This window comes from Amblyomma maculatum, chromosome 4 (assembly GCF_055883805.1).
Source record: "Amblyomma maculatum isolate TAMU_Amacu chromosome 4, ASM5588380v1, whole genome shotgun sequence".
In the NCBI taxonomy this organism is placed as follows: Eukaryota; Metazoa; Arthropoda; class Arachnida; order Ixodida; family Ixodidae; genus Amblyomma; species Amblyomma maculatum.
The window spans coordinates 48,649,597-48,721,685 of NC_139347.1; the positions used below are offsets into that span (position 1 = coordinate 48,649,597).

Genomic DNA, 72,089 nt, shown 5'->3' on the forward strand with positions numbered 1-72,089 from the left:
CGGGTATATGCGCGCTAGACGGAATTCGAAGTCTGAGCAGCTGGGACCGTTATTCCCGCCCCTGTTGCGAGCGTCTTCAGAGAGACCTTTTTGTGTTCGTTATATCGGGCACTTGCCTCCTTTGCTGCGTTGCAAAAGCGCCGTTTCGTAACGGTTTCGACAGTATTCTGGGCGCAACTTCGAGCCTGTCATTGTGAAGACGTTAGCTGCTGAGCGTTACGCAATCGCAATAACTCGCTGCCGTTACTGTTTTCACGGATGTATCTTCGCAGCGATACGGGACTTCCGCTATGTTGCCGCATCGCAGCATGTCTGTAACGAGCTGTGCAGGTGTATGGGGTCACTCTCCTGTGACTGCGGTCGTGTGATGCAGGTCACAAGGGGCTCCTATCAAGGCTTCACAGATGTTATGGTACTGGTGCGCCACAGTGACGTGTAGTGAGATCGCTTCGCGGTCCGCCAAAGAAGCGCGATCTTCGTAAAGGGTGTGATGGAAGAAATTCATTCAGCTACAGTGCCGAAGGAAATCGTGTTTTCAAAATTCTAGAAAGTGGCATGGCTATTATGCTAACGGCTGGCTACACATTTTCACACAAATGTATTCCAGAACAAATGTAAAAGTCAACTATTGGAATTTAGTTAACCGGCCTACTGGTTCATGATTCACCGGTCTTAGCCAACATCTGTTATCGCAACGCTGACGAAGCCATCGCAATAGCTAAAAAAAGAAGGCCAATTAAAAATTGTTTCCCCCAGACAACATCTGTTGTACCAGATGTTGTCTAAGACCGGTGAATCATGAGCCGGTAGGCCGGTTAACTAAATTCTAATAGTTGAATTTCGGAGGTTAGACCCGAAAGGTGAGACAGTCGCCTTAGTTGCAGGGCCGGTAGTCCTTGGTCCCCGCTGTATCTTCGGCTATGGAGGCGAAACAGAGAGAAGTAAATTTTAGAGAATTTACGTTAATTAATCGTGTTTATACATATACCACATCGAGATTAAATAAAATGTTAATTATGGCTAAGAAAGCATTAGTCTACAGCTTCGGCCTTTTGGTTTACTTAGTCGTGTTCAGTTTTGCCAGTTGTAATATTTTATAGCTAATACGCATCTAGGGAAATACAAAAGCTATTTCATGTTGCTCGATAGGAAGCTCATAATTTTCAAAAGCTAGTTGTTGACAGAGCCGTATATATATATATATAAGCAGATCAATTAAGGGGAAATGAGGGTGCTCGTTATAATACATGAAGGAGAGAAGCCAACAGTCGGCGAGGCCAAGGAACGCGTAGGGGATGTTACTTTGTCTTTTTTTTTTTAATATATGCTTGAATAATCACAGAAATTAGTAAGGTAATCTTGTTTAGGTTAAAGATAATTAAACACAAAGTAGCAGAAAAAACAACGTGCCGATGGTGGGATCCGAACCCACGGGATCCGAATCCGATATTCGGAGGTCGTGGGTTCGGATCCCACCATCGGCACGTTGTTTTTTCTGCTACTTTGTGTTTAATTATCTTTAACCTAAACAAGATTACCTTACTAATTTCTGTGATTATTCAAGCATATATTAAAAAAAAAAAAGACAAAGTAACATCCCCTACGCGTTCCTTGGCCTCGCCGACTGTTGGCTTCTCTCCTTCATATATATATATATATATATATATATATATATATATATATATATTGCGTTTTATTTATTCTAGAAAAAGAAATTACCACCATGCAAAAATACATGATCCGTGAAAATGTCGGTATAATTCTATAGTGTTTTATAAAAGTTTTACATCCCTTCGCGAAATGTCAAACTGCGGTTACGTCATGAACAATATTTTGTTTTTGGCCAGAATATTTTAGACATATATAGATTATGTAGATTATGATAAGTTTAGAAGTACTTTGCTTTGGGCTAGTTGGTTCATGGTTGAAGTGGATCATGAAGACGGCGCGAAAGTGACGAGGACAAGGAAGGAACACCAAAGTAACAGGACAGGCGCCAGACAGGACAGTTTTCGCGACTGTTTTTGACAAACAGTCGAAGATGGTTGAGCACTTTGAGACTTTTGGTATGGAATAACCTAGAAGTGGAAGACATGTATGCTTTGAGGGTATTATAGCTACCTAAGATGTAGTGCATCATTATGTAAGTATGGGATATTTAAGCCAATTATTTAATTCGTATAGCTTTGACGGGCTTGCTAAAATGACGTGCTATTTCCCGTGCAATATTAAGCGCTGAGAAATTGCCGTCTTATGACGTCGCCTGTGATTTCGCCGGAAAAGGCAGGGCATTGCACTGTATATATATAGGTGGGCGGATGAGATTAAGAAGTTCGCAGGGGTCAAGTGGATGCAGCTAGCACAGAACCGGGTTCAGTGGAGAAATATGGGAGAGGCCTTCGCCCTGCAGTGGGTATAATCAGGCTGATGATGATATATATATATATATATATATATATATATATATATATATATATATATATATATATATATATATATATATATATTGTTACGAGGCACGTCGAGACATTAGGAGGCGATGGTACGTCGTAGCCGCAACAGTTCACCGTCAGGGACACACTCACAGGAGAACCAAACGTAGCTGCAGCGTCGTCTTTCTCCACTAGCCCAGCACTTCGTCATCGTCTCTTTCACTGCGTACCGTAACAATATATATATATATATATATATATATATATATATATATATATATATATATATATATATATATATATATATATATATATATATATATATATATATTGTTACGAGGCACGTCGAGACATTAGGAGGCGATGGTACGTCGTAGCCGCAACAGTTCACCGTCAGGGACACACTCACAGGAGAACCAAACGTAGCTGCAGCGTCGTCTTTCTCCACTAGCCCAGCACTTCGTCATCGTCTCTTTCACTGCGTACCGTAACAATATATATATATATATATATATATATATATATATATATATATATATATATATATATATATATATATATATATATTGTTACGAGGCACGTCGAGACATTAGGAGGCGATGGTACGTCGTAGCCGCAACAGTTCACCGTCAGGGACACACTCACAGGAGAACCAAACGTAGCTGCAGCGTCGTCTTTCTCCACTAGCCCAGCACTTCGTCATCGTCTCTTTCACTGCGTACCGTAACAATATATATATATATATATATATATATATATATATATATATATATATATATATATATATATATATATATATGAAAATGCTTCAATTCGAGGACGTTAATTATGTAAAGTACATCGTGGCAGAATTTAGCCTGTCGTAATTGTGTCGCACAGTGTAGCGTGTCGTAATTAAGAATTTGGTTTGAGTAACCTCATTCAAACATGTCCCAATACCAATAGGAGCCATTGATTGACTTTGATGAGCATGATTAATAAAAGGCGCAAACGTCTTTAACGAAATTGATCACCGGTATGTACATGTTTATAAATCAGATAGTTAAACTTTCGGCTTTACGTGTAATAAAACACATATCTGGAAAATTATTTGCCTTTGCGCATTGCCTCCATCAAAACGCGGCCGTCGTGGTCGGGTTTGAAGCACGGCTACTGAACCGAAGTACCCGGGTTCGAACTCGGCTGCGATGGCCGCGTTTCGCTGTAGGCAAAACGTAAAGGTGTGCTGTGCGATGTCAGTGCACGTTACAGATCCACTGGTGGTCATACTCCGTAGCTCTCCACTACGGCAGCTCTCTCCCTTCGTTCACTACCATCTTCTCCTTTACGGTGCGGGTCAGGTGTCCACGGAGAAGTGCGATAGACACGGCGATTTTTTTTTCCTATGAACTAATTTAAAAATTTAAACAGAAAAATGTGCTTAGTCAGCTGGGTAAAAACGCCGCTGCTGGCCCTTCGGGTTGCTCCGTATCCGCTGGTAATGAAGTATTGCCACCACCTCCACTGAGCGCTTCGTTCGGACCCTGGTTACGGTTCTTCGACGTTAGCGCGCCGCCGTTCGAACGGCGGCGCTGGCATCGAAGAACCCTAACCCTGGTTAGGAGGCAACGCATCACGTTGCAGCCCTCATTTGCCCGATCGCGGGTGCGTGAAGCTCCCCCACAATCACCTTTCGGTCATTTATATTTATGAAGAACAAAGTGTACGAAGGCAACGTGATTCCTCGACAGCAGTTCACTTGATCAAATATATGGTAAGCTTGTGGCATGCATCAGCATCGTACACGAACACTCTAGCGGCGAATGCCACTTTCCCCATTTGGGGCAACGCGCCCTGGAAATAATAATAATAATAATAATAATAATAATAATAATAATAATAATAATAATAATAATAATAATAATAATAATAATAATAATAATAATAATAATAATAATAATAATAATAATAATAATAATAATAATAATAATAATAATAATCAATATTTATTTAATGTGCGCAGGAACAACCATGTGGTCTTCGTGCTGCAGCACAAATAAAAAAAAAGAAACAAAAATGAAAATCCACAAACATGTTTACACACACGCATGAAATGAAACAGACGAAAAGTATCACGGAAAGTAAGCAATCAATGAGTAGCATCACTTATATACACAGTGAGAGAATTTTTGAGCACATCAGGAAAAAAAAAAAAAAAAAACGGTAGATAGAAGAGAAAACAACAACAACAACAACAAATCATTGACATTGATTATAGCAATATAGAAATATACATAAAATAAACAACCATTCCAGGCGCAACAAGTGCATGGTACTTAAAACACAGGCTAGAAATACAGAATAATACAATAAAGAAATAGAATTGAACACGGGACAGTAAGATTCGAAAAGCAGTTCAAGATACAGACAGCATTTCACAGGAGAAAAAGCAAAGTAAATACAATATTAAGGCTAAAAAGTGGGAGTTAAATGTGATAAAGTACCATTTAGAATACAACGCTACGAACATTCAATGTAAATGAACAGAGCGAGTTTTGGAAGATGTCAAGGTGAGGACAAAAAGAGGTAAATAACCACTGCATCCTGTCCAGAGGGGAGTGGGAATGAAGAGGAGAAACTTGAAATGGTCTGAATTCCCTCATGCTCTTTCGCGGAACGCGCAGTAGGATGTACTCTAAGAGCTGAGAGCACATAATGTGGCCATGAAGGAGTTCGTACAGAAATATGATATCAAGTCTGATACGACGGCAGTGAAGAGAAGGAAGATTCAGTTGGGCGCTCCTGGTGGAGCGAGAGGGGGAAGTTGCGCAAGGAAAGCGATAATGAAATATCCGTAAAAATTTTTTTTTGTACTTTGTCGACCTTGTTCAAGTTCGATTTGCAAGTGCCATTCCAAACAACCGACGCATACTCCAAGAGCGGCAAACATATGGACAGGTGTATAGTTTTAGGAATGGAAGTGGAGTATGGAACTCTCTCGAAAGTCTGCAAACGAATCCGAGTGTGCGCATAGCCCGCTGAGCAATGCGTTTAGTGTGAGAGGAGAAGCTGGGGGGGGGGGGGGGGGGTGCGGTCAAAAAGTACACCAAGGTCATTAATTTCATCAACCCTGTCCAACAGCACAGAATTCACAGAATAATGGTAGAGAAAGCTATGTGTTTTACGAGTAAAGGACACAACCCTAGTTTTGGAAGAATTGAGGGTAAGTCGATTCTTCGCACACCAATCAGAAAAAGCACATATGTCCGATTGCAACAACAAGCAATCTTGAAAAGAATGTATTACCTTGAATATTTTTATATCATCAGCATAAAGAAGAAACGAGGAGTTCTGTATCGCCGAGGAAACATCATTAATAAAAACGGAGAAGAGAAGCGGGCCTAGTACTGAACCTTGAGGAACTCCACTCGTTGCAGGGTAAACGAAAGAAGTCCGTCCATTGACACTGACAAAGCAGAAGCGATCAAGGAGATAGTTGCGTAGGAGGGCTACGAGTGAGACTTCAACGCCAGAGAGTAGAAGTTTTTCAAGTAGTGAGTGAGTAACAACGTCGAAAGCTTTGCTCATATCACAGTACACAGCGTCAACCTGACCCCTCTGAAGGACTGCTGCAGAGGCATGCGTCATAAACGTGACTAGGTTGGTAGAAGTAGAGCGACCCGACATCATGAAGCCATGTTGATTCGGTACTATGATATGTTTGAGATGGAAGGAAAGTACGTTGTGCAAAGCTAATTCGAAAAGCTTAGAGGTTGCACATAGAAGAGAAATCGGACGATAATAATAATAATAATAATAATAATAATAATAATAATAATAATAATAATAATAATAATAATAATAATAATAATAATAATAATAATAATAATAATAATAATCGGGTTTAAGCATGACCTGAATTTAGTGATACGAGTGAAAGCTGTGAGAGTAGCCACGATATCCACATTAATACCACCTGTCAATCCGCGATTCTTTTTTTTTTATATTTTATTTACAGGAATGGAAAGGTGCAGTATATGTCACACTTTATCTGTGGACACCTGAACCGTCGTGCCTTCATTTTTTGAACCCACATTTTTCTGGCATCCGCGGTTTCACATCAAAAGAACAGTTTATGGCTGAATAGGTAGCGATAAAGCTATACTGTCGTAATAACGGGGTCAATGACGCCAACGGACAGCTAAGCACACACTGTATTGGCCAATATTTGAATGCGGCGATACGGTTTGGAAAACCTTGAAGTGTTTTCACTCACTTCGTCGTCGTAGGTTAACGGGTCGGAAAACGGTTTGTCTCGTGGAAATGTATAATTCAAAAGAATGGAAATTGTAGTGCTTGATATGGCAGTCGCAACGACACGCCCAACGTTTCGAGGAGGTAATGTATGCTAATATGGTAAACAGAGACTAGCGCGCAGTGCGAGATATGCAAGCTGACGCGAGAAAGCTGCGCATCGAAGAGCGCGAATAGGTGCCACAGGGGTACGGGTGCCTAGGCAGTGCCACGGGGGAGGCGGACGCCTTGGCCGCAACGCCGGACGCGTGGCCGAGGCTTCCGCAGGAAACCGCTCCTCTTCCCTCGGTGGCGACGCATGGCTGTCAACTGGCGCAGCCGGTGCCTGCGGCGAGAGCACCGCGGCTGATTAAATTATCACGGAGACACTACAACAGGCTGAGGTTCAATGCCAACGTATGGCCACGTTTGACCCCGTCGCATTATCATCATAAAAAAATTCGCAAGCTCAAATTCTGCACAGCTTGCAAATTGCATGAAAAGCCGGAATGCCTATTTGAACAACTAAACAAAAGAAAATAAATCTGTAATAACGCCAAATACTGCGCTGCCGTGCGACGCAGTTGCTCACGCGCCGACGGATGGACGCGATTCATTTCTAATTCGACTGCGCAACGCCCCGCAAACCTTGTACACATGCCAGCAGCTCATGTGCAAGCAGCTGCTTGCTGTCAAAAAAGGGGCAATGAACTGAATAACACTGTATGACCGAAAAACGTGGCGTGGCGCACCGAATGGCACGAATTGCCACGGATGATATCAGAGCGAAATTCCCAGAGCACAAGGAGCCCGCGTTGCGGGAGACCGATAAACCGCAAGTTCTTTTTCTTCAGTTTTCGCGCATGAAGTCAGCGTTTCGTTTTCTTTTTCTGGCATGACTCATAACATTAGGCGTCCACAGGCTGCTTGCGTAACTGCTCGCGCATGCGTGAGCGCGCGCGCCGTGCGCCGTACTCTCGAACTCAGCTGCCGAGCAGCGGCGTGCACTCTGGACCCCATCGGCGTTTTCAACGCCAGACGCCTGGGCGCAGTTTGGAGTGTTCGGTTGTGCCGGTGTCAACGTAGTCAGCTTCAGTGCGGCTTTGCCAGAGGCAAAAAAAGGAAAGCAGCGGGCCTCCGCAGTGAAGTTTCCAGGTTCAGAGGACAGAACCCGAGGTAAATGTTACTTTTATGTAGCTTTCTATTCGGTTGGTAGCCCAGAGCACCGGGAACAGTGCGACGACGTCGTCTGCTCTTTGTTTTGGTTGTGCAACAGTCAACCGGATAGCTAGGCCTGACGCGCCGGCGTCAAAATTGGGCGTCGCCTGCAAGCTTGAGCGAGGGGTGTACTGCCTGTTGCGCTTGTTTGTTCCCGTTATTCATTGTGCGGAGTTTGTGTCTGGCATTGCTTCGTTTCACACTGCTGCAGGTGAGGTGCAGTCATTTTTCATCGTATTGTGCTCCTAGCCGGAAAACAGCCGGGGTTCGTCTTGTAGGACTCGTTATATGCGGCGCGTTTTCGTGTAATGTGAGATGGCCGGCACGAAACTTTTTCGCATGTAGTTTTTCGTTCATTCGCAAGTATTCGAAGACTCAATTCTTCCTAAGCCTCGCGTCGTTACGTGTCCTTAGCGCGAGCTTATGTGCGTGTTAGCCGCATTACTGGGACGACAGGTTCGTAGACAACGACTGCGTGTTGCTCATTCTTTATACGTTTGACAGCGCTAACGGTGACCTATATCAGTTGCGACTGATCTTGAACGGGGGCCAATGCCAACCCACCAGAGGTTGGGTGCAGTGCGGGCAGCCGTTATAGGAATGTGATCGTATTTCACCTCTTGTTGGAAATTCTGCTCTAGAGGTTTGTTTTGAATATTTTCTCTGCACATAACTTTTCTGCTGGCTAAATATAGCGATCACTAATATTTCAAGCGTTTGTCCAAAGAGGTACTCGCAGACCGCTGCCGTACGAATGGGTGTGGTGCAAACATCGATCTCAGATCGCACTGTTGTTGGTTGAGCATCTGCTCCCTGCCCGCATTTACTGCTTGCCCGAGGGGCGTCGTTGCGATGCCCAAATCAGCGATGTTCGGATCTGGTTCGCACATAACTTTTCTGCTGGCTAAATATAGCGATCACTAATATTTCAAGCGTTTGTCCAAAGAGGTACTCGCAGACCGCTGCCGTACGAATGGGTGTGGTGCAAACATCGATCTCAGATCGCACTGTTGTTGTTGGTTGAGCATCTGCTCCCTGCCCGCATTTACTGCTTGCCCGAGGGGCGTCGTTGCGATGCCCAATTCAGCGATGTTCGGATCTGGTTCGGTAACACCGTGAGCTTAATAAATACTGAATGCTTTTTAGGCTTTCACGTACAATTGCCCTTTGCGTTTACTTTCAGCTGTGTTTTCACGCAATAAGAATGGTGGGTCTACAACCGCCGAAGTGCTCGTTGGCGTTCATGCATGTTAACTGCGGTCGCATTGTATTTGTCCGCTTGCTGTTTCGCCTAGATAGCTTGAAATGCTTACTATGACACTGCGCGTGTACGGTCCATGTAGCACATACATCGCGTGTCAAATGAACATAGGTAATTGCTTTCTGTTAGCAGGTCGCAATGCTTCTGACATGCGCTGCTGTATCGAACCGTGGAGGCCGCACAGTATGTGCTGCAGAACAAACGTCACTAGCCGTTTGACGTGGTTTGGGCAGAGCATTATTACCGTGAAAAAATCACTGTTTGTCGTTTTTGTAGCCCATGGCACGCGCTTGCTTCGTACAGGTCCACCGTGAAACAAGGAGTAGAAGGCGCATGCTGGTGCCGGCATTAGGTGTTCTCTGGAAACATCGAGGCTCTGTCGCCGTGGTCGCTCGGCGCCGCTCCACGTCGGCTCTCAGCTCCGGGTTTCACTCGTGGGTCTCGTAGTTTCTGAAACGGCGCGGTCAAAGTGCGGTCGACCAAGCATCTAGTAACGTTGGGTCGACCGTCGTGCGCGAGATTGTGTACCGGGCTGGCAGCCAGTGGAATGCGGGCTGCTGCCGCCAGCCTGATCGGCGCTGCTCGCGGGCTGCCGCTTGCCCGCCGTGAGTCCCGCTTGGCCTTGTTTGCCAAAGTTTTCGGGGCAGCTCGTTGCCACGTCCTCAAAATAGCCGGCGAGCAGGCTCTCCCAGGGGTGCGTAGGCGCCGGTCGGTTCGCCCCAAGTTCGCGCGCGAGGAGGCTGTTCTCCCCCCCACAGCGCGTGGGTCGTCGCTAGCGCGTTCAGCCGCGAGCGTGACAAAGCGGCGGCGGCGCCCGGTTCCCGTCGTGAATTTCGAGATCGCGAGCAGCATGCGCGCTTGTTTAATCTCCGCCGAAGGAGGTCGTCGGTCCCACTCGTTGCCGCCTTGTCAGCTTGGCCGTCGGGCAGGTATGAGCGGATGTGCATTGGCACTCGGCGGCGTTATCCGTAAACTCACCCGTCTCGTAAACGCGCCGCATCGTCGATCGCCTGCTGATCAAAGGCGGTGCATAGAGGGAGTCTCGATTCCCAGCGTGTATGTGATGCATTCCGTATGTTCTTTATAGCGGGGTGGTGGCGAGCGCCACCTCTCCTGCGTCTCGAGACGTTTTAACTAGCCATTCCTCGGTTAATTACTCCAAACTACGTTTTATGTAGGTTCCGGATATCTGCTGCCGGATGGATTTTTGTGATCCCTTTTTAATTGGGGTGGTGTCGAGCATTAATTAGTTGCGGCGTTTTCAAGTTGTCCGCTACCTGAGCATTGTCGGCTGCTTGGGCCCCGGGCGCCGTTCCATTCGTGACATGTGAACCCTTTTCTAGGAAGTGGGGAGCGTGACTCGGCTAGTTTGTGGGCCGGCAGTCTTTATTGTTCCCCCGCCGCGATGCGGCCTCGCAACCTCGTCCGAGCGAGACGGGTGACCCCGCGTGAGCGCTCGGCTGAGCAGGGAGCGGCAGTCTTCTTGGCTGGCTGCCGTCTCTCCCTCTCGGTCTACCTTTCGCTTTATTCGTTCCCTCTTCCGTAAATGAAAACGGCGCATCCATGCTACCTGTCTTAGAACGTGAATAAAAGTTACTACGGTTGCGTTTACGAAAACGTAATAATTCTAGGCACATTAAAAAAATATTGGCGGATTTCAGCGTCAACAGCTGTTTATACTTTGATGGAGACATAACCGGTATCAGCGAGCGCTTTAGAAATTTCCCGGATTGGAAATTCGAGTGATCGTATGGCATTTTCATTTTTCAAGTACACTCGAGCCACTTTGGATGTCAGATCTTTACAGCATTGATAAAATTGCTTGACTAAGATGAATAACTTAAATTGTTTAAGTGCCGAATTTATAGCTACGGACGAGATGATTCTTAGTTTCAGAAACAAAACGCTGCTGCGCGGGATAATGAGTGTATCTTCTATCATATTGAAAATTTGGCGCAGGAGGCGTGCGGGAATCCCGGTTGCAAGTGCAACGTCCTCTAGTGTTAGTTACTACGGCGCCATATTCGAATTATTTTTTATCACTAGCTATGTTGCGCTTGCATTCAATTTCCTGCGCGCCTGATCAGCCGAGCTTCGGTTTGGCATGACAAAAAAGCGCCCCATCGCCGCGAGCTGCAGTGCTGGGTCTGCAGGAAGTTGAAGTAGACGTAGTCACTGCAAATACCACGTGTGCGTGTGCCGTCAAACGACATGACCTTGGGTACTGTCACATGAAGGAATTTGGCTTGCGCAGCAGCCGCACTGTGCAAGAGTTTCGGTGACTTAAATATGCCGCCGTTTCAGGTAACCCGAACATAGGCGTGGAGCGTGAGTCCGCAGAGAGCACAGGCTAGCGCGCGCTGCGCACCGTAGTAGCTGCTCATCCGCTTCCTAGCTCTGCTTCGGAGCAGACAGTACAGTTCGGTGCTGACTCACCCCTCTCCAGTCTTTTTCCGGCTCCGCGCTGCCGCGATCCCCGACACGGTCACACGCACTGAGGCACACATGTGAGCGTGCTTCGCGCATGCGCGGTAGGCAGTTCTTTTGGCGGTGACGCCTCCGCAGGTAGGCAGGTATTCCTCGGTCACCTCCTCTCTTTAATCCCCTTTCATCTTCAGTGCGGACTATGCCTACCTGCACGACCACAGTCTGAGTTGAGGCACTGGCAACTGTTAGTGTAAATGAAGCAGCTGGTACCAGCTATTTATATTTCTTAAGCCAGGCTGTCACTACTCGGTTTTTAACACTGGACATGTCATCGGTACCCACAAAAGCCCACACATTGCCTCTAGAGGCTTGGGGGCAAACGCCCCGATGCTGCACTGCTGCCATTGTTTTATCCTGTCTGGAACATAGGTTTAGTCTCGCTCAGTCCTGTCCCCCATTTGCCTTTTTCTCTTCTGAACTTATTCCACCCAGCGCTTTCAGCTTATTCTCAATGGCCTGCATTGTGTGTTACGATCCATGTCACTCATACCTTTCAATGTTCATACCCACTTGCTTGCCACGCGTTCGTCCCATGGTCTTTTTTTCTTCTTTAGAGCCAAGGTTGGTGAAATAAATGTTGGCCTTGCCTTTCATCTCGAAAGCCTTGTACAGTTTATATGCTGTATATTATGCTATATGCGAGCAAATGCAAACTGCTCACAGAACTGGAGAAATCTGAATTACGAAGCTCCTGCACACTGTCCTCACTGTTAGAGGCAGGTGTTTGAGGGCTATAAAAGAGGGATATTGGTACCATGTGGTGTAATTCTTTTTGCTTCGTTTTGATTTAAGTTGGTCCTTAGCCAGTGGCCACCACTTTCTGTGATGTAGTGTCTCACGAATTATGGCTAAGACCTGCTCACGCTGCTATGTCGAGCTGTGACAGTTGGTTAGCATGACTCTTTAGACATGTCTGAGCTTTATAGGCACTCATACCTGCATCTTTTTTTTTAATTGGCTGAGCATAGTGCTCATGATTTGGCGAGCTTGGATGTGGCAGCATCATTACGTACTATATAGATTGGCATTGCCCGTGATTGGTCACTTCTTGCCTCAGCTTCTGGTTCTTTCATTGCAATTGCTGCCAATTAAAAGGAAGGCGAAATGAAAGCTACATGATCACAGATTGGCAGGGGGTATTCTAGAGAAATGTTATGAGCAAATAAGAAAAAAAAAACTTTTTTTATGCAATTTTTTCACTGAGGAGGACAGTGAAAGATTGAATTACAATAAGAATGTTTCTCTTGTTGACCATTTCAGTGAGTAAACATTGTGTACCTCCTCCTTTTCTGTAGATATTGAATGGCATTGTTGAGCGTTTCATGCTCGTGTAAATTTAGGAAGCCATTTTATGCATGATCTTTCCATTTCTTTTTATACTGCTGTACAATTTGACTGTTAGGGTTGATGTTTTGCACACTTATGAATGTGGATTTACTGGGTGTGATCTCTCTAGAGCTGTCTACTTTTGTTCCAAAATGTCCTTCAGGCTGAAGTCAATATCTGGAAATGTAATGATATTGTGTAATTGTAATTAAGTACTGAATTTACTTCACTGTTACATTCTTTTCACTTGGCTGATAAAACTTGCTATATAGTAATCGTTAGCCTAGGAGTACATTGGGGGTGAAGACCTCAGGAATGAGCAGTTATTGATGTGAAAAATGCAACTTCCAGTCATCTGCTAAAAGCTGCTTACAGTACAGTTTGAGAAGGCTGTGATTCAGCTAGGTGCATGCAAGAAGTGTGTGCGTGTCACTAACGGTGTGTGCATGTTGACTACCTCTCATGCCACCCTACCCTGACCATCGCCACAGTGGTTACCTTCCCTCCCAAACGTGCACCATGGACAAGCACCCCAAGTAAGCACACCTTTGTGTCATGCCGTAGTCTTCCTGTGGCATAATCTTAAGCAAGGTTGCTACTCTAGGTAGCAGTTATTTTTTGCGCACACCCCTTGCTGTTTGATGGACGCCCGGTGTGAACGTGCATTTTGGGCATTCATTGAAAAATATTTTGCTATTTTATTGTTTGCTGTGCATGTTCAAAATTGTCAGCAGATGTTTTAATCTTTTAATTGCTTTGTAAAATGCGTGGTTTTGGTTACTAGTTGCTCGGAAGCCTTCTTGGCTTCTTCAGGAAGTACTGAGCCATGGCAACAAATTCCTGATATATTCTCATGTGTAACACTAGCAGTTCTTCATGAACTGACTCCTATTAAATGCATTCGGTGGCAGTCACTTCAGTGGCTTTTTTTTTTTTTTTTTTTGCAAATTCAAGCTTTAAAGTGCTCACACTATTGGGGCTTAACTGTCAGTACTTTTGTCACGGAGTATACTGGCTTTATAATTGATATTCAGTCACTTCTCATATCTGAGCACTCCTGTATAAGTAAAGCAGTTTTTGCAGGTCTTGAGTTTTGATAAGGTGTGAAGTGTTGTGGAGGCTTCAGTGAAGCTGATAGGGCCGCACCTTAAATGTTGTTGTGCGCTTAATATTTGTTGCTGTAATGAGTTGTGTTATGAAATTTATATGAATAATCGTAATGCAGGGCATTGTTACAGCCACTTATTTTGTATTTACTTCAGGAGTGATTGCTGCTTATTTCTGCATGCAGTAATAAATTGTCTGGTAAATTTTATGGCAGCTGCCTATGCATTACAAAGCATGTGCCATTATGAAGTGTGAACTGCTGTTATCTTTTTTGCATATTGAAACCTGCATTTTTGAATAGAGCATGGAGATTCGTTGCTGTAGAGCAAACCATCTGCTCTGTAGCATGCTTACACTTTAGCATCATTTTTGCCAAGCTACTATATTCTGATTCTAGAAAATGCTGGAGCCAATGCTGCTCAGAGGAGGCCTTCTAGCCAATGGCACAATCTGTTACCGTGACATCGTTGTGGCATGTTGTAAATCTACAGTAGTCATCACATCCGAGTTAGCATTGCTGTTACCATTGGTTTCCGTCCTCAAGAAGCTGTTGTCTACATAGCTAAGTAGCCTCGCTGTGGTGGCTCGGTGGTTAGTGCTAGGCTGCTGAACCTAATGCCGGTGGGATCAAATCCTGGCCGCGGTGGCTGCTTTTCAATGAAAGCTAACAGCGGGGTGCCAGTGTACTGTGAGACGTCATTCTGGAGCCCTCTGCTGCGGTGTCCCCTGTGGTCTGCCTTGCAAACTAAACCAAACACAGCGAAATGAATACAGGTATTTGAAGCTCTTTTGTGGTGAAAACTCCTGTCTGCAGGCCAAACTGAGAATGCAGCATGCCAAGCTTCAGGGTCACCACTGCTGCTAGGCTTGGCTAATAATTAGCTTGTTGGTGGCACATCATAGCCGCAGTTGCTTTTGCGCCATTAAACCTTATATAACTAATTAGCTTGTTGGGATTGTCAGTGTGGAGGCAAGTATTGGCTTACAGATTATTTATTGCATCTGCATTGTTTTATATCCCCCCGTTTACATCATCTGTAAGTCCTGGTAAGTTGTAAGCTGTGAGGCGTGAATTTGGCTGTTGGTAGCGGTATTTTGGGTTGGCCTTTAAAGTTGGAAAAAAAGATCTGGATGCTAGTCTGGGAGGCTGCAGCAAGACTGCTGGAATGACTTCTGCAACTGCAAAATGGGTTATTAGACTAATCTCTACTTCCTTACCTTTTGTCATGAAAAAATAGCAAAACTGCATTTTGAGTATGGCTTCGCTACATAATTTTAACCTTCGTTGCTATTCAAATGAGTAACCAACATGCATTCCAGCCTTCTTGCTTATTTTTGGCACAAGGCACCGAAGCGGTGGCCTTGTGGTAGAGCATCCGCCTCGCATTCGGGAGGTACCGGGTTCGATCCCTGGTGCCGCCGGGTACCCACCGGTTATAAAATGGGTACAAGCTATCCCCCGGCCTGGTGCTCGGCTCTTCTGGGGTGAAATGCTTGGGAAAAGGGGTCACGGCCCAAATAGTTGCGCCGATGTGGCAGTGATTCGTTCCGCCATCGGACAACAATAAGTCCGCCTTGCGCGGCAACAGCCCATTATGTGGCCCTTTTTTTGACACGCAGCCCGGGGTCTTTCGTATTCGGCACGGCCTTTGCAGGCCATGGTTGTTCGAAACTAAGCCCCCGAAGGGGCACAGCAGGGTTAGCAGAGCCTCTTCCAAACGCACGCCCCTAAAGGAGCCGGGCGCCGGGCCGGGGGACGCTTGTACCCAATTTTACCGGTGGGTGTCCGGCGGCGGGTTTCGAACTGACCACCTCCCGCAGCCGAGACGGGCGCCCAAACCACTCGGCCACGACTGCTATTATCAGTCATTACAAGCTTCTGGGTGTTTATGGAATGGTGCTGCGTGAATGTGTTATGCCCTACGTAATGAGCTGACATGACTAATGCCCACAGGGTTGCTGACGAGATTCAGCAGGAGCTGGCCAGCTTCAACGCTGCCTCCTTGAAGCACACGGAGACCCAGGAAAAGGTCACTCTTCCTTCCAAGGAAGGTTTGTAGGCACTTTCCTATTTCTGAGCTGAGTCATTCTTATTTATATTCATCTTCTATAATTTATAGCCTTGTTAGCCGTGAGGGTGGATGCTCTGGTATGTAGTTTTGTTCTGTTTGTAAACCACTAGAAATATTTGAGCCTAACTGCTGGTCAGTTCTTCAATTGCGGTAATCAAGATTGGAGCCCCGAGTTTGGTACAGCATAAGCTCATTCATTCGAACTTCACAGGACCTGAAAAAATTATTTGAATGGCCTTAAAAATGACGCGAAGCTCGTAAAAGTGAAGCCCAAACCAAGTATTTGGCCTATTTTTGGATAAAGGCAGACAGGTTTGCAGCATGAGGCTGCACCAGGTAGGCTTGAAGCCCTGTAAGAGAGTGGAAGCGTGCCACTTAAGGCACATGTCGACTCATTTTTTTCAAGTCTGGCACAAGAGAAGTTTAGATCAACCATGTTTGGCTATGGTATGGGTGGGGGTGTCAGGTCACCCAGGCGAGGCGGTACAGTTTGAATTATCCGTGGAAGAACTCCTTTTATTGCGAAAGTAATGCTACTATAGGTTTCGAGCCTTCAGTGTGGTGCGGCCGCACCCATGTGACGCTGTGACGTCACACCCTACGTGACACTAGGGCGAGAGCTGGGCTACCTACTGAAGTGGTCAGCATAGCGCAGCCGCACCCATGTGACGCTGTGACTTCACACCCCACGTGACACTAGGATTAGAGCTGAGCTACCAACTCGAGCGGTCGGCGTAGCGCGATCGCAGCCACGGCGCAGCGCGTGACATCACACCCCACGTTACACAAAAGCGGTTGGCGTGGTGCTCTAGAGGCGCAGCTGGTACATGCTCACATGATATGCGACATCAGGCACATTCATGTGGCTTGGTTAAAGCGGGGCTTTATATGTGGGCTGGCAGGAGCTGCCAACTTTGGTCTCTCGTTTCACATGGGATGGTTATGTCAGAATCGGCCTGCTAGGACCCTGGCATTCACGTTACCCTTACAGGCCACTAAGGCACGTTCATACGAGTTGGTTAAAGCGGGGCCTCATATGTGGGCTGAGGAAGAAAGGGAACGCTCGGTCACCCGCAGCTAATGCTTTCTCTCAATATTTGGTTCAGCAGCGTTGAACCCTTGTAATTTTTTGTACCTAGACTTGTATGGAGCTTGGCCGTACCAGTTAGTACAGACTTGTTTATTGAGAAATTGCAATTGCTGAGGTTCAAATTAATGAGCTTTCACAGTACGTTTACTTCCAGGAGCTTAGTGCATTGAAGCTGCCTTTATATCTTCAGCCTTGCTGTTTGAAGCTCGGCACTCTTGGGGCAGAGATACCTTGGTTTATCTGACAGTTTGTGGGTTGGGCAGGAGAGCTCCCCGCCATGGTGGTGTCTACAGGTAAGGGTGCAAGGGTGGCATGCATGGTTTGCAACCTGTGGTGCAGATGTGCAGCAGGAGAAGATCCACAACAGCCTGCTGGAAGGTGTGGAGCAGTTTGAGAAGACGAGCATGAAGCATGCGCAAACTCAGGAGAAAGTTTGCCTCCCCAAGAAAGAAGGTAGCGCTGCACGCGCGCAACTTTGGTCTGGGGCCACTCCTTGCTGCGCCTTATTTGTTACGGGCTGCCAAATATTCATCTAAACCTTTCACTTCATTGGAATTGTATACAGGCAGCGAAATTCCTTATTGCATTCATTCTGTACCCTAAAATGGGAACCTTGGCCCATCTTTAGATGTATATCTACCACCTTGCTCACAGCTAGTCTGCTTGCTTACCGTAGGCATGTATGAATACCTAGGCTGGGGAAATGAATTTGGGTGGTACATGGTTTTGTTGTAGTTACTCCCTTATGTGTGTGAATTGCATCAATTCACATAAAAATTATCTTCAGAATGCTCTTATATGTTCAGCATTTGGCACAAATAGTAGCACTTCTTTCTACCCTCTGCATTCTTGTGGAAAGTTTATATTTTAGTGGAAAGCTGTGCTATATCTACACCATAAGGCTTTTGTGAAATTGTCCAGAACTTTACAGGTGCATTTACTGACCAATCCTGAAAATAAAATGTTGAAGATATTGGCAACTTCACTATGGAAGTGCCAAGATAGAGCAGGGCATGGCATAGCCGAAGCTCAATTGTAATACCCCTTATTCCTTGCATACACTTAGGTAGTAATGTTTTGCAGTGAGTGTAACTGCAGTGTGGTTGGCAGCCTGTAAAATCTGTTGGTAGCGTCAAGGAGTGACGTCATCTGTGTCATCTATTGGTGGTTGGGTCTTCACAGGCACCTTGGCCTTTGTCCTTGTCCTTTTCTTATTTACTAGTAAGAGTGAATTGTGGCTTGTGCTCTCTTGTTGCTTTGTTGCAGATGTTCTTTTGACCTCTGCTCCTGCAGTTTCATTACGGTGTTTTTGTAAATGCAAGTGCAACTAAAGTGCGATTTCCGTTACATGGGAGAATATGTAGCTGTGCGTTGGAAATATTTAGGGTTCAGAAAGTGTGCTAGTATGCATTGGTGCTGTCAGCAGAATGCTATTGCTTCTCTTTGAACAAAGTGTACTTTCAAGAACCGGCCAGGAGGAGACGGAGGGTAAGGCAGTGTTATCATTGCATTCAGCACTTCACTGGAGTTGTGCAACCAAATGTGCTTTGCCAGCTAATGGTGGCTCTGTTCTCTCTGTGTGCTGAGGCAGTGATCTCTTCATGCAGCACCTCAAAATGGACAGCAACAGGCAAGCGTTATTAGGTGGCATCAAGGGCTTTGAGAAGTCCCGGTTAAGGCATACAGTCACCAAGGTGAAACAGTTCAAGCCCACAGCACAAGGTTCGAAAGGCACGGCATGGCCGAGTGGTTCCCTAGGAACGCAGCTACCCCGTGACCTGGGCTGTAGTCTAGCAGCAATGCCGCAAGGATTTGCAGTGGTGCTTGGCTGCCACTGCATGCATGGTGGCTTTTGAGTGCTGCTTTGTACCACCCAGCTTTCAAAGCTGACCTCCCCAGGAAAAGCAGTGGTGTATCATAATCCGGTTGCCCTGCACTTTGCATAAATGTACCTAGGCCAGTCTCACTTTAATACCTGTAACAAGACTGCATTAGAGGTCCAGTTTTTCAGAAAATCCGGTGTCTACATCAGCGTGCCTCTGGCATATGGTAGTTGGCAGGTGACATGGCCTGATAAATTGATTGGCGGGTTGGGCGACTTCACAAGACCTCATGATGTGAGAGTTGGGAGGAGGTGCCAGCCCTAGGTAGGTCATTTGGGATGGGTGGGTGGGATGAAAATCAACCTTTCCAACCCTTGTATCTAGTCTCATTCTACTCTTGGGCCACGCAGGCACGTTTGCATGAATTCGTTAAAGCAGATCTTTATAGATATACACATCTGGTTGTCTTTCGCATGATGTGGTAGTTTATGACCTTAAAGTGACGTAACAGGCATAAATTAATGGAGTAGAAAAGTGCATGTATATGGAAGAGATTCTGCAAAGCTAGCAAGCAGACTGGAGTGATTAATGCTGTTGCATGATACCCCTAAAAGCAGAGCTTAAGTGTCTCCCAGTTTTTGATCCATTGCTACCCTCTCGCTTGAAACCCTGGTGGCAGTCCCTTATGCAGCATTGGATTGTGCTGCTTTTTAGTTACAGTGCATCTAGTGGGATGTCTTAAGCTAACAATAGATGTGGAGACTACAAAAAGGGCTTAATCCCCCTGTTACACGGGCACATTGACGGCCGTTAAGGAAAACGGCAGTTGGCTTTAACGGCCGTTAGGCGGAGTTATACGGCAGCGCGAGCGCTGTTGAAAATCCAACGGCGATTGACACCAACGGAAGTGACCGATCTCCGTTCCGCCGCCGTTTCCGTCCGTTTCGTCGTGAAGTAGGCAAGATGGCAGCCCCAAGCAGCAACTTGTCTCCGCTGCAGGCGAGCGCTCTGGCGAAAAAACGCTTTGCCTGGACAGCGTCACTGACGCATTTACTTATAAACTTGTGGCAAGATCACCTTGCTGAACTGCGAGCGCAGAAGCACAATGCGCCCGTGTACGCAAGGATGACTGCGTTGGAAACATGGAAAGTGCCGTGTGAGCGCAGCCACCACCGTTCCGTTGCCATGGCCGTTACGGCGCTCAACTGACGCTCAACTGAACGGCCGTTGAAAGCGCCCGTGTAACACAGGTATAAAAGCGATGACGTTGGCAGGAAAACATATAGAGTTGTAGAAACAGCTATTGACTTTCTTGCGGCTCTGACGCAATGAAAAAAGTAGTGTATAATTTCTCTTCTTCCACCATCTCTGAAACATCTGCCACCTGGCAGGTTGGTTGCAAGAGCCAGCTGCCACATACCGGGGTTAGTACGTGGAAGAACCACCTGGCGTGCGCGATGTGGCTTTTCCGTACCATGCACACAATCACGATGGCAGTGTGCCTCAGGAAGCAGATGCTGCACAAATTCGGATTGCAGCACAACAGGCGTGCAATTGAATTCATTAGATGCCCCGTCGCAGTGGCTTAGTGTGGTTAGATATTCAACTGCTGAGCCCAAGGATGTGGTTTGAATCCAGGCTGCGGCGGCCGTTTTCCAGTGGAGCTGAAAAACTAGGCTTCCGTTGGCTGTGCGATGTTAGTGCTCAAGAAACTCTGGTGGTCTATACTTACACTGCCCTCTACTGTAGAGTTCCTCCTAGCCAGTCTTTGTGGGATGTTAATGTACCAAACCAGGCCAGGTGGTGATATAGAGGAGGAAATTCCTGTTTTGTTCAGAAGCGACGGCATAAAGGTCGATATTGAAAGTCCTTAATGTAGTCCGATTACTACCCAGACAGAGTTGAAAGTGCATATGCTTCTGCTGCATTTCCTCTGTCATTGATTGCCCTAAACTTTTTACTAGGTATTCTTATTGCATCTTGTCCTAACCTCTGTGTGGTGTCCAGAAGCATGCCTCTTTCTACCTCTATCCTTCGTATAGTTTTGTGTGACATAAGGTACACTCAAGGTAAGGCTGCAAGCAGTGAGGAGTGCGCTACCTTTTCTTGCAGACATTGAATCTGAAAAGGAGCACAAGCAGATGATCGAAGGCATTGAGTCCTTCGACCCCTCCAAGCTGAAGCATGCGGAGACCAGTGTTAAGAACCCGCTGCCAACTAAGGAAGGTATGTTTGACAACATTTGAAGGTTGTTTTCATTTGTCTTAGGCTTTTATCAGTTTTTAAGGAGGAAAAAAGAAACTCTGGGAAAGTTTTATTACTGAATAAACATTTTGGAGCGCTCCAAAAATGCAAAGCTACTTGTATGGTTGCATCTTACCCTTCAGGTGAAACTCAAATCTGTAGTCAGAATGTTACTATCTGGCTGTTGTGATGGCTGTCTTCAAGCTGTAAACCTTGACACTGTCAATCTACCATTTTTAGTACCAAGCAGTTTGCCTACTATAGTACGACAGGTACATTATACCAAGGAGTGAAATGCATAGCTGACTAGATTACTGGCAGTTTACCAATAGGAGTTGACAGCATTTACAGCATTGTTTGTCTTGAGGTCTCAGTGCAGTAAAACTTGACTAAACATTTCAGTTTAGTGAAACCATCTGGGATCTGCTGAGGTACCATTACATTCAGTGTAAGTGAACTTAGTCCAGTGGCTAGTGGTAACACCCCTGTAGTGGTAGTGTAAAAAGGCATGCTCTAACATTGTGCACAAGACCTTCCTGTAGGCTCGCATAATTGTTACTTGTAGGCTAATTGCATCGGCAGCTCAGAGGCTGTAGTCTGGCTGCTGACCAGGCTGCAGACACTGCATTTGGGGGCATAATGCAAATATGCCTGTGCAATCTGATGCTGGCACACTTTGAAAAATTGTGTAAATCCTCTGCAGTATCTGCTATAGCCCACATGCTACTTCAAAATGGTCCACAATTTTGATACAATAGGAACGATTATGTTCATTGCAGCAATGTTTTGATGGAATCAAAAAGATTAGGAAATTGCTGATAACCATGAGCATAAAGGGTCAACCACATGGAGTGAAGTTTCTCTGCGAACTTCATGCGGCGCGGCGGAACGCCGACGCACCGTCACCTTGCCGAACCACATGCTGTGAAAAACTGGCAGCGTCGGCACCAGAGTGAGAAAACGCACGACCTGGGTCCGATTCAGCAAGTCACTTTTCATACTAAATGACATTTCAAGAGCAACAAATAAGATAGGCAGCGTCTCAAATTGCGTCCGACAGCGCTTGCATACTGCCTCAGAGTGTAAGTACGTCCGACGCCGTAGCAACAGCGTACTGCAGACGCGTCTCTCTGAAGCAGGGTTTGAGCCAGTGTTGAGCGGAACGTCGAAAAAGCTCCCGCTTCAGCTGTATAATCAGAGTAGGCAAAATCCCAACGCTGAGAGCACCTTATGGCGGGACCTTAAAAAAGCAGTGCCGCCCGCTGGCGCGACGGACGACAGTGCTCTGCCGTGCGCTGCTCCCTAGTCGCTAGGCCTATTTTGTTTTGCATTGATGGTACAGTACATGAAACGGCGCTATGGAATTCCTTTGTGCTATAGTAAATGGTCTACTCATAGAACTGCCTAACTCTCAATCCCATCCTCTAACAATAAAAGCAAAATATGATTAACTTCGGCTCCACTTTTTAGCGGAGGCGGTGTGCAAGCAGACCGGAGCAGCCATGCCGCAACCTCCGGCAGCTGGTTGTGAGCAGAACCAATTGCTTGCATCGCAGCTGTCGCTTCTATATCAGCCACTCGGTACAGCTCAGCGATCCTTGGGAAGGATTCAGTACTGACATTTCGCTTATTATTTACTGGAACAACGAACTTTAGAACACTTTTCTAAAGTTTTGCGTATCGTCGGCAAGGTCATCGGCGCGAACGATTCGGAGCTGCAGCCGGCACAGAGCGACAGCAAGTACTGCCATCTCACGGTGGTCGCGCCCAGGAGCGGCCGTTCGCTGGGCCGCTGGCGAAAATATCTGGCCCGGCTTGATAGCCGGTGAACGGCCGCCGGGCGGCAGTTCGCAAGGTTTGCCGCGGGAAAATCTCTCCATGTTGGTCGGCCTTAAAAGTAGAAGTAAAGCATTGAGTGCATATGTGCGCATGTAGTTGGCACAGGCAAGAGCAGCGTTCAGGCTGATGCACTTACCATGTTAGTTCGGCACTTTTGAAGGTTATGTGTTCATTTTTTTTTTTTGTGCGAGAGAAGCTAATGAGAATGTTTAGGCTACAAACGCTGCTAGCCCTGCGAAAAATGCTGGAAGTTACATCTGTGGACAATGCAAACCAGGCATGATAGTGGCCGCCCATAAAACGAATAAACAAATCTTCATGTTAGTTTGGGGATGCCATCTCTTGTCGGAGAATGGTGGCTAAGAGGAGGTTCGTAGAGGCTCTTGTTCCTCTTTTCTCCTGAGAGTTCCATCTTGTGGTCTTCACGTAACCTGCAGCTGCCTCACAGTCGTGAAGTGTGCTAGACAGGACAGAAACATGACACTGGATTGAGGTCGTCTAACGACACTGGATTGAGGTCGTCTAACAGGGAAAGTAGAGGTTATAGTTCTGGAGAACGCCACCGCACACAGGTGTCACATGCTTTCCCGATGGTGTGCACGCATGTGCAGTGGCCACTGTGCCCTCTGTATCAGATCATGCTAGTGCGTGCACATGGGCGGCACGCTGAAGCAGGTTGCAGTAGTGGAAGCAGATTACGCGGTGCTTTTCCGATTTATAGACTTATAAGTGAAATGCAGGGAGCAATGAAGTTTGTGATTTTTAAAGCTCATATTTCCTAAAATGGTGACTGTTTGTTTACTCGGTCCATTTTCTCTATCCTGCAGAGTGCGAAAAACTGGTTGGCGACTGTAGTGGTTCACTGTTGAAAAGCGCAGGCATCGTAAACCTGTAGAAAATAGGTATGCAGAGTGCGAAAAACTGGTTGGCGACTGTAGTGGTTCACTGTTGAAAAGCGCAGGCATCGTAAACCTGTAGAAAATAGGTAGTTACCAGATTAAGCTTGAAGATAAGCTACAAAAATATTGTAGAGCAGTGATCAATGGGTAAGTGATAGGGCTAAAGTTGAGGTAGAGCACTAAAACTGAACTAATCTTTGCATAATTGCAAGAGGGAAAAAAAATTGCTCTGTGCTAGACTTGTAGTGTATCAGTTTGGGGAAACTGGTTCAGTGTGACTTGCTTTTGTTGTCTTGCTTCATTGGGCTGTTTTGTCTCTTGTTAACCGACGGGCATGGAACGCAGCAAATAGGAGTGTTATTCAAGGGATGGAAGACATAGCCATGAGGCAACTGCAAATTGAGCGAAGTGATTAGAAAGCTGTTAAAAAGCTGGCATAGGACTTGAGGTCTTTGTTGTGTAGAGGATGTAGTTTGGTTTATGATCATTACATGCAGAGGGCAACTTTGACTCTGACTTGTCTGTGAGGATGCTGTCTGGCTATCTAGTCAACTGGTTCTTCCTCGCAGTTTTCAACTTGTTTAATTTGAACTAGCATATAAAGATAATAAAAGCCACATCTGATATGGTTCTGAAATGAGATGAAAACATGAAATATTAAATCATACTTAGGGAATGTTGAAATAGTCAGGCTGATTAAACAGACATTTGCAGCGACAGCTCCACAAGTTATTTTGCAGCCTGCACATAGATTTGCCTGAAGAAATGTTGCTTGAAGCAAAAGTTGCACTTTGGTTTTTATAGAGTTCAGGCAGGCAGGCAGTGGTTTTCAAGTGGTTATTGCGAGGTCGAAAACCTTAGCCTCATTTTCAACCAATTTCATTCGGTGTTGGCTCATCAACCTTTTTTTTTTGTCATTCTTTTTTTTCCCCTAGTCACCATGTCCCAGCTACAGGTCGCATCTTTATTGCACTGGCCACCTTTATGCTTGTTCGGTTATGGCTTGGCTGTAAAAAATACGGTTACACTGCAAGCTGTTTGCTGCCTGGTGCATGCTTATTTGTACAGTTGAAGCCAGTTATTTTGAATTAATGGCTTTATCAAACAGATTTATTCCTTTGAAAAAATAGCAATAAGCATAGGAAAGTCTCTGTATAAGTTTGGCAAGGCGTTCGATCATCGAACTGCTTGCCGTGGCTGTTTGAGGGGCCCTTCTGTGAAGTTCTCTGATCACTTTCCACATGTGGACGCTATTCAGCTGTGTGACCTCTTGCATCTGCTGGCATCATTGCTGTTGCAAAACTATTACAAGGTGGCCTTCAGTTTTTTTCTCATTGTTCCAGACTGCATTGCTATCATGAGCTGAAGTCTGCCTTTAGTAAAACTTTGGGCAGGAAAGCGCCCCTAAGGAATTGTGGAAACCTGCCATACGTTAATTTTAATGAGATTTTTTTCAGCTGCTGTGAATAGTTTAATGAGGTGTCGTTGAGAATAGAGGCAAAGGCTCGGCACCAGGCACAGACTATTATGGATTGCAAGTAGTGACCGATGGCTAGTGGTTCAAGGGCATAATTGGCATTGTAGAGGGGCTTGTGAGTATTTAATTTTGCGTTGGGAGTAGAGAAATGGTGGAATTGATTGGTGATTGAGGTGGCTCTGTTCAGCGCGTGCCATCCAGATTAATCTTGCCCCACATTGCTTGACATTGCTTGCATATGTGATCATTCCAATTCCTCATTGCAAATGGTGGCTAGGAAACTGCATTGGCAGAATTAAAACGGGAAACAATTCATGGGTGGGCTTTTATGGTTAGTTTAATGAACTTGCTTGATTGCCCTTGTAAGTCTCATTTTCCTGGCATATTCTTTTATTCTACACTTGGAAATTTATTTTTTTGCAGGTATCCTTGCCTGGCACTTGTGATAACTGCATCCTGTGCTGGAACAAATCTGAATAATTGTCATATGAAATTTGCAAATAGTTGTTTCAAGGCAGTTTCAACAGTTATGCCTAAGTGCCAAATGCCTACAAACTCTTCAGAGAAAAAAATGAGGCTTGGTATTATACTACTAGAGTTGTAAAAGTATGTATCTCTAAAGGTTAGATCAATTTTTTGGCTGTGTACATAAAATCTTCCAAATGCTGGTATTTTGCAGTTTTGTGAAGCTGTGTTGGCTCATCTTGTGGCCTTGGGTTTTTGAATCTTTGCAAGCCTTTGTATATGCTGAGTTAGTAGCTACTAACTAGCATTTGTGCATGTGTAGAATGCTTAGGTGCATGCAGTGTTTGAAAAACTGGCATTGCAAATTCAAGTGAATCCAAACTGCCTAAGGGGGGATGCGACCTTTGAAAAACCGAAAAGTCTCGAAAAAGCAGATTTTTGGAAAAGCATATATTCCGGTAGTATATGCTATAAGCTACCTTTTCTGCAAATATGTCATATTCGTTGTAGATATGCTAAAAATTGGTGATGTAACAAGCTGCAGCAGCCACAGCGCCGTGAGAAATTGCCAAAAATGCTTCAAGTTTATGCACCCACCATTCCTGTATTGTTCGTGAATTCTTGCACTTTCTTTCGCTACCATCCACGGCGGTGGCATGGTCGCGGCATGGCTCGCTTTTGATTGTGAGCCCCATGGGCTTTCGAGTTTCCTATATCTCCAATTCGAGGCTGTGATTGGAAGAAGCGCGCGCTCCTCAAACGCATTGGTTAGGGCGGCTGCTATTGGCTGTTGAGTGCGCTGGTGTGATGGTCTCTGCCGGCTACCTCCCCACGCGTTGTCTGCTCAGTCTCTTTTGTGCTTTGTGCATTCTCTTCACCACTCGCCATTTTTACGATCACTGTCTTTGTGACCTCTTGCCGTGCCCTCCCAAGATGGTGATCCGGGCCCATTAACCTCTGTGATCGCGGCCTTCACCTCCGGTCCTCCATCTCCTCCAAAGGAAAGGAACGCTGCTTCGCCTGGAAAATCATTTCTCGACACCCGAGGAGATCGAGGCAGCGGATGTACAGCGTGCTGCTGTGCTGTTAGAGGTGAACTTGGTGCCATGTCAGCGACGCCGCACAAGTTTGAAGCGATGACATCTGATCCCGGACCGGCCACTGTTTCAAATTTTGCCTCGTGCAGATGGATGGCCTAGGTGCCCTGCTTTTGAACATCTTGTGCGTGCATTGCCTCGCGACTGGGCGGCACTGAACTTGGACTAGCAACTAAACTTCAGCTGATGTGCCTGCATTGTGGTGTTATGTCAAGTGCCTGGAACTCTGCACGCCAGAATGAATGGATGGCATTTCATGCGACTATCAGAGTCATAATGGCAATGGAACAGATAAGGGCCGAACAGCTCTAGACTATTGGGCTGCAATGAATGTGTCCCACAGAGGCCTTCACCATCGGACCTTTCAAAAGCACCTGGAAACCTTCAGGGACCCAGAAACCCAGTCTATTTATGCGGAATCGGCAATTGCAGTTAAGGAGGTGTACAAACAGATGAACCCAAGCTTTTCAAGGGACACCGCTGTCATTTATGATGGGACCTGGTACAACAGGGCCTCAAGTCTCTCATTAGAGTTGAAGCAGTCATTGAATACCATACCAGCCTCATCCTGGATGCACTAGTTTGGTTGTCAGATAGGACCGATACCTGGCGACTCTGAATACGCAAGTTGGCATGAGCATTGTGTGGGCCAAAAGAACACTGATGTGAAGTCTGGGAGGATGGAGGTGGAGGCAGCACTCTTTTCGGATGTTATGTGACCAAACATAACCCGCTCTGCACAACACTTGTGTCTGACGGTGACGGTGCCACCTTCTCCGCTCTGGTACAGGAGAAAGTTTATGGGCTAGTTCCCGTTGTAAAAGAATGCCTAAACCACTTACAAAAAAATTAGGTGTGGTTTAGCTTGTGATTAAACCACTAGTTACGCGAGAGCAATCTTTATGGCTGTGCTTAGGTTCGGCTTGAAAGTAAAGACTCCTTTTGCATATAATAGTTTTCTCCAGAATGGTTCTCTATTTGTTTCCTTCGGAATGAATTCGGTTTCTTCCAGAATAGGGTGTAGAAGACTTCTAGTGGTATGACATAGTCTCCGGGGCACACCGCCGTCACAATGTTCGAATGAACTTTCTGTCCTAGTCATTCACTGTCGTCATTCGCCTCTACCAATTAGAGTTATCAGTCTTCTTCTGTTTCTTTGTTCTCTTCTTTCTTGGCTCTTCACACAGGCACTGCGAAATGGCGAGACTGGCCAAGGCAGCTCTCGCTACAAAAGGATGGGGAACTGCACTCTGCAATCTTGTGCAGAAAAGTCAGGAGCCGTTAAGAGGGAAGGGCAGGCTGTCAAAGGCCCTCATTGACAAGCTCAAACTGTTATGGCTGGGCCCTGCGAAACAATTGTAAGGACGTGGCTGCAATGCAACGTGCAGTGACTGCATCATACAACCACGCCACGTCCAAGAGACAAGGAGCCTGAATGAATTTCGCCCCGAGGGTGCCGAATTGTGGTGTCGTCGCAAGGCTGCCGAGACAAAAGGAGCAGCGTAGCCAAAGCACTAGTGCAATCTCCTAGGCAATGTCGCTGAGGCTATGCTGCCTATATATGAGCGCCTTTCACAAGGTTCCCTTCAACGCTGCCTATGTGCAAAGACCCAAATCGCATGTCTTTCCACTCAGTCTTTCCACTCAGTGCTGTGGTCCCTGATACCCAAGGAGCAGCATGCACCTTTAATTGCTGTGGAGACTACATGAAGCAGTGCTAAGGTACAATGCTGGCTGCCACAGGGCTACCAAAGAAGTTGTAATGACAGTGGGGTTCACACCTGGCCATCCAGCGAGCTACTGAGAATGATGCCCTGCACATGGACAAGGTCGAGAAACAGAATCAAGAAAAAAACAGGTGGCAGACAAAAAAGTATGCAAAGGCTACCGTGCAGGGTCATTTTAGTCCTTAAAACTGTCACAGCTGTCGAGGGCCATTTTCTGAGAATTGTCTTGTATGGCTGCTCATGTCAATTATCAGGAACTGCTCCTTGGATTTTCATGGTGTTTCTTTTATCCCATACCTAAAGAAATTGAGGGCAGGACTAGCCCATTTATTCAAGATATGTCTGACATATGTCCTTAATTTGATTAATCAACATATCTCTAATTTAAAAAAATGAGTGCGGTGTAATTACAATTTTTCAGCAGGGAATTTAGGAAAAGGGTTTTGTTTTGCCCTGGGGTACCTATTTAGGAATCGGCATGACAAATTTCACAATACCAGTGCCTTCTGCAAATTCACCAGGCCCGGTATTATGGACCTATGCGAACCATTTTGATATGCTTCTGTAATGAACTAGCATGCACAACTTTATGAAACTTGGTGGTTTTTCAGTTGTTAATGTCATGAACCCGTCTTGAAGATTTCATCAAGATAACTTCAGAAACAAAAAAGTTCTTGTCTCACTTGTCTCAACCTCGAGCAGTTTTCTAAATTTTCTGCTCCGGTGTGGCTGCTAGGGAAAGTAATATCTCTAACTGCTTATCAGATTTTCATGTTTTTTTTTGTTACACACCTAAATAAATTTTAAAGCAAGGCAGTTCTTTTTTTTTTTTAATATATTTGTTAATTAGACCAATTAAAATGTCATTAAGTATAAATTTTAACTTTGAATTTTGGACTGTACTAAATGGGGTAACTATCCAGGAAAGACCATAACGAATTTCAGTTCCAACAACCTATGTAAACCATCTTGATATACTCCTCTAATTTGAGAACCAATGAGCCCAGCTCCCTGAAACTTGGTAGTTTTTCAAATGCTGGTACTATAAGTCTACCTGAAAATTTCAAATATCTCGAGAAATAAAGAGTTGGTGTTCAAGGGTAGCCTCCCCCACTAAGCGAGCTTACTTTCACATTTCAGCTACCATTTTTTGAAAATAGCAGCTATTTGTTTGCTTGTAGCTCTGCAATGTTCGATATGAAAGTTTGGCCAGGTGCACTTTTGAATGTGAAATCATCTTTGAGACCACAGAAAGGTATCAAACATTGATGTCTCCTACCCAATTTATTGTATAGGCCTTTTTTGTTATATGGGGGATTTCATACTGTGCAAATCCCATTTTGCTGTGGCGGGCACCAAATTGCATATATTCGCAATGCCTAGTGCATGACCCGAGTGAAGTTTAGTCTTTCTTATCTATTGGGAACTGCAGCTTTTTAAGCATGCTGCGTGCTAAGCTTGCAGGCTGCTCAGTTTCTCTGTTGGAGCGATCATAGGCTCATATCATATTTGAATGAGTGGTGTATGAAGAATGTAGCAGGGATTCTGCTCATATACACATCATTTCACGTTCATACCTTTCAGTGGTTTTGTTTGGTTGGTGACTTATCACTGCCGCTTTTTCTTTTCAGTCATAGAACAGGAGAAAGCTGCGTGAAGTGCTGTGCAGATGCCAACACAACCGATGCCAAGAGAAACAGATCCAGTCATCGTGTATCTCCTCGTCCTGTTTTTTTTATGCATTCTCCCAGGAGTCTTCCTTTTCACACCCTGGGCGTGCACTCCTCTTGTAACTTGGTGGCCACACCAGCCATTTATCTAGATTTCTGGCAGCCTCTCAATGACAGTAGCTGAGCACATGGTGCAGAGCAGGTCACGAATGCCAAATCTTTGAACACAACAGTATGGTGCTAGGCGGCTGCATTGGCTAGCGTGCGTAGCTGGGCAGCATTTTTCTTCGCTCAATACCAGTTAGAAATGAAGTGCAAGGTAACTCCAGTATAGGCTGTCTCAAGATTGTCAACTAGATCGAGCTGGTTGTGGCACCTTTCGTTATTGAAGCATTTTGTACGTGGAAAGGCGGTCGGATGTCTATTTAATAAATACTTTCACTTTCTGAGCTCATTGCATTTTTTTTTAGGTTTATAATTTTGGTTTAAAACACTAGGACTGGATGCTCCCATTCCTAAAAGTATCTGTGGCTGGCTGGCCGGCCAGCAGGTATGGTATGGTGGCTACGCAGCACATCCTGTACACTTAGTTATTAAATGTGATGGTGTTTACAGTGGAGGCACTGGGCAGTGCTGGGCTTTGGTGAAGGGGCTGCTATGGAAAGCTTGCAGTAAGGCTAGCAGTGGTATTGGTGAAAAATAATGAAAGGGTGGTTGGTTCTGAGTCTGAACTCCTGTTTGTCTGGCATAGCAACAGTCGAACGAAAAAAACATCGGAGCAGTAGATTGCGGACGAGCGCGGATCCTCGCGCATAGCTATCGCTGCTTTTTTTTTTTTTATTGCACTCAAATATACAATATTTACGCAGGAACCGTCAGCTGTATTTGACTGACTTACCAGGGTTAAAATTCAAAATTTCACTGCGGGAGCCAGTCGGGTGCTGAATCCACAAGTTTTATAAGTTCACAATTACTTGCAACACTTTCTTTTAAAGTATTCTCCCGGACAACAGGACTAAACGGGACGAAGCTGTACCGGCAGGTAAAGTTCCACGCCTGCTGGTACAGCTTAGAGCAGGCTTCGGCGTCCTCTTCTTTTAGAGGCGCCACGCAAGAACATCGAGGACACCAGGTGGCATTACTCTCCCTCTTCTGAGTCTACTCGGTAAAATCCACCCCACTACATATGAAAATAAATGCCCACTATGCGGAGAACTCCCTACACTCTACCATGTTACATGGGCCTGTCAAGAAACACGGGTAGCACCAATAAACACCACACCAACGCCGGAGCAGTGGGAGGCTGCGCTGTCCTGCTCGACGTCTGACTACCAGCTCAAGCTGATTGACAGAGCGCGCAAGACGGCAAAGGCCACTGTGGCCCTGGACTGAGGGCCCCACCAACGCCGGGAGAATTCCCTTTGTGTAAATAAAGTTTATCATTCATTCATTCCCCCTCTTAAAAAAAACGAAACCACAGAATGCGCGAGCGATGGGCGATGCAAGCTAAAACAAAAGGGTCAGTACAGAAACCGAATAGAAAACGGAGGCGGTGCCCTACACAACTGAACAAGCGCATAGTACACTGCACATCACCGCGTGAAATACGGCTTCATGCGGACAATGTGCACCACCTCGGAGCGTGGTTGCCGACGCGAGGTCTGCACAGTACCCGCTGGAAGGACTTCGTATGTCACTTCCGTGACACGGCGCAGAACTTCGTAAGGTCCAAAGTAACGCGACATCAGTTTTTCAGACATGCTGCATGCATACATCCTTTTTTTAGTGATGTTCAATTTTCTATAATCACGGAAGCGAAGGGTCCCATCTTTTCTTTTACCAGCACGACAGTTCACTCCACGGGCTGTTGGAGAGTTAGATAACACCATCACGAAGCATCTCTTGAACCTGTGTCTGAATCGATTGTCGTTCCGTCGTTGAGATGCGGTACGGCTGCTGGCGTATGGGTAGTATGGGTTCACGAGCGCCGTCCGCCATTGTTTTGGTCACGTGCGCGACGCTGCCCGGTCGTTGCATACGCATTGACGTGTGGTGGAGTCACACGACGGACAAAATCGTGAAGCACTGTCGCGATCTGGCATTGCGTGACTACAGTGAGCTAGAATATTCTAGCATACTGTAGACGTGATCCTTAAGTCAGCGATTTCCACCACTTTGCTTCCGTCCGCGAGCAGCGTTTTCGCAGTTCGGATGCACGAACGACACTCTCCTTTTGCTTTTATTTTTTGTAGCGGAAAGCCTTCCAGCCACACCCTGGTGCCAAAGCTACTAAAACGCCGGAGGAAAGCGGGCTTTGAGGGACTGACCAGTACGGCCGCAAAGCAGGCACGAACGGCCGCCGCACTGTTCTGTATCCCGATCTTAGCCCGACGCTTGTAGTGCGCGCAGCTGTATGTCTGGTTTGGTACCCACAGTCACAGGGAAAAGCTAGCAAGAGCTAATTAGTAACGTGCAACGGCTTGAATGTATTCCTCGCTTTCCTCTAGCGCTTTAGCGCGCTTGCATGGAAGCATGCACGCACCGGGAGCACAAGGGCAGCAGTCCGGAAGGTTCTCTTCCTACGGTTGAAAGTAGCATCTTTATGAAGTTGTCATTGAGTAAGTGTGATCACTTGCACATACACAACCGCGTTTATATCACATCGAGCGGGACAATCAGCACGGCAATGCTTTTGCAAAACGACGCAGCAGAAGCAACAGTGCAAGACCTGCCACAGCAGGCGTCTGCCCCCAAAAGTTGACTGTGCTATTCTCGGGAGTTTTTACACCTGCAGGACCTGTTGCCGCATCCGTAGACAGCGCAGTTGACCATTATTGTAGCAAATTACATAGTTCACAGCACCTTGGATCTACCGAACTACCCAAACGAAACCTCAGCAGACGACGACCAAGGCTACGGCGGACCGGAAGCGGAAATGCTTCATTTTCCCCGTCGTCTCCCGCGCGGCAGCCGACAGTGAATCGTCGGGCGTAATTAAGCGGTGCTTTACAAGAGGCGTTTTCCGAATTTTCGATGAGGTCGCGAAACAAGCGCTGTATTCTAGGAGGAGAGAACGCAGTTCGCGCTGCTGTTTTTCCGAAAGATCTGTACTAATATCAAGACGGTCAAGGGATGGGCGCACATTTTCAACTGCTCCAAACGTAAAACATTCAGAAACGTCCGCTAAGAAGTCGGCGAATGCGATTGCAGTAGCGCGAAAAAGATGACGGGGTTCGTTCGGGAAGTTAGTCACCAGGAGCTCAGATCGGTGAAAGGCTCCGCGCTGAGGTGATGCCGTGGGTGAGCAAAATGGACTGGTTGCCTGCAGCGACCACCGTCCCGTTACGTAGTTCGTCGCAGGTAACAGTCACAAAAACACTGGAACGTGGCGAAATAGAAACGCTCTCGGCAGAAATTTGAAGGGGGCGCAGCGTTGGCGGTCCGCGGTGTCGGTATCAGCTTTCTCGGTCGAAAAGGTCACGGTACGCTTCTGTAGATCGATAATGGCTCCATACTCCCGGAGAAAATCTACGCCAAGGTTACAGTCGCGGGAGTAGTCAGGTATCACAAGGGAGCTGACAACATGTGGAGTTGCGAATTTGAACTCTAGCCATGCACTGACCGCTCGGAGTTACGACACGCCCGCCAGCGGTGCGAATCTGCGTGCCAGACCATGGCGTCATTACTTTTTTCAGAAGCGCTGCTAGCTTCCCGCTTAAAATCGTCAGTGTCTACCAACGCGCTAACCTTATAGCCGTCGGGGACCACGGGTATATCCAGCGAGAATCTACATGTGTACGAACTGTCGTCGGGGCCGTCAAGTCGCGGCTACTCAAGGTTGCGTTGTCGGGGGGTCTTCGCGTCGATTTGAAGTGGCCTCGCCCCCGGAGGTCACTGTCTTCAGTTTTTCCGACGCGGACTAAGCGATAGTCGCTGCGCCATCCAGGAGGAGCTGGGCTGCGATGATGGTCGGCGTGGAGACTGAGATCGTGACTGTCGCTGAAAAGTTGGCGCCATGCGCTGCTGGGCTACGTAGTCCTCAATATCCCGGGCTCGTTGGCCTAATGGAGGGCGACGCATGTCGATGGAGAAATCCTTCAGTCCCAGTTGTCGATATAGGCACTGCCGATATGACCTGGTTCCCCGCAGTGGAAGCACAGGCGCCGCTGATTTGGGGCACGCCACAGGTCTGCCTTTCGCTGGGGTGGTCGACGGTTGTCGATGTACGGCTCAGGGTGGGCTGAATACAGTGAGCTTTGGTCAGGTGGGAGTAATTGTGTGGAATCAGGCGGAGGACGTCGCAAGATATCCGCATATGTTGGCCGACAGGATTCGGTGGAAAAGGATGGCGGGTCAGCAGACGATGCCCAAGGCCGAAATACTTGCTGAAGTTCTTCTCAGACGATACTAGCGACAGAGCCTACCGTCAGCTGGGGAGCACCAAAAAGTGTCTGGAACTCTTCGCGCAAAATGGAGCGGACGATGTCGCGAAGATCTGGAGTAGCCCCGAAGGCCGAAAGCGGCTCCGTGAGCGAAGCGGCGAGTACTGGCCTGTCGTAGGTCGTAGACCGCTGCTGGAGCATCATTTCCATCGTGATTGCCTTCGTAAGAAACTCGGCAACCGTGTTCGGCGGATTGCGCACGAGGCCAGAGAACAGTTGCTCCTTAACGCCGCGCATGAGATGGCGCACCTTTTTCTCTTCGGGCATGGCCGGGTCAGATCGTCGGAACAGCCTGGTGTTTTAATGCAAGCAGAACTTACGTCAGATTTATCCTCCTGGATGTACGGAAGGTACGGTGGGTGATAAGTAGAACGGTGGAGTTAGCTCGCTAACTGACCAAATGAATTAATTTCAGTTATTTTAATTTTATAGCGAAAAGTACACTGCGGTAGGTTTTCAAGACCTCGGGTGGCAGCAGCTACGTCGTGAAGAGGCGTAGCTACGGTCTCCTCATTAAAAAAAAAAAAAAAATCAGCCTGCCATGACATTTGAATTCACGTTACCCCTATGCCACGGGCAGGAGCTGCCAACTCGGGTCGTTCCATTCGTACGGCAGTGTGATATCAGAATCGGCCTGCTAGAACCGTTTGTATTCTCATTACCCCTACGACACGCAGGCACTTCCATACGGCTTGGTTGAAGCGTGACTTTATATGTGGGCTGGTAGCTTACGATCTCGCGTCGTACCCTTGAAGGATGAGCTTAAGTGTCCCCAATAATGTCCCCAACTCTGGGGCACACCGCCGTTACAACGTTCGAACGAACCTTCAGTCCTAGCAACTCGCTGTTATCGTTCGCCTCTACCGACTACCGAATTATCTGTCTTCTTCTTTAGTGTAGCGTTCGCTACAAAATTGTTCTGAATATCCTGTTTCCATGCGTTTCTATGGTTCGCGCTGCCGTCCGGTGCCGACAGCCAAGGGAGGCTCCCACGTGCATGCATCGCGGTGCTTTCAATGTGCATCGCCTTTGAAATCACGTTTCAAACCCGCTTAAGTGGTGACTAATCATCTACCCAGTATTGTAGCTTTTCCTGGTACTGCCGCTTTTACTTCTTTTGCAGGCCACAGGATTCCTGGTTCCAGGCTGATAAATAGATACTGAATATATTTTTTTTTTGTTCACTCCACGACCTACTTTCTTTTCACCCATCATCCCCTCCCCAATCCTTCACCTACTTCTCACCCACTTTCCCTTACCCAGCTTTTCTTCTTCGGAAGCAAAAGCGTATTTAAACCCCTGCCAGTGATGATCGCTTTGCCCAGACGAAGACAAGTCCATTTGTCGAAACGTTGGCTTGACCTGCGAACTGAGGCGTACCCCCTTTACCCTTGTTCGGGGCTCCTTCATACCGTGTAAACAATCTTCTTCCTCTCGTTCTACCTGGATTTGTGCGCCAGGTAACGGGAACTTCAATTTTTTTTTATCATTTTTTCAATCGCATATGCCTCCTTAAGGACGAGCTCTACTTCTCGAAATAAAACGTTCCCCAGGAAACAAACATTAGAAAGAGTAATTAACACATTTTGTTGGTTAATAAACTAATTGAATCATTCACTTTTTTACACAGTGCCCGATTTAAACCCCAATACAGCCCAAAGGTTAAAATAGATTTAAGCAAGCTCGATTTCTGTTAACATTTAGGCCCTACTGAAAAAAAGAAAAAAAAAAAGATGGTGTACCAGGTGTCCCAGCTAAACGTAACCAATCATTTTGAAAAGACGGAGTGCCCTAGTGCAGTGACTCCCAACAGAGGGCTGTAGCGTGGCCTAGTCTGCAGTGTTTGTTCTCCTAAATAGCAAATACAGATTAGTTAACTTGATTATTGGCTTGAAGGAAATGGTAACGGAAAGGATGGCAATTTCCTACTTTATACTTGCCGAAGCCATGTATATAAGGAACATGATATATTGCTTCATATCTTGCAAGTTTTTGCCTCTTGCAAATAGGGATTCCTTGAGCGGCTGCAATCACTTCTTGTTTTCCTTGTATATTTGACCTTTGGGAGGTAAATACTGTTGTCTATTGTTCAGGTGGGGTTGAGCGCTTGTTTTGTGTCGTCTTCCCATTTGTCGTCGTCCTTTCGGGCTCGTTGACAAGGAAATTTAATGCTTACGAGGACGGGTAAAGACAGGGACATTAATTTGAATTGTATAATTGCTTCTGAGCAATTTTTTATATGTAACCTGTCAGGGGACTTCGCGTGATCATCGGCCAACCTTGAGGTATACATGGCGCATGCCAACTGTTGGTACCTGCGACTCTCCCGAATAGTTCAGGGTGTTTTAAATAATTAAGAACCCCCCCCCCCCCCCCCCCTCCCCTTCGATAAAACAATAAATAACATAACACGGTGCAAAGTGTTAACCGTTCCCTGCGAGCCCTTCCCCCTTACATCCGTGATATACGTTCAGTGATACATCAGGTGACGACCCTTATTATAAATGCCAAGCTATAACCAGATGTCGCCGAGTACTGTAGTGGTGTAAGCTCGATGGTACCACGCTCAATGGTTTGATTGGCAGCCGACGCAGAAGGTGGGGATTGCCGACTCATTCTTGCCAAATATGTCAAATGTCCCGTTTAGTATAAGGCAGAACCGGAACTGTAACCGTCCCGCAGTCACACCGGACGAAGGAGTAGAGTTGGTTCTGAACTTTCATGTCTTGTCATTTTTCTTTTTGGTTGATCGACGCACTGACTTGTTTTTGCAAACCAGACAGGCCTATGTTGAACGTTTCCTTTTGAATGTCTCGTTCAGTGTTCGACCAGGTCGGAAAACGCTAGAGTAACTCCAAATAACGTGAGGTGCACTAATGTCCCCAACTATGAGGAAGTCGGAGTCGTGATACATTGATCTGAAGTGAATCACTGGCTACGTTGTAACAGGATTGCAAAAAAAAAAAAAAACATTGCTATTGACAAACGCCGAGATGAGAGGTCGGGGTACAGGATACACAAAGACAATGTTCGAGACGGGTGGGGACGTCGATGACCTCAAATAAACCAAGTGTTTATTACAAATAAATGGAACGCTGACTGACCGAACGGTTGCCGCTGTCCTAAAGTATTTGTTGATGGCCGACTTCTTAAAAATTGACGCTTGAGATGTTGTGACTTGCTGCAATAGTCATAAGGGAGCACCAGATGTTGTTCTCAAAACATTTCACAATGCACCACATGTATTTTGCGAAAATGCTTTCAATCACTTTGATAAGGAGCATCCTGAGAGAGCTCCATAGGTACTCGGAGAGTAAGGAAACAAGAGAAACACTGAGAAGGGTTTTGAGAAAGATGCCAAGAAAGGAGGAAAAAAAGCGTTATCATGCTGCCGGTTGAACCACCTCAGAACTGCATTTTTAAAATTCCTTTTCAGCCGTAATATACCCTTTAGAAACTGTTCCTCCGACTAAGCTGAAATATTTTCCCAGATTGTATTTCAATCTGTTGGGAATAGTCTGAACTTGAAGATTTAGGAAACCAATTGTGTTATCAAATGTGCAAAAAAAAGAAAGAAAAGGAGTTTCCCCCTTAACTAGGTTCTCATGTTTCCTTATATATTAATGTACTCTCTTACGGTTGATAGCAAGGGATCATATATTTTTTCTGTGCGATGAAATCGGAGACTAACCGGTTCATCATCATCATCATCATCATCACCACCACCATCATCATCCTGACCATACCCACTGCAGGGCGAAGGCCTCTTCTATATTTCTCCACTTAACCCGGTTCTGTGCTAGCTGCATCCACTTGACCCCTGCGAACTTCTTGACCTCATCCACCCACCTAACTTTCTGCCGCCCCCTGCTACGCTTTCCTTCCCTTGGAATCCAGTTTGTTACCCTAAGCGACCATCGGTTATCCTCTCTTCGCACTACATATCCTGCCCATGCCCATTTCTTCTTCTTAATTTCCTCTAGAATGTCGGTAACTTGAGTTATTTCTCTGACCCACTCTGCACGCTTCCTATCTCTTAATGTTACCCCTACCATTTTTCGTTCCATAGCCCTCTGGGTTGTCCTCAACTTAAGTAGAACTCTCTGTTAACGTGTGGAGTTGGAGTGGGAAGTTTAATGGGCATATTGTTTTCTCCGAGGAAATGTACTACATACAGTCCAGCCTAATTTTTTGGCCCTAGAATACGAGAAAAGGAAGCAATGCCATAGTAAACAAGCTACGTTGATTTAAGCCCTTAAGCGTTGCTAAAAAATGTAAATTATTCAAATTTGAATATGTAGTATTTTTGAAATGCGAAGTTAGAACTAGCAATACTCATTCACCCTTCTCCACTCTTTCAAGGCTAAAATTTTGCATAGAGGTGGCGTATGACAGTTCATTTTGTTCTGTACTGCATCTGATTGTGTGGTGTATTTCCCTGGTTCGGCCAGACTTAGTCATTATTGAGCATCATCTGCCTCAACGCGAACCAAAACGGCAAGCTCCGCCAGCATTTTAGGCAGGCTACATCAACGTTACTAGAACAGAGTTTGTTCTAGTCAGTATATTCTAGGCACTATAGTTCTAGTAACGTTGGCTTACATGTTGCCGGCGGGCGCCGCGGCCACGTGCCGCGGCGCAACATTCAGGCTCCCTGCGAGCACTTGTACTAGCTGCTCCACCTCGCAATTGCCGGAGGAACTAGATCTCGATCGTGGATCGTATCTTGGAGGCCCTGAGAAAAACTGCTTAAGAGAAATGGAAAAAAAAAAAAAGGATAAAGGAGGGTGCGCATTTGTTTTATTAAAATTACTTTTCCGACTACTGTATGAATATTGGGAGCTGAAAACTTCACTTGCACCATGCAACCACCTCCCTCCGCCCTTGCCTTTCTCTGTGGCCTTCCTAAACGGTATAATGTTCGTTTCGCCGCAGGGTGCGAGATGGCGCTACCAGTACCATATCGGTGAAAGCTCGCTTTTTGGTTCGCCATAGGCGCAGATGGGGATTACCGATTCATTCTGGTCGAATCAGACAAGTGCCCCATTTAGTATAAGCAGAACTCATTACTAGGTGCCGCCCCTATGAAAATTTAAAGCCCGAGCAAATAGGATTTTTTTTTTTCAAAATTTGATTTTTTGTTTTTCCACTTCTCCTTGAGCAAGATTTAGTGTCTCATTTCCATGCGCACAATTTCTTTTTTAGTCATTTTGATTAAATGACATTGTAAACATTTGGATGGTGACCAGTTATGCCCCATTTTACGCCTATGTGCAAACATTTGCACGCGTAGTGTTCTTGTGCTGAAAAAAAAAAAAAAAAAGATATCTACCCGAACTGGAGTGACACGAAATTTCTGTCACCAACCACCCGAATGACACCTGTGCTGAGACTTCGCTGCTTTTAGGAGTGTATTCGATCTGGCGGTCTCGCACAGTCTCGCACATGAGTGTGGAAAACGTGGGTCCATGCGTGGGTCCATTTCCGCGATGCGTTTGAGTACAAAAGTTCCTCTCCTAAGATGCAGAGACGATGAACCATAAAAAAAAAGGAAAAGTGCAGACACGCTTGGAGAAAAAAATGCGATAGCAGTGTAGTCGACATCGAGTAGTACAGTGTCAACATGAGTTTTGGTGGTGTTAGCGCTGCTCTCTGGGCTTTGCCATATAAATATGTATGGATCCTTTTTGCGCACAAAGGGCAACTATTGCCCTCTTTTACTATGTACGTACATAGTGCTGTATTCTAAATAAAGTAAAAAAAGGGAGGTGGCTGGAAAGAAAAATAACGAGAAAGAGTCAGGTTTACAGTGATTACTACCACGTCTGTCTCATCTGGCAAATAACAGACATGAGCTAGCTAAAACTTATCCTTTGTGCATTTTGCCCGAAATGCGCTGCATACCATTGCGCTGCTGCAGCATGGCTTCAACATAACTTCTTTAAGCTCTGTTGCTTAGTTGATGGTGATGACGTAAAACATTTATTCCAGCAGTAAAAGTGCTGGCAATCCGGGTCCAAGCTGGACTGCATGCCTTCCTATTTGGCGGTGGTGGTGCTGGGGTAGGGTGTACTGCGGTTGGCGTTTCCAAGTGGTGCGGTATAAGGAGGGAAAGGTATTCTTTACAATGCGGACATAAGTTAGGCTAGAGTGCGGTGCGCAGTTCCTGCATGAAGCTGAAATGGTTATCTTGTAGCTATCGCCAGACGACCGCCAGCTCTCGCGAGAGTCGTTTGTTTTGTAGACGGTGGAAAAGGAAGCGCGTGCCAAATGAGTTTCTGAGATTCGACAAACAGCGAGCGTGGCGCAGAATGCGGGGATATTTTAGTTTTACGTTGCGTTCTAGGGGAGTTTTTTCGTGGGCTGGTCGAAATTAATCGAAACTTCGCATCGGGTGGGACTATTTTTTTTTTAACGAAAAACAGTTTCGCAAGCTCTAATAACAGCGTATACTCTACTAATAGTGAGGGATTATATATAGTTCTCGTTTATAATCGATATAGAAAAGCAGACGCCGACAAATCAATAATTTAAAGGCACTTAGGACTGCCTACTTTCATGAAGGCGAAACCTCGCTCGTACAGGGACGCCCGATTCGGAAACATGCGCTACGCTACTCCGTTTCATACATCAGGTGCAACGCAGCGAAAGCTACGCAAGTAGTCCGCAAGAAAAAAAACAGGAGGCGTATCACTACGCGCTCGTTCTGTAGGCGAGTGGTTCCAGCCGAAACGGGCTCTATTCCGAGCATACACGTTTGAAATAACATGCTTCGCATGCTTAGACATCTTCACAGAGCGGATCTTATAGAAAAAATGCGCACCAAAGAACCATTTTCTCAAGAAGAGATGCGCAGCGCGGAGGGCACAGTCAGCGCCATCTGGTGGCACAGCTGGCAAGGTTGCGGGGCAGCAAGACGCGGCACGAACAAAAACGACATAAAAAAACATACAAATTAGCCGAATCCGACCTTTTCTCCCTAAAAAAGGTGCTTTTTATGAAGTTGATGGCAAATGTAAAATGTATTAGGCTTGCAGACAAAGCAACTATTACTTTCTCTCGTCAAGAGCAGGCACTATTTTTTATCGCGGATGCGGATAGCGCGAACAAGAGCTGTAGCTTTGGTAGTGTTGTACTTGATGTATGAAACGGAGTATAGGTCACGCCACGACCTCGATACTAAGGCAATCAAACATAGCGCCACATGGAGGTACGTTAGTGACGTCTCAAGAGCGAATGGTATGCCCGAGGCAATAAGGGGGGAAAGCTCTGGCACAGGAGTTATCCCAGTCGCCGCTTCGGTGTCTCGACGACGGCTGACGTTGCAGTTGCGCAACTTTGACGCAGGCGGGGAACTCGAACTTACGACCGTTTTTGGGAGTCGAATCCTAGACGTTACCTCAGACCTTAAGTTAGGACTAGAACACTTGACCATACTTTGGCACTCTCTCTCTTCCTCTTTGAAACAATTGAAGCTATTACATCACATTGACGTCAGACAACTTCCTATACCACTTCAGGCGGAATAACTTCCATGACACGTTCTGACGGCAAGAATTCGTCTCATGAGCCATATAAGGCTTTCGACTCAAGTGATCTGGGTTGGTAGGCGTCTCTTCGTTACACTGCATCGCATGCGCGCTCGTCGCTGTTTCAACGATCACAACGAAATCACCAAAACGTCACAACTACAGCGCCCGAGCTGTTTGGAGTGCGCCCGTTTCTACATAATTTCAGGCTCTTGGGCCGCTCCTTTTTTAGTTTCGGTTTTAAAAACGATAGTTTTGTTTTGTGGACGCTTCCTAGTGCCTTTGCTGATGTTACAAATGCGACCCTTTTTTTAATACTTTCGCTTCACATACCAATAGAGAAAAGTCATTTTACGGAGCAAAAAAATTTCGTTGTGGCCGACCTTTTAGGCGTTTTAGGAATCTAGTCATGACTAAAAAGTGTAGGTGAGAGTACTGCTACTGGTGGTGGGCTTCTGTTCATCTGTATGTTTGCCAAGACTGCATTTACCTTTTTGAATAAAGCTTGTCCTTCCTGTAAGTAGCTACATATGTGGTTGTTGGAGCTTGAGGCACAATTTGTGATTTGTAACGAACTTATGGTCGTATGTCACATATATTATCGATGCTTTTGGCGCGTGTGGCTACCAGTACTGAATGTGCTGAGGTTTCTTGAGGTTTCTTTTGTAGGAATGGAAATAAATCTTGCTCGGAAACGTTCTTTCGGTATCCGACTATTTGATGTGATAATTGTTATCAAGGTGTTCTTCGAGCCTCTTGAATGTCATCCTTGCTCTCGTATTTGTCGTAAGGGAAACGAAATTCTTCATCGAGAGGGTTTGCTTGACGGACAGTAGTATATGAGCGCAACACAACGGGACAAAGAGGACAAGGAACAACAACGCCGTATATATATATATATATATATATATATATATATATATATATATATATATATATATATATATATATATATATTGGGTTCGCTTGGCCTGTGTAACTGTTATATTGCAATTTATGTTCTTTTCAAATGCTTGGTTTGGTTTACAGGGTTTATCGTCCCAAAGCGACTCAGCTCAGTCAATATTATACCTTCTTCGCTTCTTTTGCGGCGTTATCGGTCTGTGACAGACGGAGCCGCTACTTCACTGCCAACTTCACTCACTATAGGTACCTCATGGTGCGGAAGTAGCTGTATTCATTAAGCTTAACCATTTAGCCAAGTTTTCGCCTCCAAAGAAACTTGGTTTGGTTTGTGGGGTTTAACGTCCCTATGCGGCTCAGGCATGAAGGAGGCCGTAAGGGAGGGTTCTGGAATATTTGATCACCTGGAGCTGTCTAACGTGCACTGACGTCGCATAGCATACGGGCGCCTTGCTTATCGCGTCCATCGGAAAGCGGCCGCCGCGGCCGGGATATGTATGCTTGGATTCAGCAGTCGAACCCCATAATCACTGAACCACTGTGGCTGTGCAGGTACTTATGAGTTGTGTGGGACTCCTAAAAGGAGTTAGTTTTTAATACCTATTAAAATTTGTTTCGCTGAACACCTTTCTTCGTGCCAAGAAGTGCGCGTAGCAGGTTCGCCTTGTTCATTTGAATATCATTTTTCTTTTGCTAATTGGTCGAGCGAGAGATGCACCGCACCTCGCTTAGCGTACGAGATTCAGTGGGAGTCGGAATGGACAGCACGGGTCCAGACGCCTCGAATCACAGCACCCTCTAACAGTAGTGTGCTGCCAAGGTTCTGTTGTAAATTTGGTCGGTTCTGATAGCGCTGGTCCTTTTGGTCAATACTTTCAGCCGGTGCTGGCCTTCTTCCTCCCTGACACGTCGGTGTGTTTCCTCTTGTCTGGCTGGTGCTGATTCGCTGTCTTTGGATGATTGGAGCAGGTCGGGATTGCCTTCTAGTCTGCGAAGCCTCTTCGCCCACGTGGAACGCATGCAAGTAGCATGTACTCAGTACATGTCTTGACCATCAGGCGTGCATCCGGAGATGGAGTCGAACTTGTTGCTCTAGACATGCATTTCTTTTTTTCAAATTTCACCATCCAGGGTTGCCTTGTAAACTTCATTCACTGCTCATCCATGTCACCTAAACGCGGTACGGCTGGCTTGTAGCTTTAAAAGGGCACCGCCGGGCGGGGAAAGCAGTGGGCTTGGTTTGGTTTGTGGGGTTTAACGTCCCAAAGCGACTCAGGCTATGAGAGACGCCGTAGTGGAGGACTCCGGAAATTTCGACCACCTGGGATTCGTTAACGTGCACTGACATCGCACAGTACACGGACGCCTTGCTTTTCGCCTGCATCGAAAAGCGGCCGCCGAGGCTGGGATTCGATCCCGCATCCTTGGGAACAGTAGTCGAGCGCCGTAACCACTGCGCCGCCCCGGCGGGATGGGGGGGACCGCCTCACAAATCTTCCCGATTTGCGCTCACATGTATAAACCCACTATAGTGAACTAGAATAGTACCCACAGACTTAAGAACTCTGACTAATGGCATGGTCTGTGCTTTTCTACATTGCTTCCTGTTGATCTTAACCCCCTAACTGCTAACTGGATTCTAAAAACAAAAAACAAATACAGAACTGTGCTTAAGTCTGCTCAAGAACGGAACCACTTGACAGAACTGTTTTCTCTAACTGAATCGTAATTGTCGTCCCTACTATCATCATCACTATATCTCTACTGTCATTACTATTGTCATTGATTATTGTCATTGCTACTATCATCCTCACGCGAGACAAGGAGAATTACGATCGGTTTCTCGCGGCTGGCTTGCATTATGCAGCTTGGTCATTTGAGGCAAGGCGTGTTTTAGTTTCTATTCCTTGGAAGTTTTCTTATGCAATAAAGAGGAAAAAAAAAAAAAAACCTAGCGTGGCCTAGTAGTTGGCGCTCAGCTGGGGATCGGATGGAAAATGGTTCCATTCCTGGTGGAGACAGATTTTTTTCATTAACTGTCAGTTTGTGCCAACATTTCCTGCAGAAATTTCCTGCGACATTGCGCAGCCCGTGCACCTAGAAAGGCTTTCGTCTTAGAAAGAAAATTATTTCGGGATTTGGCTCGAGAAATCCTTTTTGCACACTTTTTCCCTTACCTAGTTCGTGTTCGGGCGTTGTTGTAACGTTGACCTTGGCAGCCTCCAATTTCCATGCCTAAATGCCTAATTCTTGAAGTTCATAGAGCGTAATAATGTTCTTTCAAGAGGAGTCACAAACTCTTTACGCCAAATTTAATGTGCACGGATTTAGGCCCTGTGATTAGTTGTGGCTAAGAAACGAGCGGTAGTAATTGTCGACTTTGTTTTTTGTGGCTGATATCAGAATAACAGTCCAATACGATTAAACAATACTTTGCTGCTGGTAACAACATTGCGGTATGATTTAGCATACATCTGAAGCGCTTTGTTCTAGCGACCTCATGCTCATAACAACTTTTACGAATCCCGCAAAGTTTGTGTTGCTCTCTGGCGAAACCGGTCATAAGATCCGTGAAATCCCATGCGCCGTTTCGAGAGAAAATCGGTATCCTGGTAACTTGCATTGAAACGGGGCTTTTTAGCTGCTGTTACCTTGCGCCATGTTCTCAGTCAAATGACTCGCTTTGTCTAATGTCAGACTAGACTGTAATGTGTGTATGTACCTGTACTCCAATTTCATCGAACGGCCAGTTAGGACGGCCTCGTCTTTCCGCCTTGAGATTGCAATAGAAACCGATTATTTCGTTTGCACATAAAGAACTTGAGACAGGACCAACTGAGAACGCTTCCATTGACGAGCTGACGCGTTTGGTTTACATACTTACGAAATAAGTGCTATGTCTGTCTAATCGAAAATGTTTTCTCCTTTTGTCGATGTTCGCTGGCACTCGAATAACCATAAGTGTGTATTGTAATCATAGGCTATAACAAGGGCATGCGTTCAGGCAGGATTCTCTGGCGTCTTGACATGCCTCGTCGACACAGTGAGCTTGCGTCGTGTTCACGGATAGTCTTGAAGCAGCAGTCTTCTGCGAATAATGAATATGGTTGTGCATCTCTTTTGTTTAACTGGTTGTAAAGGCCGTTCTCCTGTCACATAATTTCCATGTAACACTCTTTCAATGGGTGGCTCATTGAATTCCGGTATTGCTTGGGACGGTGTAGCAGTCTAAGGGCATTTTCAGCCTTCCAGATTTATTTACTCTCCTTGTTTTTGCTTTCTGCGTTCTACGTCTGATAGCTTCTTTCAAGAAAACCTATTGATTTTAAAGAATATTGATGAAAGATCCAGTTCTAACTTTTAAAGTACTGCACAGCACAGTCTAAGCATTTCTAGTACTCGCAGTAGAAAATGGCAGTAGTAGCATTAACCATAATGATCATATAAGGAGAATATGCTCACCCCTTATCTACGCAAACAAAGACAACACTTCACCGGAGTGAAATCATCGTTGTGGGAACATGAGTCCTAGGTATGCTTACTGGCTAGCAGTTGTTAGCCAATTTAGAGCATGTTCGGCCTTGCAGTGCTGTATGGTTATTTTTCTCGTAGTTCAAGAGGGACTTTTCCTCCATTGTCCTTTTTAATTCTTTTTTCAAAATTGCAAAGATAAAAAATTCGGCCACAGTTATCCGAAAGCAGTCGGGAGGGAATTCCTAATGTAAAAATATACCGTCCACTTCTTCAACAAACTCTGTCTCCTGGCGTGCCTGGCTGGAATCTTCTTCACCGAAGGACCAACTATAAGCCTTGGAACAACAGACCGTCGATCTACTACTACACGCTTAGTTTGTGTCCTAAATAAAGTTTATTACTACTACTACAGTCCTAAGCAACTCCATGTTTATCTTCACCAATAGGTATTCTAGAGAATGGGACCTTCGAAGTACTTCTGCAGATCTTAAGCTATAAATATATAACCTGTAAGCATAATCCAACGATAGTAGCACATAAAAACAGTCTGTACCCTAAGATAAAGCCAGTCCAACCAATCTTCGTTGTTATATTTTAATGCGGGAGCATTAAGATGCCATGAAGTCAAAACCTCTCTGGCATCGATAGCTCTCTGAGAAAACTCCACCTGCTAACCACGGCATGTGGTGACGTGGAGACATTTGGGATAGATCGGCGCGTGAAAGAAACATGCTATCGCATTTTATTCGAATCAGTTTAATTGGTCACCCTGAAATTTCCCCACTAGGTATATTGGGAATCGCTTCTCCTCAGGAAGACTCGCAGAGCCAGCCAACATGGCATTAAATACAGGACACAGTGACCTACAGTGCAACAATACTGGGCCAATAGTCCGAAATTCCTGCAGCCTTTAGAGAACCATATGTACTGTGCTGCTGACACACGTCCAGGTGCCGAACTACGGCAAGACAAGACTCTTCGAAGCTACTTGCAGCGCTGCCTCTATACAGTGATTTTTTGTCGACTGTATCAAGGAAGTAGCACATTTCATAAAGCTTCCTCCTTGAGTTGGACATGAGAATGAAACAGTGCGGGAAGAACTGTTCTAGGAAGAATATTTTAGGCAACGTCGAGCGGCACGTGGTCTGCTGGCTGGGTCTAATATGTTAGCCAGCTGGGATCATGAATCCACGGTACTTCATTTAGATTATCTTCTGTTGGACACTTAACGCCCCACTTTGATCACCCAAATGATTTTCTTGGTTACAGCAGAAAGCTCCGTTTGTTTCAAGTCGGTGCCAAGGAAATATTTAAGTTGGAAAGCCCGAGTGAAGGCCAACGGTGCCTTTGGCTGAGATAAGCATATAAAACCTGCTTTTTATGAAAGCAAACTAGTGAATTAGGTTTCTGTAAAATATATATGAGCAGGTTAGTCTTCTGAATTGTTTTTATTATTTCCATATACACCTTAGGAATCATCAAATATTTTAAATTCGCTTAACGCAAAAGCGCCACTGGTCCCAGCAGGAGAATCTCACAATGATTTCCAAGTTTTCTTTCTTTCCTTTCGCAGTCGAACTGTGGAATAATTTAGACATGTTCGTTACGTCAACTGCCTGGCGATCAGTTTGTGCGAGAACTTCCCGATCAGTTGATTTTCTAATATTATCTACTATTTTATGTGGCAATTCGTGTACCTGTTTTTACAATTGCTTTTGCTACTGTTCTGTTCTCGGTGAGAATTATCTTTACCCACTCCTGCAATGTCCCAATGTCATGGGATAGCAGTATTTATAACTAAATTAATATATAAAATGTGTGTATATGTGAGCGCAAAACAACGTTCTGTGGACATGCGTTATTGAATTTGAATTCAATAAAGAAAAAAAAAACTCGTATTCGACTGCAGTGTCTCTTATGTGCGACGCAAACGTTTTCCTTGCCTTGATTTCCATAAAAGCCTCAATACTCATAATTTCAGTTGCCCTGTAAAGCTTTTCGTTCAAAGCAGAGCTCTTACAGCAGCTCTAAGAGAAAGATCGATTACTTTCAGCTAGAACTCCCGTTTTATTTAAGCTGAGCAGTTCGTACGTTCGAGAGGCGAGCCATTCGGCCTGGTTGGGTGAACACTTAAGTACAATTAAAAGCACAAATTTCGACTCGAATATTTTCGCCAAATGGGTGGCGAGGACGCAATCATTTTTTGACTAGTTGGTCTCATTTAATTGTTTTCTAATTGAACACATTGTCTTTTTTTTTGTTTACCGGAGAGATACGGGGAGGTTATACATCAAGGAGTTCAAAAATAGCGAATGGATATACAGTTCTAACATAAGATCGCACTGATCTGCCCCATGAGATTTCCCAGGAACGGGAGAACATGGGCAATCGCGATCAGTGTCTTTTCCATGTACGATACGAGGACTGCGTGAGAGATATCTGTCGATAAGTGCAGAAAAGCGATATATGGCTTAATTCTTTTTTTGCAGAAACGTCCTTGCCATTCGTGCGTATGACGTAAGGCGACTACAATTTGCGTAGAAACGTAAGAGAACACATCTAGATGGAGATCTTCATGCCTTTCAGATGGAGGAAGAAGTCAGAATTGGTGCCGCCTATTGAAGTCTCGCACGAAGTTTAAGCCGCGTCACACTGATCGTTACGCGTATCGAGGGGGCTATGGAATAAAAAAAAATGGTAGGGGTAACGATAAGAGATAAAGCTTACAGAGTGGGTAAGAGAAATGATTCAGGGTACTGATATTCTAGTGGAAATCAAGAAGGAGAATGGGCATGGGCGTGACATGTGGCGCGAAGAGGGGATAACCGATGGTAGCTTTGGGTAACAAACTGGATTCCAAGGGGAAAGAAAGCGTAGCAGGGGCGGCAGAAAGTTGGGTGGGCGGATGAGGTTAAGAAGTTCGCAGGAGTCAAGCGGTGCAGCTAGCAGAGGACCGGGTTAAGGGGAGAAATATGGGAGAGGCCTTCGCCCTGAAGTGGGTATAGTCCAGCGGATGAGTGTGGTTATGATGATGATGATGATGATGATGAAATGAAAAAGTGGGCTGGGCAAAGTCTAAAACAGTTGAGCTCACCTTTGGGTCTCCACGTGACGTATGAACGAAGAACGACTTCAGGCAAATGAAGTTTATCCATCTAAAGGTTCGACCCCCGATACCGGCTGCTTTCATGAAGGCGTTCAAAATGGCCTAATATGCACTTTATCATGCGCCTTAGACATTCAGGATCTACGCTATTGACGGCCAGTCTATTTTTTTTCTGATGCTGAACAGAAGTCGCGTAGTCAATCCCATCGTTGATAGCCAAGCAGCCGCGCCGAAACCCGGACATAATTTTCCGATACATTAGATGAAACTCCGGCGTCCAGCCTCTATGGGCATCATTCCGTGTACGTAAACCTCTATCCGCTTCACGATTTTGCGGGCGCAGCTTCCATGCTCGTTTAGACGGTATGATGTAGGATCCAGTGGTGACTTGCAAGGATTTATGTGTAACGAGGCCACTATACTATCATCCATTAGGTACAGTATCCTCACCAAATTATTCGTTATATAATAGTTTGTCGAGCTTTACGGCCAAGGTTAGCAACGTTTACGATGAAGTTAGATAAGGTTAAATTATCTAGATGAGAAATAGATGGCATTAAGTTATTGACTAGTGCAGCATTATTGCAGCTACAGGACGGTACACATCTGTCCATGTCTAAACAATGCTTGAAATGCAACTTTATTCTGTAAGCGTCTACAGATAATATTTAGCGACTCTTATTTCTCTTCGATGTTTTTAGCAATGTTATCGTGAGTAGAATAACATTCTAAGAAAACAAATGATATACGCGACTGCTGAGGCTGTAAACGATAAGTAAAAGCCCCCGTACGTATAATTTCATTTCGATAGATTTCAGTGTCTAAAAGTAGTGTTAAAAACAAAAATGCTTCAAAAGGATGCGGTCACCTCTGATTTCGAAATCTTTCCTGGAACATTCTTGGTGCAGCCAAACCGCAGCCTCTCTAAGCGCGGAAACGTACACGGAGACAGCGGAAGACGAAATGAGCGAAAACAACAACACAACCGCTTGGTCGCCGACCAGCGCTGAGGAGGCGACCGGCCGGAGGGTATACGGTTGTTCGTCCCCTCCCGGCGCTCTCCCCGCGCTTCTCCAGCCTGCGGACGGGACGACCCTTAATCCCATTGCGGCGGCAAAGTAAACGGCGTTGCTGCGGCGACAAACGGTGGCCTGACAGAAACTCTAGAGCCGCGCTGCTGCTGGGACGCGCCCAGGTCGGCCCGGCGGCAGCGGACGTGAGCGGAAGGCCCGATGGACCCGTGCCGCAGGGCCGCGCCGTCGCTCACGCGGAGGCGCGCCGCCGCTGCTCGAAAGCCCGCGGGGCATCTTACCTCCGCGCTCTTCCTGTCCCCGCGCGCGAAAGGCGTACCGTTTCTTCTTTCTCCTTTCGTATGTTTACCTATTCGGCGCTACCCTGGAAACTTTATGCCGTACAACAGGAAGAGGTGACCGGACATTATTTTGGGGAAATAAGTTTTAAAGAAGATCTAAAAGAAAAAAAAGGTTGCATTAAAAAACAATTCGCGATATGGTGTTCTTTGAGCAATTCATATAAGTCGTTGAAGTTACGGCCTCAAACTTATGGCAAGTATGGACCTACAGCTGCTTTGTTATGTGAGGTTTAACTTGACAAAGCTGCACATACTGTAACGGTGTAGATGCCACTCGGGACACAGGCACAGGCAAACCGCCGACAAACCATTCTTCTCTTCTACCTTCTGCACACTCTGTCCTCCACGCGCTAGCGCCACACCCTTACACTCCTGCCCTCCGCTGTCTTGATCTCGCTCTTCATCTCTTCGTCTACTCATTCCCTTTTCATGAGCTTTCCTAGCTAAGGCGCAAGCTGGGACTTGTGCACGTTCGAAGTTGGTAACTTTTGCCCGGAATCTCTATCGAGTGCTTGCTCTGTGTCGCCGCATGATACATTCCCTGCAAACACGCGGGCGAAAACCAAAAAAAGCGCGATTCCAGCCTTCAGTTTGAGCTCCTCGATTCGTTCAAAGCTACGCTCAGTAGGCATCACTTCGTTCAGCAAGATGTTCGTTGCGGTGAGCTGCTGCAGGCACTTCACATTCACGGCAGAGGAACTGTGCTTCTGTGCGAGGTTGTCGCCCATGTCATGCTGCTGCTGTTGCTTCTTGAGCCATTCTCGCAGCTCCCGCTCAAAGCACACCAGCCACTACGAGTGGGCCAGACCACCATCCCCCTTGACTACAGGCAGCAAACGCTCCAGAAATTTCCGCTCCTTTCGGATGCTCGGCCAACAACCTCTTTCAGGCTCTGGATTTATTTCGCATACCTGTTCTTGAACGTCTCCAGCTCCGTGCTCAACTCATTGGCTTGGGCATCGGCTTTTTGTTCGTATGACCGCATGGCCCTTCCACCTCTCTGTTCTTGACATGTAGGTCTTTGTTCCTGGCCCGTTGGTCGCCCAGTTTGCGACGCACCACCTCCACAGCAGCCTCATGTGCCTGGTCAAGCCACTGCTTGGCCTCCTTGGCCTCCGTCTTATTGCGTGGTAGCTCACTCATCTCCCGGCTGTGAGCCGTAACAACCTTGGAGTGGGCACTCAGGTCCTCGGACAGGTAAGTCTTGTCCTTACAGCGCTGCTCCAGAGCGTCCAGGCAGCGCCGGTGCTTCGCCCGCTCAGCCTCCAGCTCCATCTGGTGCATTTTATTCAGTTCGTTCATTTTCTCCGCGAAGGCATTGCGTTCGGCAGTCAGTTCTTGAGACTCCTGGTCGTGCCGCGCACACAGCCTCCAGATTCTCGGTCTGCCCCCGGACCTGAGCAAATCGGGCCTCTGCCTCATCTTGCCACTTGCGCTTCAGTCTCCCGGTGGGAATGCGCCAGTTGTTACTTTCGCGAACGCACCCGTTCACGCACTGAGTCCCATGCCTGCTGCAGCTCCACGTCCAGCTGGCACACCCACTGCTGCACCTGTACCGACTCGTCCCCACCTAGCTTCTGCTGGAACTTGATGTTCTTCTTCTGTTTCTGCACCTTGCTCAGTTGCTGATTCAGCTCCTGCCTCAATTCCTTCACCTTTGTAGCGGGCGAGAGGGTGCGCTGGCGGTCAGCCTCCAGGTCGCGATTCCCTTCGGCTAGCTGCCTCCGAAAGTGGATCTCTTGTTCAGGGACAGCAGCAGCGATGCACATAGGCACCTAATCTTCTATGTTCAGGTTGGCCGGCACTAGGCATCGAACCTCGCGCCGGAAAGCTGCTACCACCCCCGTGTGGGCAGCCAGACGGGTCTCCGATGCGTCCAGCCGCTGGGAGATTAACTCTAGGAAGCGCCGAGCACCAGCGTCTAGCTGCTGGGAAGGACTGAGTCCCTCCGAGAGCCTAGGCTTAGCGGCGCCAGCCGCTGCATCATCATCGGCTAGTGGTGTACGGCGGTCGTACGTCACGTCGGAAGCTGGCTCCGGGAGCTTGGCTCTGGGAGCTTGTGTGTGGCACTATCCCACCGCTGCCACCAAAATGCAACGGTGTAGATGCCACTTAGGACGGACACGTACAGGCGCAGACAAGCCGCCGACATACCGTTGTTCTCTTCTACCTTCACAGCGGCGAGGGTGAGCAGGGAGATGAGCCCGTGAAGATAGAGACCAAGGCTGATCTCTCCTCTTCGGGCAAGAAGGGTGAAAAGGAGGATGAGGAAAAGCCCCAGAAGCCAAAGTTCAAGCCAGACGCGGTGTCCACGCTAATCGATATGGAAATTGAGGTCATGGGAGTCATCGTCCAGTTGAACGTCTTCAAGCGCAACTCGTCCAACTTCGACCAGGTGGTCAAAAACACGCGCTATCTGCTCATCAACTCCTATGGGCCGTGGTGTGAGCACTGCGTGAAACTGGGATCTGAGTATTCTCGCGCGGCCACTGCGCACGGGGGTGAGTGGCCGTTGCCGTAGGACGGTATTACTTGAGGATATCGTGAGCATCGAGCCGCCTTACCGGACTGGGATTCTATTTAGATATTCCAGATTGGCGCGGCTTTGTGTGCTATTGCTCATTTCCTGTGTAGACTGTGTTTTCGCCTGTTGTACTCACCACGAGCACTACGAGCTTATGTTTCATTAGAGTCACCAGTGACACTATGTTTCATCACACACTATACTGTCGCCGCCACCACTAGTCCTCCCACCATGCAGCTTTGTCCAGCTCAGATACAACGAACCGACTGATCTCCATCGACCACTCTCGTCTCACACGGCGTCTTCCCTTCGCGAGAGAATCCTTGAACAAGACACTACCTACCCCATGCTTCCTTTATTGTATATGTAGACGCCAGCATCCAGGGCTGCGAAACGGCAACTGCAGTCTACTGTTTCTAGAAGCGGGTACTTTAGAAGACATTCAGGCTTCAATTCGCGGAGCCTCCTTCCTCATTCTGTGTTGAGCTGGTTGCTATCCAACAAGCGCATCGTTCTGTAGCAGTCATTACTTTGTTTTCTACGGCCCACATTGTCATCCGCACTGACGCCCTCATGCAATACGCCTACTGAGGCGCGTCAGTCGCAGAGATATTCGCCGCCCGAAAATATGCTAGAACATGCATCGTCTGGCCGCTGTAATACCGCTGCCTATTCAAATTGAGTGGTCCCACGTTACCCGCTGAGTTCACAAAGCTCTGCAGGAACACCTCGGGCGCCGCACACGAACTCGCTTCCCTCCGTGTGCGTTAACCCTGCCCCGCGATCTTACCCGCGCTTCGGAGGCTGCGCTTCGGAGTATCTTGATCGGGGATGCCCTCACTCCTGCCATGTCACCAGGATATGACCTCAATTTCGCCATTTATATCCCAGCCCAGACTGTGCGGTCTGCCACTATGAAAACACCGATGCAAATATTCACCACTTATCGTGGGTTTGCCCGGCACTGAAGCCATCCAAATTCGGCTCCCTTTCAGCAGCGCGTCTTCCGCCGAACTACCCATCCTTTTTTATTGCTTGGATGCACTGGCCACACCGTAGCTTCCTTCTCGACTTCATTCCATCGGCTAAGCTCTTCTCGATCATTTAACAACTTCTGCTGTTTTTCTTTCCTAACTCCCTTTATGCCTTGAGGCAATAAATAACGCTATTTAAGACAAAAAACAAAAACACAAAACAAAACGGAGATCAGTAGCGAGAGGCACAACCATGGCAAACGCAATGAAACGACAGCGCGATTCCCGTTAGCAAGCTGCGGGCGCGAGCTATAATAGAAGCAAGGAGCATCCCTTGAAGTGTCATCTCCAACATGTAGTGCAGCCAGATTTTCACAGCGGCCTTGGACACTCGACTGCAGAGGAAGCGTGGCCAGTGAACAAGGTTTTGCTGGAAATCTACTTCGATCACATCACTGTCATGGGAAGCAGCACGAGACACACACAAGAACAAGTGCATAGAGCTTTGCTTCCTGACAGCACTCGATGTGTATGCATGACAAAAAATACGAGGCTCGTGCATTTTTGCAGTTAGCTATTTCTTGCACAAGACAGAAATGGCACAGACTGTGAAACACGGACATTACCGACCAATTGTATGGAACAGTTATTTAAAATGTGTATTAAATTGGAGACAGCTGAACCTACTCTGAAGCGCTGTGAAAGGCTGAAAAGGGAATGAATAGCGGACTCGTGCTTAATGTCCAAGTGGCTTTACTAGGTAGATTGAATACATTACTAATTGCTCCTGGGTATTAAATTAGTGTTGCAAAACTGTGTTCGCAATGTGGAGGTCAGACTGCTTCGTCCGGTCCTGCAAGACCACATTCGGGGGGGGGGGGGGGGGGGGGGTAGGGTACAGCCAAAATAAAAATTGCAACGACAGGCGATTCGCTATGACTTTCGCGAAAATCTTACAGTTGACATCAGAAAACGTAAGACAGGCTCTGCGGGTAAGACAATATTAAGCTTAGTTTTCTTGGCTGCCTAACAAATCTGATGGATCTCAGTCAGTTCAGGCGTTCAGTCGTGTCCGACTCTTCGTGACCCTATGGACCATGTCACGCCACGCTTTCCGGTCTCTCACTATCTTCTTAACATCACATAGCTTCATCTGTAATGCCTCGAGAATGCCATCTAACCATCGCGTTCGCTGCCTACCCCTTCTCCGGCGACCCTCAACCTTTCCCAACATCAAATCTTTCTCCAGCGACTCCTCTCTTCTCATCAGATGACCAAAGTAGCTGAGCTTTAACTTTAGAATTTGACCTTCCAATGAGCAGTCAGGGTTTATGGTCGACAATATCGACTGATTTGATCTTTTGGCAGTCCAAGGAACTCTTAAGAGTCTTCGCTAGCACCACAATTCAAACGCGTCAATTCTTCGGCGGTCAGCCTTTTTCACAGTCCAACTCTCGCATCCATACATCACAACTGGAAAGACCATAGCACGGGTTATACTGATTTTGGTTGGCAGACTAATGTCTCTGCTCTTTACTAGGCGGTCAAGGCTAACCATTGCTCTCTTTCCCAGAAGCAGACGTCTCCTAATTTCATGGCTGCAGTCTCCTTCCGAGGTAATCTTGGCGCCCAAGAACAGAAAATCTGTCACAGCTTCCACTTCTTGTCCATTGATGCTCCAGGACTTGATAGGGCAAGAAGCCATGATCTTCGTCTTTTTAATGTTCAGTTTAAGCCCAAACTTCTCACTCTCTTCTTGTACGCGCATCAGAAGTCTCTTGAGTTCCACTTCACTTTCTGCCATTAAAGTGGTATCATCCGCGTATCTAAGGTTGCTGATACGTTTTCCAGCAATCTTCACTCCAGCTGAAGACTCGTCCAGACCGGCCTTCCTCATGATGCACTCTGCATATAGGTTAAATAGGCAGGGCGACAGTATGCAGCCTTGCCTCACCCCTTTCTCAATCGGAAACCAATCAGTAAGACCATGCCCAGTTCTGACTGTGGCCTCTTGCCCTTCATAAAGGTTCCTGAGGAGACAGATGAGGTGAATTGGAACTCCCATCTCTTGGAGAGCTTGCCACAATCTGCTGTGATCTACGCAGTCAAACGCTTTCGCATAATCGATAAAGCAGAAGTAAATGGGTTTCTGGAACTCTCTTGCTTTTTCCATGATCCAGCGAAGGTTGGCAATTTGGTCTCTAGTTCCTCTGCCCTTGCGAAACCCAGCTTGCACGTCCGGAAGCTCCCGATCCACATACTGCTGCAGCCTACCTTGCAGGATTTTTAACATCACCTTGCTAGCATGCGAAATAAGCGCGATCGTGCGGTAGTTGGAACAATCTTTGGCACTGCCTTTCTTTGGAATGGGGATGTAAACTGACCTCCTCCAATCCTGTGGCCACTGCAGGGTTGTCCAAATCTTTTGACATAATATATGCAGTGTGTTAACAGCGTCGTGGTTGAGGTTTTGAAGCAACTCAGCTGGAATACCATCAATTCCGCTAGCTTTGTTCTTAGCAAGGCTGGCTAAGGCCCATTCAACTTCACTCTTCAGGATGCCCGGCTCGAGATCAGTAATCACAACCGTCCCATGTTGGGTTTGCACATCCGGGTCCTTCTTGTACAGTTCTTCTGTGTATTCCTGCCACCTCTTCTTTATCTCTGAGGCTTCAGTGAGGTCCTTGCCTCGTTTGTCCTTTATCACGCCCAGCTTAGCACAGAAGCTTCCTTTGATATCTTTGATTGTCTTACACAGAGCTCTTGTATTCCTTAATTGGCTGTTGTCCTCAACTGCTTGACACTGCATGTTCAGGAAGGCATTCTTATCTCTCCTTGCTATTTTCTGAAAATCCGCATTGAGAACCTTGTATTCCTCTTTCCCCCATACCTTTTGCCATCCTCCTTTCCTCAGCTATTTGCAAAGCCTCTTCAGATAACCAGTTTGCTATTTTGCATTTCTTTTGCTTTGGAACTACCTTAGTAGCAACTTCTTGTATTATATCACGAACATCAGTCCACATCTCTTCGGGCTCTTTGTCTTCTAGATCTAATTCTTGAAATCGATTCCTCACTTCCACAGCATATTCTAATGGAATCTGATCCAGATCATACCTGGAAGGCGTTCTAGTTTTCTGCGTTTTCCTCAATCGAAGCTTAATTTTGGCAACAAGAAGCTGATGATCGGTGCCGCAATCGGCCCCAGGCCTTGTTTTTACTGCTTGTATAGCGCTTCTCCATCTCTGCCGGCAAATAATATAATCGATCTGATTCCTGTACAGACCGTCCGGTGAAATCCATGTGTACAGGCGCCTCTTGTGCTGTTGAAAATGAGTATTCGCTATGGTCAGGTTGTTTTCTTGACAGAACTCTACTAGCCTCTGCCCAGCTTCATTTGGCTCACCAAGACCGAACTTGCCTGTAATTCCGGATATTTCTTCACTCCCGACCTTAGCATTCCAGTCTCCTATGAGAAAAACGACGTCCATAAATCGCCTTTGCTTTTATCACAGCTTTTTGGAATGATTACAGATGCATTTAAACTACTCAATCATGTAAAAATAGAGTAGAAAGCAGGTAAGATACATTATGTTTTCAAAATTCGCCTGAAAAAGGCCTCAGATTCAGGCGCCCCTTTTTAAAAATGACATTTAATGATATATAATTCTGAAGAGGTTAAATGGCTCCTTAATGCCGTGCACTCGTCCTGTGAAAGAGTTCTGGCAAGGTTCACGAGTAGTGCTATGTTAAGAGCGTCAGCAAGCGATAGCAAAGAGAAACGTGCAGTATTTTTCGCACTCTGAAATGCTCTCTGCCGTGTGTATCACTAATGCACCGCCACAACAGTGGCTACGGCACTTGACAGCTAAACTCAAGGACGAGGGATCGAATCCCGTCTGCAGTGGTCACGTTTCGACTGAGCTAAGCGTCCGTCTGCTGTGCGGGGTCAGTGTTTGTTAAAGAACTTCAGGTGGTCGAAATCATCCGCAACCCTTTACTACGGCGTCTGTCATGGACGTTACACCCTATAAAGCAATCTGAACAACAGAGCTGCGAACTTCGCTTGGCAGCTGCGTGTCGGCGCTCATCAAATAAGGCCTGCCCAGTTGGTTCGTTTAAGTGCTAGGCACGATAAGTGCGAGACAAAACATGGGCGGCCCGTGTTTGAACGCGGCACTCCAGAAAAGCAATCTCCTTTGTGTACTAGCCAGGAGTTTCGAATTTGAGCGTCCCCACACAGCTCGGCATCAATTAGGGTGGCGTTTTAAGTGATGCATGCAAGCACTGCAGAATTCGTATTGATAATTGTGGCTCGGCGACGGCGGCACCACTGTTGTACGAGCATTTTTAAACTAATTTACACTTCTTCCACCGACAACTTTTTTGTGTTCTTTTCATTTAGGTACCTACTACTGCAGCCCCTTTTCCATGACCGTTAGCAAAAATCAGTTTCTCTTTATAGAAAAAAAAAAAGAAAATAGAAAAAGACCTGTCTGATTTAGGCGCCAAAGCCCATTCTAAGGGCAGAAAATGGACGCAACAGTGCAGACGCGTACTGAAAGCATTTGTCTATACATAAGCCAGATCAGCAAGTTGCTAGCTGCCATAGCTGCGCTTTATCCCCCCGTCACAAATGCACAATGAGCGAAAATAGTGCAATCGAGAACTACGATTAATATCTTTACTGCAAAGTTAGAAGCGGGAATGCAAGACCCATGGTGTTAGTCTGACTTCAGAATTTTACTACGCTGCACTTAATTTATGACGCGCTACGAACTGACCGCCATGTTGAGTGGATTTGAGTTGTGCATTGCACAGAGAAGTTGACTCTGAATTTCATGAAGGGTCCATACCGCTCTTATGGGCGCTATAGGTAGTTTAATTAATTAATTAATTAATTAATTAATTAAACAAGTAAGACTACGCCGCGGTGGCGCAGTGATTATGGCGCCGTGCTGCTGTATCCAAGGGTACGGAATCGAATTCCGGCCGCGGCGGCCGCTTTTCTGCGGAGGCGAAAAGTAAGGCGCCCGTGTGCTGTGCGATGTCAGTGGACATTAAAGAACACCAGGTGGTCGAAATTTTCGGAGCACTTCACTACGGCGTCTGTCATAGCCCGAGTCACTTTGGAACGTTACACCACGCAAACTAAACCAAAACGAGCAAGCAAGAATAAAGAAGCAGACAAATAAAAAAGTTTACTAAACCGGCCCCGCCCGTAGTGTTCTCTCCGCCTCACTATTTGTGCTTGCGCGGCAAAGCGTGCTTTAAAGGAGCAAAACTTCCATTGTAACGTTGGACAACGCCATTGCCAAGAATGTCTACGCCTTTCTTCACCTTTCTTATGATCGGGCTCCTAGTCGCGGCTGGCGCGGCTCCCGCAGTGGTCGACGACTGGAGCCGAACGTGCGCCGATGAGCGCCTGACGCCCCTTGGCAAGCTCCGGTGCCCCTTGACAAGCACCGATGGCATGCTCCGCGTGCCATCAGTGCACTGAGGGGAAGCCTTGGTGTGAGACAAATCTGGACAATTTGCAGACTCCGCGGCGCCTTAGCCCCCCCCCCCCCCCCCCCTTCTTTTCACTTGTCTGGGAGGAGGGACCGTCGAGAGCGCCCGTCGAGTGCAGTGCTGGTCTCTACGTGGCGGAATCTCCCTAGCCGTCGTTGTGCGAAGACAGTCGCGTGTAGCCAGTAGCTTTTGGCCACCGTTCCGATGTTATTCTGTCTTGTACCATGATTGTAAGTAAAATGTAAAGTTACCCGGAGTCTTGACACTCGGACGCGGAAGGCGACACGTTGTAAACCTCTGCTCCTCTTAATATTGAATGCAACCGAGATGAAGAAAAGGAGGAGATAGTTTCAAGCAAAGCAAGCCATGCTTGCTTTGCTTAACTATACTGACAAAGACCGTGACTGCATCATAAATTTTTCAGCTACTTCTACGGCTACCTCGTATCTAAAGAAGGCGATCGTTTCTCGTCCTGAATAATCAAAACGTTGAGGTGTTCAGTGAGCGCGTTTCTAGATCGATATTTACCTTCGAGGTGCCAAATTCCGAAGAACCACATTAGGATTTGCAACTGTAGTTCATTCAGTGTTATGCATGTGTTAAGCACAGCTGAAGCTGAAGCCCATCCAAACTATTCCTTACTTCCTTCTCATGCCTTTAGAAAAATAACAAAACACTGCATTATTAATGCTTGTTTGCGAAGAGTGTTGACTGAATCTTGCTATCACGCGCTGGGCGACAGCTTTTAGTTAGCGAATGTTTAAAATAAAAAGGCATGTACCATGATCGTGTAATGACCGACGCGTGCTCTCGGCTGCTTTGAGCGAGCAAAATGACAGCCCGGTCAGTCTGAACTGGATAGCTGCTCTAAAAGAAAAAAAAAAAGCCTTACATGCACCGTATCTCTTAGGACTATAGCAAAAATATACTCTGTTAATGCAGTTTATTAGCCCCTGTCAAGCCCGAATACGTGGGACCACCGATCCGAACAAAAAAAAAAAAAAAAAGAAAGAACAGATAAAGTGGAGGGCTACGGAGTAATTTCGACCACCTGGGGATCTTTAACGTGCGCTGACATCGCACAGCACACGAAGTGGCGTCCGTGTGCTGTGCGATGTCAGCGCACGTTAAAGATCCCCAGGTGGTCGAAATTACTCCGTAGCCCTCCACTACGGCTCCTCTTTCTCTCTTTCCACTTTCATTCCCACCTTCCTCCCTTCCCTTACGGCGCGGTCCGGGTGTCCACAGAGCAAGTGTGACAGTTACTGCGCCTTTCCCTTCCTGTGAACCAATTTAATTTATAAAGAAGGCAAGGAAAAGGCGCAACATCACGAAAAACATTAACTGCGTATGCTGCAGCACCGGCGCCGTGCATATCTTCCTTTTATTTTGTATGTCTTGGTGTATTCTGTGCTGTGTGTTTTTTCTTGCTTAAACGCAAAGTGTTGCGTATAAAGCCTCACTTTAGAATCAGCCTACGTCCTGCGTACTCTTCGTTCTATTATTTTGTCGTCGGCGTTTTTTGCCAGTATGAGTCGTTAACAGCTCTTTACTGCTAAGTGCGCACTTCGGGTTGAGGAGGGAGCTGCCGCGTTTTACCTCACGTTCTAAGCTCCTCTCCCTGCTCACGACACTAAGGGCGACTGAAGAGAGGTGTCTCAGCGTTACCATACCTTCCCTTTCCTCATACCTGTTTTGAATGTAGGCTCTGAAGGCGTTCCTGAGGCAGTAAGGACAATTACGGGCAATACAATACGACCCCCCAATTATTCCCTTTTTCTATCTTCTCTTGCAAGACCGATTCGGGCCTAAAAATGTTTTATACTCAAACGGCTGCGAACTTGTGAACGTCGATCACCACTAAGTAGACAAATTACACGGCTGCATTAAAAACAAAACAAAAACAGCAATACGCAGTGTGCAGAATGTTAACTGAATGAAGACGGAGAAAGCGATGTATTAGATATTACTTATAACGGAAGTGACGGGTACTCGGATATCGTTCATTGTAACCGAAGTTCATAGTAAGCGGACTTATCTTTCTACGGACCAAAAATATAATTCCAGAATGCAAAGGCGTTTACGTTTTCAAACATTCCGTTGTGAACGCCAATTCGTTCAAAGCAGACACTATTAAACCGCTTTATGAACTCTTCAGAGCGGTAATGACCTCCTATGGCCTGGCCCTTGGGGAGGACAGCTGCGTTAGGGGCGGGATAAGCGACTGAGATGTTCCCAGGTGCTAGTCGTAAGTCGTCAGCCTTGATCCTTGACAATGTTGTAACGATACAGCGACGAAGCTGCCATAGCATATGTATGTGCAGTGCTGTAGCGGCGCATTCGGCTAATAAAATAAAAAAGACATTTTACTGCAGATACTTTAGCTAGTAACTCAACCTTTGCACGTCAGTAGAGCCGCTTAGACCTACCAACCCACAAATGTGAGTTATAGTACTTTGTACAAAAATGATCGGCTATGGTTTCTAACGTGTGTTTTTTTCTCAGCTTCTTTAATTTTACGTTTCAGCAGTTTAGCTATGGCTATGAAGTCAAAGTTTTGTATAGGAGGTGTATAGGAGGTACAGGTGGGGAAAAGCTGCAATATAATCACGCTTTTTCAGTCGTTGTCATACCGCTTCTTCAGGCAGGCTTACTTTTGCGTTGTAGTGAGGCGAAATAGAAGAATGTATTGTATTTAGGTTTATCATCTGTAACGTGATCTATACGAAGCTTTGGCCTTATAGCCATCGCTCTATTGTTGAATCCGAAAACAAATTGGGTGAACTAAGATTGGTTATGGTTTATGAGGTTTAACGTCCCAAAGAGACTAAGGCTATTAGAGCGCTGTGGTTGAGGGCTGTGGAAATTTCAACAGTCTGGGATTCTTTAACGTGTCCTCATATCGCACAGCCTTTTCGCCACCATCGAAATCTTGAATTTGATCTCGCACCCTTGGGTACAGACGTCGAGCGCCCTAACCACTGCGCCATCGTGGTGCGCCAGGTGAACAAAGAAATTCAATTATATATTATTTAGCGGATGTGATGATGTGAGCACAGTAATATCGTACGCGTCATTACGAAGAAAACAGGCAACCGAAACTTAGGCATCTTTGTAACGCAACAGCGACCTTTTGTTCTCTCTAATGACACATATTTATTAGCACGCGGTCCTAGCACACAACCTTCCGTGGAAGACCACACAAAATGTGTGTAAAACCTAGCCTAATTTGGTTCCTAGCCGTACAAACGCGCCTTGCGTGAAATAGCTTGACTGGCTCGTAAACCAAAGGTCGCGGGTTTGACCTACAATTCATTTTATTTAAATCAAATCAACTTCTATGAAAAAGTTAACTTGAGACATAGGGCTATCATTAGGGCGTCTTGCACGCTATGTTTTAGATCGTTTCGTTCAAGTTTAACGTGAAGGTTACGGGAGCTTGAAATCCCTGTGCAAAGTCATGTGGCTATGATGTCATGACCTTGTCGATCAACCAGGATTTTTCGGACATGGCCAAAGAGGCTGACGCCGGATTTCTGCGACAGGAGATCCTTAACGATATCGTATTAAAGTTGTAACTGCAACTGCGACATGCGAGTCGAGAACTTCCTCTACACGAGGTGTCGCCGCCACTACACCACTGATGCGATGCTATATCAAAGCATTCACTTACAAAGTTCAATATTTCTCCATCTCTCGATCACAAGCTAGCTCACGCTGGATAAAATGCGCTACGAGCTCATAACCGTCCCGTGATCTTTTTTTCTTTTTTTTCTTTTTTTTTTATCAGCGATCTTTGCAGCAACTGGCCCCAGAGAACAAACACATGAAATATGTCTGAGACACCGATATGCAAAGCAAAGAATGAGAGGCAACCACAAGTGAAGGCGGCGAGAGGGACCACAATGATGGCTTATCCTAGTCAGAAACTTTCTTAGCCCTTGAAGGAGTATGATATTCGTCGCGGTTCATTTAGAGCTGAAGATTTTAATCCAAAGCGCCCGTAGAAAAACACTTCTCGCTTTCGCAGAGCACGGTAACATGATCCCGATCGCCCATAGGAGTACACAAGAAGATAGCAGGAGGATATGGTGGTCTGTGCCGCCGTAGGCTCAAGTCCCATTGGTAAGTGCGCCGGCCTTCATGTTCGAATTCAGGGTTGTGCGATGCTTCACCTAATTTGTCGAGAATGGGAGCTAAGGACATTTCCTGCTTAGTTCTCGCGTACTGAAATGTCAACCGCAACCTTAATAAGCGGTCAAAATTGATGGAGTTGAGTGGTAGCAAGCAGATGTACCTCGATCAACAATCGTAATAGTCTTTTTTTACTAGGAATCTTTCAGTGCTAGTTAGGACACATGCGACATTAAAATATAACGCACACAAGAATTACGCTACGCAACAGAACACATTGACGAGAGAAGCAGAGTTCTCCCAACCTTGCTTTTATGCCGGACTAGTTTCATGAATTTAATGCGTATTTCTGAGTAGTTGTTTATCCAATTTCTGATCCTTAGCGCTTTTTTTTTTTTAGTAAAACCTATCCCCTGCTATTTTGCGACAGCAGTGAGCTTGCTATATTTGGGAAACAATCCAGGAACGATGACGTGAATGAACTTTGAACTTTGTGCCGACGTCGCTTGAGTCTACTGCAAACAAAACTAGGCCATGCCTGGTGTTCAGATATTATTCCGAATCTGGCAGAGCGCTTGATGTCAGCGTTGCAGTACAATTATTACGAAAGATGTCCTTCATGTTTAAGTAGCTGTAAAGCACACATTCTCTATTGAATTGTGTTCAAGGCATCAGGGCGAACTGAGAAGGCAAACTCAGGGTTCGCTAAATAGGGTATGTTTGGAAGCTCGTTTGCTCGTATAGTCATCACTTAGGGTGTTTTTCCCTCTCCTAACTCAAACATTGCGCATTTTTTCTAGGAGTTCTCATTTTCCCTTTCACTTGGACCTTCTGATGAACCTGCGTAGGAGAGATGCTAAAGCGATTGAAAAACGAACGCGTCTCACGTGACTAAAAAAAAAAAAAAAAAAATATGCCGATGCCGTTGGTTCTACGAATGAAAGAAAATTAGGCCCCGAATAAAACTCTTGAAAAATGACTTCCGCCCGGCTGGGCGAAACTGGTTTCGACATAGTAGCAGCAGCGACAGCAGCAGCGAGCGAATATGTCCGTATATATTTGCACAATTTATTAATGGACAACGCTGCAAAACTGGCGCTCTCTGAAGAGCGCCCATGGGAAGTGTTTGCTTTGCACTGAATCAGGGCCTGGAACCAAGTCGCAGCGTAGGCGCTTTGTTTAAGCGAGACTAATTCTACGCGATGCAAGACCCGGCTCCTTAAGCGGACCAGCACCCAAGGAAAAAGGGGAGAGCAGCGTGCACTGCGTAGAGGCCGGCATCTGTCTGCTATTTATCTTGTGAGGCTGCTTCGCAAGGTTATCTGGGAAGATGGCTCCTCTGCAGGAGAGGCTGCGCCGTAGTCTCGATGCAAAGTTTCCGTACATTAGGGAGACAGAGAAAACGGAAGGGGAAGAAAAAAAAAATAGCCGACGAAGAATTGCACTAATACCTTCGGCTTCTTTACTGTTTCCGAAGCGAACAACCGGCGGAAATTAATGATGTGTCTCTTCTTCCTCCTGGCGCGGGATGTTCCTGCAAGTCCCGTGAGTAATTTGTGTTCCGTGCGGTAAAGTTGTGCCGCCCGTCGCCGCAGAAGCTTGCGTTGCCACGAGTTCGCCTTCCGCCAGGCATCGGCTTTGCTCGAGACCCGAACACGAGGAAAATCGTCAAAGCGATCAGGCCCGTAGCCGTGAGGGCGAAACTCGAGCGCTGAAAAAAAAAAAAAAAAAAAAAAAAAAGGCTTTGAAGCTTCAAAGGGGAGAGAGCTGAACTAGTTCAGCTTATAGGTGCAAGGACATAACAACGAAAAAAAAAAAAAAAAACAAAAAAAAAAACAACGGTGAAATTTAAGGAGTCGAATTCGTAAGCACTCGAAGCCTTTGTTCCCAACTGCATCGCCGCTGGCGAACTTGCGAGCGTAATTCACGTACTCTCGTAACTCCCTATTTTGCCGCCGCAATGGAGCACTCGTCAGCAATCTGCATAACGGGCGGGGAAAAATGCTTTGAAGCGTCGCGCAGCAGCGTGTCGCACACTGGCGGTGTGTATATTGAAATGCCCGCTCGAATCAGGTCGCCGCCGCCGCCGCAGAAGCACGAGGCTTGTCACAGGGAGTCGCGGAAAATTTCGTCGTCCACACCCCCTCATCTCGGGCGCTGATTGCCTGCCGGCGAAGCGAGTAGCGCTTTGTTGATCCACTCGAATCGGGCACAAAAATTGTCTCACGCCTGTTTTTTGCTCGTTCATATAACTTCATGTCACTCCTTCTCCCTCCCTACCTCTAGTCCTTCCAACCGCCTCTTGGTAAACAGGACTTCATTTCTTCCTTTTTTTTTTTTTTTTTGTTTTGTCGGCAAGCGTAGTAAACTGGGTCGCCAGGCGCGAGCGCTCGCCGGCGGCACCCCCGCGTCTGCCTACGAGTCGCTTAAGTGCCCTCCTCGCCATGGCGGCGACGGACGCTAGTCGCTCAGCAACACGCGAGATTTCGCGACTCTTCTCCTGGTTCGAAATTAAGGAAACTTCGCCCGCGGGCTGTCTGGGGCTGAAAGGCGTGCGGGCAACAAAAGCCGCCCGCAAGACGAATGCGCCGACTGCCTGTGTCGCGTGCTTGTTCACATTCCCTCTTCCTCACCTCCTCCTTCTCCTCTTACACCTCTCTCGTCGAGCAGGGCGTGCGCGTCTCGGCGGAAGAGCAGAACGCGCTTTCTTTCCCGGGCCTTGCAGGGGTGAACACACGCTAGAAAGTCGAGGTGGAGCTGCTGAGGGCGCCGCCTGAACCGAGGCGGTGCGGAGGCGCCCTTGGGTCAGAAGAAGCGCCTGCAAGAAATACATTCCGCTCGCTTAACTGCGCTCAGCGGCCAGTCGTTATCAAATAAATAATGCCCTTCCCCATCCTCCTCTCCACCCCCTTACGAGCAATGCTCGGCGGTCCCATTACTTCTGGCGGCCAGGGAGTTCTCCCCCATGTTCGTCGTCGCCAGACCACTTTTGGTTCTTTATTCTCAGCCACAGCAGTAGTGCCCGCCCGGCCGCCGACCACTGCTTCGCGCCGGATGGAAGAGGCGGGAGAGGGGAGAGGGGGGGAGGGTGCAAGAGCGCTGCACCGCCGCTTCGCAAGCGGCGTAATGTCTTTCACGAGAGTAATTAGGGCGCAGCTTTGCGGGCTCGCGCTATTACTATTACTCGAATAATGATTGTATTAATTAACGGGCTACTTAAGGGGCGCTCCGGAACCCGCAGAGGTGTCACTCTTCCTCCCACCGCCGCCGTTCCCCCCATCCTCCCCTTGCATCCTATGCTTTGTTCTATGCGGCTCTTATGACCCAGAAGACGTGTTCTCTCCTTGGCCTCCCCTGCCATTAGCTGCGCTCTTCCAAGTTTGGTTCGCTCGCCCGCTTTTCTCCTCGCACTTGTCCTTCAACGTAGGAACAGCAAGAAGAAGAACTTTCTTTGTTCTACTCACTTTCTGATGAGCAGCTGAGGCAAATGCGTTCGGTCTGTCTCGGGCGAACTTTAACACTCGAAAGAGCACGTTCAAGGCCGGGAAAAGGACGAGAGCTGTTACGCAGATATTGCATCTTTTTCCTGGTCGCCGCCTGTTCGGTTGCCTGCGCCATCTTTTCAACAGAATGAGAGCTTGGTCATGCTCTTTTTTTCCTCTTCACAGTTCGTGCATGAGTTCTGTAGGTATTCGAGTTACAACAGCAACAAGCGTGGTAAATTCTGCGACTTAACCTCCCGTAACCACACCACATATTTCCACTCTACTCGCCGGTCAGCGTGCTGTCATTGCTTGGGAAGCGATATGTGGCGCCACCTACAATAGGGCAGTATTGAAAGTCACCTAGGGCTATCTAGCTGGGAATCATGTCTCCATAACCAGTTGTCGAGGCGCATGCACTGGTTTACGTTGTGTTGATGTTTTAGTAATCGCCCGCTGTTGCGGAATCAGCGCTTAGCGGCGCTCGACTAGGGATCCGGCCGACGCGAGCTAAATAACGGCCGCCACGGAAGTCTTTTCATATCGGGGAACATGCGCTGGGCTATGTCAGTTTACATCAAAGATCCCGAGGCGTCTGAATTATCCGGAGCTATCCATTAAGACATTAATCATAGGCTTCTGTAGTCGCATTGAGACGTTAGGCCCATATACCCAAAGATGGTGTCTCATGTTTTTTTCTTTCAAGGGTATCATTGCCAAACGGACGGTTTTAGAAGCTTCCCTTTGAAATACATGCTTAGATCTGCATTGAATAAATCAAACTATGCGGCAGAAATTAGGCGCTGTGTGGAGGTAGGGGACGGGGATCTTTCCTTCCTTGAGGCCGTGTGGCCCCGAAATTGGTTCTGCAAAGAAGCGACTAAGTCCTTATTTTACTTTGACGTAGACTCTAAAATCGCGCCAAGGTATTTTAGTTTTGAATATCCTGAGGTAAAGGATTTGAGACACGTGTTTTTATATATGCTTAATTTGAACCTACTCAGCAGTCTGTCCGTGGGCCCGATGTGCAATAGCGTATCGATCCACTCCTGTAGAGTGCCTGTCCAGGGCGTGAAATGTTCTCTCCCGGATCTTGTCGAATGCAGAAGAAGCCCATAGGCATAGGACCCATAGGAGGAGTTCAGCCGTGTCCTTTGTCGGGAATTTAAGGCTCGGCTATGAGTGGGGGTTTATGGTCTTGCTGGTCACAAAAGTCGCCCAGTTTGAGCTCTGCGAGAAGGATCGCCTCTATCATTCGAAATATGCTGGGTGGACGGCGACATAGTCTCTCCGGGTTGGCCAAATGCAACAGAAGGTTGCAGCGAAGGCAATGTGCGCGATGCAATGCCTCAGCCCTATCCATAAGGGGCGACGTTAGAGGTACAAAAGCGGCCGATAAAAGTCACTGTGGATCCGGACAAAGGTGCAGAAATAGCTGGATATTTTTTTTTTCTTGAATTACCACGTTAGACCGTTTTTGCCAGGATGCATTCTTCTAGCTGCGATTTTACTTCATCTAGTGGGCTTTGTATTTTTCGGCCGCACGTGTGCTCTAGTTTTGCAAAACTCAGACCACCAGTGACACTGTAATGCCATTGTCGCCAATGAACATCCGAAATTTGTCAGCCGCAAGTTTCAGGTTAGAATAAAAATAAGGTTCAAGTTATTAGTCACCCCTTAGTCCTACCTGTGTATTATGTTTCTCATTCGTTATGCATCGCTGTCCCTCCCAGCGCGGTTTTGCTTTGCAATTAGGAACCAACTAGACCGACAGCATGCGCTGCTACAGCCCCAACTCAACCTTCTCCATTAGAAAGCCAGCTTTCTTGGGAACCTTTTGATCCTCACGCAAAATATATTGAGATGCTTCGTCTGCAATGCAGTTTTGGAGCCCTACAAAATGCATGTGGATGTCCGGACCACCGTTGTGGTAATTAACATCAGTTTACCTTCGTAACGCAATAGGTAACCTGTCAAGCGACATTGCCACTTTCCAACCAGTCTAAAGTCAGTTAGTTTTTTTTTTTGAGAGAAAATGTTAATTATTTTTGATTAAGTTGACAGTAAAAATTGCCTGGCACACTGATATGGTCGCGCTTCGTGCTTTTGTGTCGCTATTTGCTAAACGTGTGACCCCAGTACCGCGAATGTTTCGGATCAGCATAAGAGATGACATTATAGAAAAAGTGGGACACTACTAGCGATGATCGTCATATGTTCGGATGGAAAATTTATGCTTTTTAGTAGGCTTGAACGAATAAGATGAAGGAGGAGATAGTCTAGATAGAATTCAGGCGGTTCTATGAGCTGACAGCGAGAATGAATTTGTGCATCATTTGTACCAACCCTCTGTGTGTCTGAAAATTTTTACATCCAGATCTTACCTTTCATACTTTGCATTTATGTTTGGTACTCACCTAAGCGAAATGTTTACTTATAATATTGGAGTTGAGTTCTCCAGTTCTATTGTATTCTCGGGTCTCTAGTTTGTTTTCTGCGTCGTTTACAGTTATTAATGGATGCCAGATCGCTTCCTCCTTTGCGATTTTATGCTGGAACAGGACTGTTACATAACGCCTTCTCTGTGTAAATTTTTTTTTCCGTTCCTCGTTTCCTGACACTGCTGAAAATATCTTATTTTCCTCTTTTCTGAAAGGTAAGGCTGTCTCGACGTTTTGCGCATATTGCCGACAGTCCTTTGCCTTTTCTCTTCTATAAATTTATAGCAAAGGAGGAAAATGAATTAACAATGCACACTTAGGGTTACAATTCGAGCATTAAGTATTCTATCAATGTACACATGATATAGGCTACAATAAATAATTTGTTAGAGCACTCTACGCGGTATTGGGAGGTCGTGCACATGGTTTATACAAGATTTTAAGCATGAAATGATTTTAGCTCCGTTGTCGGTGACCTTGAGATGACGTCAAGCCAAAACCAACAGTCGTCACCCGGGCATCGAAACGTAAACATCCAGGCACCTGTGAGGCTATCGTGCATTTCTACACGGTAGTGTGTTACATACAAGATCGCAGTGTACCTGGAATATAGCGAAAAAATGAAATTGTCTTCAAGGACGCGGGGTGCAATCTCGACTGCGGCGGTCGCTTTTCGATAGAGGCGAAAAGCAAGATGCCCGTTTACTGTGTACATGCCAGTACACATTAAAGAACCGTCGGCGGTCGAAATTTCCAGCGGCCTCCACTACGGCGTCCCGCACAACTTAAGAAGATTTGGGTCGTTAAACCCTTTAAACCAGACCAAACCATCAAATATATCTTAAAATATGACAGGGAATTGAGAGACTAATAGGAGCATTAGCAAGGCTCTGCTACCTCGGCCGTTGAACTTCCTTCTTCGTAATCACCTTTCCGTGCGTATAGTTTTAGCTAGTTCGCCTGTTTCCCGGCCACGTCAAGGGTTATTAGGCCGCGGAGCCAAACAAGGCCTTTCTCCGCGTCCTCATTAATTGCGATGGCGCTTATCTGAAGCCCAGGGCGTTCTCTCAGACCCCACATTCGGTGCGACGGGCGTGCACTGGCGCTCCTGATAGGTAATGCAAACAGCCGGGGCATAACCAGTTGGGCCCATCGCATTGCGCAAATCAGAGCCACCAGCGCACCGACGTTCGCGGTCGCCGAACACACGGCGTGCCTCGCTTCTTGCGCAAATCGGGACCGCGCCATACTACGGGAGCTGCTAGAGAAGAGAAAGAGGGGAGGCGGCTGGAGCGAGATGCGAGATGCTCGGTGAAGACAAAAAGGCTTGTCAGGGACAGTTAGACCGCTGTCACCGTAGAGGTAAAGAACCGTGAAGGAAATGTGCGTCTCTCGTGGAGCCAGTGCCTCGATGCTTGAGCAACAGAAGGGAGCGCGCCTTCCTTCAGGTGCGTCAGTGCGGGGTTTTGTGGCCGCAGACAAACGGTCGTCTTACGTTAGGTTTGTCAGTCAAGATTACGCATAATGGTGAGAAAAGAGCAGACGGATCGGGAGGGGGGGGGGGGGGGGGGGGGCTGACGACGACCTAGGAAGTCAAGACCCAAAGGCCCGCTGTAAATCACGCCATTTTCCCGCTTTCGCAAGAAGGCAAATGTCTACAGGCGGCAGATGATGCTTTTAGGTGCGCTTCTGTT

At 46.6% G+C, this 72,089-nt stretch overlaps 1 protein-coding gene across 2 annotated transcripts; it reads left to right on the forward strand.

The window, feature by feature from the left end:
- The first annotated feature begins 7,720 nt into the window (after window positions 1–7,720).
- cib (thymosin beta cib) lies at window positions 7,721–30,955 on the forward strand. Of its 2 annotated transcripts, none has more exons than XM_084601349.1 (6): window positions 7,721–7,880; window positions 13,488–13,532; window positions 16,058–16,155; window positions 17,605–17,718; window positions 21,201–21,314; window positions 30,468–30,955. In XM_084601349.1, the coding sequence occupies exons 2-6, from the start codon at window positions 13,516–13,518 to the stop codon at window positions 30,491–30,493; spliced, it is 369 nt and encodes a 122-aa protein (XP_084457475.1). In that variant the 5' UTR covers window positions 7,721–7,880; window positions 13,488–13,515; the 3' UTR covers window positions 30,494–30,955. The 2 variants fall into 2 exon arrangements, with proteins under 2 accessions (XP_084457475.1, XP_084457476.1); XM_084601350.1 differs by lacking the exon at window positions 7,721–7,880 and adding an exon at window positions 7,990–8,133.
- Window positions 30,956–72,089: the final 41,134 nt, after the last annotated feature.

Excerpts from the sequence above, each read along its gene's own strand:
- cib (XM_084601349.1), top strand. Across the intron at positions 16,156-17,604 it reads CACTCTTCCTTCCAAGGAAG|ATGTGCAGCAGGAGAAGATC; the intron begins GTTTGTAGGCAC and ends CCTGTGGTGCAG. Across the intron at positions 21,315-30,467 it reads CCCGCTGCCAACTAAGGAAG|TCATAGAACAGGAGAAAGCT; the intron begins GTATGTTTGACA and ends TTTTCTTTTCAG.